Consider the following 71775-nt stretch of genomic DNA (forward strand, 5'->3'; position numbering starts at 1 on the left):
AAAGTTTGTTTATTGAAATAATTTTGTCAATATTTGCATGTTTCACAGACCTGAAGCTGTAACTGTGAGGAGAATTACACTGAAACTAAAAATGATATGATCACAAGTTGATGGGAGGATGGAGCATCCTCAGAAACATTCGACCGTCTAGTCTTCAATCAGTTTGTATTTTATGATGTTTAAATTAGGTGTATGCCAACGTAGGAGGGATTTTTTTAGATATTTGACATCATTGTCTCACAGAGTTCTGGTGCTTTTTTCTGTATGTGACTGCATTGGTTTCACTGTATGATAGTGTCTATTTATATAAAAGTGTATGTACAGCCACTACAACCGTCATGTTTTCATTTTTAGAAAGTTTTTATCACCTTGTTAGTCATGTCTAAATGTATCTGACCTCTCAGTTCTTGAACGTCCAATATTTAATGATTCTACAGATTTTTTTTTGGTTCTCTTCCTATCTGATGACTTTATATAAAAACTTAATTTCATGGGGCGGTGGTTTTCGAACAATTTCCCAGCAAGTTTTATGGAAAGGGCTATGTCATTTCATACTAATTATAAGAAACTTATGAATGTCCTTGAAAGGATTTCTCCACTAAACCCAAAGTTCATGCAGCAATGGGGAAGTTTTTACCTTGACAGAAAGAGACATTGCTGTAAGGCCTTTCTGAAATGAACAACAATCTGAGCTTTTCAGCAGGTAAAAAAATAATAATAAAAGGGTCTTTATTTGCTGGAATTTCTCCTTGATGTGAGTCTTGCAGCAGTTACAGCTTATTTTGAAAATATTGCACATTTGCATATCTTCAGGTAGCAATGCAATCGACACAAGTTAGGATACAAGTTTGCAGTCAGTTTAGTACTATATATTTTTTAATGCTATTATCTATTCATAAAAGGTGCTTTCTAACTATAACTATTACTTTCTAGCTATGAATAAAACAATAAATAATTTTATTTTCACAAGTTGTGACACTAATATCTCACAAAAAATCTTATTGAAAATTTTATTTCAAGTAAACAATTTTAAAGCACATCCTAAAGGCATGTAATACAGTATATAGAAAAATGAGGGCTGTAAAGGAATATTTTTTCCTCGAATTGCCGTAATCATAATTAAGCTCCACATTTTAGCAGATTATAAAGATAAAATGATACACTCTTTTTCTTTTAAAACCATTAGTTTTATTTTCCAAAAATAAAATTAGTTTTTCATACAGTCTCAAAACTTACGACTGAGTAAGTCATAATATTACAAGAAAAAGAATCGTAATTTACGAGAATAAAGTTGTAATATTATGAGAATAAAGTCGTAATATTACAAGAAAAAAGTTGTAATATTACGAAAATAAAATATTACAAGAAAGAAGGTCTGCCGGGGCGACGCCTCTATTAACATGAGCAATGTTGAGCATGTTGTGAAGCTATACTTTAGTATCAGTTTCACAAACAAGGAAATACTTCATCTTTTGGCACATCAGCATCAAATTATTATCAGAATCAGGACAATACGCCGTCGTGGATCCGTGGTGCTGCAGCAGACTGTCTTTCTTGTAATATGTTATTCTCGTAATATTACGACTTTTTTCTCGTGATATTAGGACTTTATTCTCATAATATTACAACTTTATTATAAAAATATTATGACTTTATTCTAGTAATATAAAAAAAAAAATCTTTTTTTTTTTTTTTTTTTTTTTTCTCTTCGTGTGGCCCTAATACTCCATTGTACAAACTAAAGGCAATTGACTTCCTGCTTTTATTTTGAAAGGGAAATAGGGATTTTGGCAGTTCAAGGATCATAACATGAACTTAACCACAGAAAAAGGATCTTGTCATGGATTGAAATGTAAAAAGGGAACAGTAAGAAGTAAAGTATTAAATATCACAAGATTTAGATGACTTTTGACTTGTCCACTGAGCTGTCTGAGTTTTTTTTTTAATTTTTTTTTTATCATAGAATAGATGTTTATTGCCATTTGCACAGGTACAGGACAGCACAGGTACAGTGGAATGTTTTGTGCACTGCTTTTTGAGTCAGCTCTATAAATAACAAAAAGTATGAAAATAGAAAAGTAATACGAGACATTAATGAGCAGTGGTGGATTTATTTAACCTTACACGCCAAATGGATGTGGAAAACCTTCAATATACAGCGTTTGGGAAAGGGCAGAGCCTTTAGAAAAAAAAAAAAAACTCGGGGAGGGACTGGGTGAACATCTTGTCACATCCTTACGGGTCAATCCGAGCAACTAAACACATGAAGTCATCGTCACTCCCATGCACAGCTACCAAGGAATAAACTCCATATAGAACTGCATAATGCGAACCATGGCAACTGTAGACATGTCAGTACACGACTTTTGTCGTTTATGAAAAGAAAACAACTCAATGCTTTTCTTTGTTCTTCTTTTAACAAAGAAATGTCGTCAAGTTATGATAAAACATCACGCTAAAGTCTTCCGCCATAATTGCACCAGCTCTTGCTGCTGCTTGCATATGTCACGACTCAAAAGTACTGCCCCTGGACGCGTACTGGTCCTGTCACTTTCTAACCGGGCCCAAACGGTTCAGACGGAAGCTTCGCAAGATGGACTCGCCGCTGAGAAACACGGAAACAGGCGAATCCACCTGCTTTGCAAGGTTAGTGTACTACTGATGCACTCAAAGCCATCCAACAGCTGAGTGTGGAACGATGGACATTTTGCACACTCAGTGAATGACATATTGCTAATGTAGCGGATATTGTACTTTTAGCATGCTAGCTAACATTAGTATCCACTGGCTAGCAAACATGTTATTAGCAATGGCACATTATTTCAATCAGGATGTAGACATTTAGGGCAAAATAGGTGCATTTGTTTAAGAGAATATTGTTAACATAAAATGCAAGTTACATGAGTCTACTAGTGAGAAGAAAAAGCAAGCAAATTTAGATTAAAATTGCCTCATAATGTGCTACTAAAAAGAAATAGAAGAAGAAAATTTACATGGTTATACCGTCATCACTCAGCAAAAAGGCAGTGCACGGTTTGGGGAAATCCCCGTATTGCATTTAAGTGGACTGTGATTCAATAACAGAAGTGATTTGAGACATGCTAATGGGTTCTACCACGGGCAAATGAACTTGTTATGGATTGAAAAGTAAATATGGGAACAGTAAAATGTGAAATATTTCATATCAGAATGTGCAGATCAAGGTTATAATAGTTTTGGATTTTCCATTAGTTTTTATTTCATTTTCACTTTCTTTTTTTTTATTTAAGTTTAGTTTTTATTAGTTTTTACTGCTGGTTTGTCAGTTTAGTTTAGTTTTTATTTTGCAAAAACGCTCCGTTTTAGTTTTTTACAGATAGATGTCGGGGCTGAGGGAGTGTCATGCATTTTAAAAAACATATTAGAACAAGCTACTCTTGACTCATCATTTATTTATTTAAAGATGATGTTTGAATACAACTCCAGACATAACACTACCACTGTGTGAAGTCTTAACAATCAGATCAGACAATTTAACATTCCCCAGACTTGTTTGTAGCTGCCAGTCAGTATGGATGTGTCAAAGGCTACAACTAAGGGTATTTTGTCTCCATTTTTATTTTATTTTAGTTAGTTTTGTTAGCGCACTATACAGTTTTAGTTTTAATTTTCGGTAAAGCTTAGATTTTATTTAGTTTCAGTTAACTAAAATGATTTTTGAGTTTTAGTTTTAGTTATTTAGTTTTGGTTCACTATAACAACCTTGGTTCAGATGACCTTTGACTTGTCTACTGAGCTGTCTGTGACTTTTTACAGTGAAATGAGACATTATGGAGCAGTGTTGGACTTATTTTACATCACTGTGTCTGCAGGTTCATCTAAAGTGTAAAACAGATGATAACGTCTGCAATGAATGCAAACATAACATTTGATGCATTGATGCTAACAGCCTTTATGTGTATATTTTATTTTGAAAAATCAGTTTTCATATCAACCTGTGCTGACTTGCATTGCAGTCTTGCCACTGCCAGTATGGCGAATGCACAGACATTGCAGCACACTCAGTACAGCTGGGATGTATACAATGTCTATGTAAGATACAGCAACAGAACAGCAGCTTTCAGTAGCAGTCCTTATGTCTCTGATTTAACATTTATCACAGAATATTTGAGATAATGTAAGAACTCAGAATATATAGAATATGTTCTGTCATCGTCATGTGTCTTTAAGTCTTTGGATCCTAAGAGAATAGGGACCCTGTATGAAAATACCCCAGGATCCTCATCAACAAATCACTGTCTGGAAACAAGAGAGAGTTTCTTTTTAGTTCCCTGAGGTTGTACATGTCTCGCAAAACAAATGACATGGAAGGGTTTTATATGAGATCATGCCGTGAGGAGAAAGTGAATCCCTGTTAGCTGCAGACTGATCAAATTAAATCTCCGGCCTCCCCTGAACCAGCATCTGTTCACCTCGATCCGTGCTCCTCATCTGTCGTATATCACTGTAAGCACAGAGACAGAACAAGTGCTGAAGGCGACTAAGCTCACCAAATCCTCACTTCAATTCAGGCTCCAAAACCTTAAGGCACAATTTTCTGACCTCAGCGGTTATGAGGTCAGTTATTCCCGTCTTAGTCATCTGCTGATAACACTCTGCTATTATGAGAGTGACTGTAAATGTGTTTGTGTGGGAGGCTGGAGGCCGAAGGTCTGTGTGATCTTTTAATGAAAGATAAGTGACATAATTGAAGCCATCTTATTGTCTCATACCCAAAAAGAGGCGAGTGTGTAAGCTGTGTACAGTCCTAGGTGAGATAGGTAGGATCATTTCAGGACGAGAGCAAACTAAAGCACACAAACACGCAGGAGAGCGCACAGACTCACAGATATTCGGCTCCTTGCTGATGTTTCCTTGTGAGATGTCATTACATGATAAAGAGGAAGCCATCAGGAAACCGCTTAAGCACTACTTCCTGTCTGTTGCCACGGTAACAGACCTCTTTCTGCAGTTGCAAAGTTTACCGTGACTTTACTCTAGTTAATTTCTTGCAGACAGGGCCAGAGTGGTTGGCACAACAAAGAGGCAGGTGTGTTTTGGCGTAAACCGCACTCTGGTGGGCTGGTATCCTGTCCAGGCACTCCTCTCAGTCCAGCTGGGTCCCAGCGCCACCTTTAACCTCAGCATCTGGTGGCAATTAAGGTTTGCGAGAGTTCATTGGACGGGGTCTTTTATGAATGGGGTTAGCGTCGGCCAGCAGCCCGCCTGCACAGCTGGTTGCCATTCAGATCAACCTACAGATAAACAAACAGCTTCAGAATCAGGGGACACTTCCTGATTCAGAATGAATCACTGAATTCAGGACTGCAGACTTAGACATGGTCGCTGTAGCTGCAAGGACAGATCCCCCAAACAATGCCCGGGACACTTCTGTGTATTTACATTTCACTGATTTAAATCAGGCTTTACATAAAGATCAGTTTTATGGCAGCCACAAACAAAGCTTCATTCATAAAAATGACACTTAGCTGTGGTTTTATGAGCATTTGCTGTGATTACAACAGAGCAAACCGCTCTAAAGGGAAAACCTTCTGAAGCTCATTGAGTCTTTACCAAAGTTAATTATTTATAAGGGGCAAAGTGCACCTATTTACATTTTTTTCTGATGTAGTTTGGACATATTTACCCATGTGACTAGCTCCATATCAAGTTCAAAATGAGTTTATTCTTCATTTAAGACTAAATCAAAACAAAGTAAACTAGCTGATGACTTTTCAATAACCTTTTAGGCAAACAAGAAAATGAATAATTCAAAAAGGCAGCAATTGTAAGGTCAGAAGCAGATATAGCATGCAGATGATCAACTGATGAACTCTTTTGAAGACAAAGGCTATGGCAGCTTATTTAAGGAGCACCATTCCTACACAGGGCAGTTCAAAGTGCTTGCAAATTTAAAAATCAGAACAGTAACAACATTAAAAGACATTAAAATTCAATGCATTAAATGTAAGGGAAAAGAATTAAGCAAATGGCATTCAGCAAAAATGAGAGAAAAAGAGGAATTGAATGCAAAATGACGACACTTTCAGTAGAATGCAGAAGGTTTTATGAAGCAATCGTATATCTTATTTAAATAACATAACCTTATCCAGGGGTGTCAAACTCAAGGCCCGGGGGCCAAATCTGGCCTGTGGAACGGTTATATCCAGCCTGCAAGATCTTATCGTATTTTTATTATAACTGGCCCACCAATATGAGGTCTGCAGATTTCCTCCAGTATAGTAATGTAAACTTCAACGTGATTATTTAAAATATTCTTGTTAAGCCATCAAAATCTGAAAAAGTAAAGAGTAAGAAAGATTTCATAAAAAGTCAAGAATGTGGAGAAAGAAATTAATTTGATTTTATTTCATATTTTTAATTTCACATCTAAAGATTACGACTCAAACTTATGATTCTGACCTTTCATTTCATTCTGAGACCTTTTCAACTCATAAGTGGGACTTTATATACCACATATATATATACATATACATACATATACATACCATATATATATATTTATCTTTTAGATTCCCAATTTAAAATTTTAAATCATATTTTGACCTTTAAACTCATGATTTCAATATTTTTTCATTGTTTGTTGACATTTTAAATGAATAATTTTTACTTTTTATATTACGTTTTGACATTTTAGTCTCCCAATTTTAAATTTTAGTCATATTTTTAATTCTTGAACTCATCATTTTGAATTCTAGCTCATATTTTGACATTTTCAACCCTTAGGTTTGACTTTTAATAATATATTTTGACCTATTAGACTCACAATTTTAAAAAGAAAACATCTCACTGCTGTTCTTTGCTCTTCTTTTAAAGAAGAAATGTCATCAAGTTCTGATAAAACTGGCACTTTAGCAGCATCCACGCTAATCTCTTCCGCCATAATTGCACTGACTTCTTGGTGATGCTTGCTTATGTCACGACTCTGCTGCGCCTGAAAGTACTGCCCCTCGTTGCTGATTGGTCCTGTCACTTTCTAACCGGGCAGGAACACCTCAGATGGGAGCTTTGCAAGATGGATTCACCAGTGAGAAACACGGAAACGGGTGTATCCATCTGCTTTGCAAAGTTAGCTCTTGTCCTTTGAGCACAGAGATTTGTTCAGGTTCTCCAGTTTGAGGAACATTTTTCTGAAATTGTTTCCAAATTTTCTGCAGCCTGGTGAGACTCTGCCTCCCTTAAATGCTCCTTAATACCCAATCACTTGGTAGCGACAGGTTACTGATATGTTGCTAATTAACTTAATTAACTGCAAGATGCTTCAGCTGTTTGTCAATTGCACCACTTTTCCAATCTTTTGTTGTCCTGTCTTTACCATTTTGGGATGTGTTGCTGTCTTCAAATTTAAAATGAGGTGATATTTTTCATGTAATGATAAATTGTCTCAGTCTTACCATCTGATCTGTTGTTCAGATTTGCACGTCTTTTAATTCTTCTCTAAATTCCTATTTTACACAGTGCCCCACTTCTTTTTTTTTAAATTGGGGTTGCACGCTGTTGCTGGAAGTTTGCATTGCTGTGAAAATAAAGAGCTTGCTAAAGCTTAATAGAGAGCGACACAGCAACAGTAACAACTGTGTTAAACACATGCTTGATATCCCCTCTCAGGGAGCTGATCAAACATGTGCCAAAGAGATATTTCTGCCAAGAAGGTAGCTGTTGTATCCATTACTTTTGCACATGCCACACAGCTGTTCCAACAAAATTCTCTGGCAGATGTGAGCAACAGACCTTATTAGATCACATCCAAATAAAAGGTTGATCTAAAATCTTGCATTGGGGAAAAGAAGCCGCATAGTCTGCTTGGTACAAAAAGCAAGTTTGACTTTAAATAGGTTGGTGTTTGTGCACGTGCACATGTGTCATACTGTGACTCCCCCTTGACTACTCATTGTTTTGATTCTACCTTAAACAAGGGACACATGGGGAGGGACACAGCGCACAGCGGCACTGACAGGAGCTGCATTCCAGCGAAGGTGAACACAAAAAGAGGGGTTAAGCCACTCCCTTTTGAACTGGCTGCATCACTGGATTATTGCTAAATTCTTTCTGGGGTTTTCACTTGTCAGAACAAGCAGAGGCATAACGTCAGCAGCAACACAGAGAAGAGCAGGAAGAGGGGGACGGATAGAGTCGGAGAAAGTGCCAAGGTGTGATCAGTGAAGGCAGGAGAGCTAGTTTGAAGAGTTTGAATTTCAGAGGGAAACACAAGATAAAGAGGCTAGTGAGTGAGAGCGAGAGAGAGAGAGAGAGAGAGCACAGCTGAGGGGTGTGTCATAACAATTTAGTTCCTCAAGGAAGTACAACTCAACATTATCTTAAGACAGGGTGGTAGCAGTGACAGCAGCGCAGCAGGAGGGCTGTTTTCTTTGGTGGTTTTGTTTCTGCATGGTGGAGATGAAGGGATCTCATTGAATCGGCCGGCCTGAGCTGTCAACGTGAGACACAGCAGAGGGAGAGACATATCTGACAGACCAGGAGGGAGGGGGAATCACTCACACAGACACAGGTAAGACACTTCTACAGTGATAATGTGCTAGTAAAAACAATCCTCTCTGGGCCTAAATAAGGCTTATTTCTCTTTTTTTGTTCCTGGAAAATTTTAAAGTAAAGCGTAAAGGAGAGAAACACTAAGAAAAGGGGTGATTGGAACAAATTATGCGACTTCTCTGCACTTCCCCATCTTGAGCGCGGGCTGGGGAGATATGCATGTCGCTCACAGTCATGCTGGAACAAGTACAGTGACATGCACAGATGTAGAGCTCACACTTTTTGTTTGCACACGCTGGGAGTTGCTCAACTCAAATCTGGAGGCAGTGGACTTTCCCTCCCACAGTGGCCTACTTTGATTTGAAGCCTGTTAAAGTCAGTGAGAAACAGACAGCGAGAGGGAGTATTGTCACTCACAGGAGGGACGAGCGCAGGCCGTGGGCCTCTTGCTGATGAGTCCCCCGCTGTTCAGCCAACTGCTGCGTGTTTCGCTTCCCTTTTGAGGCAACGTAGCAGGGTGTTGGAGTTGAGCAACGACAGTTCAGGGGAGTTGTGTAATGCTGAAAGAGAAACTGCAATACGTGCTTTTTGAGGATTGCAAAATAGTTTGTTACTAAAATTTCTTAGACAAGAATTCATGCTTTAAAAGAAACTAAATATGGAACCAATTACTGATTTTCACTTGCAGAATTGGATGGTCTTTCCAGTTATTAAAAGAAGATAAAAACATCTTAACATCTCAACCATGAGCCTCGATGCCCTCGGTTAAAAACATGCAGCGGAAGTGACACTTCATCCTGGCACACTGTTGCACACGCAGCTCTTGCCGAAGGACACAGAAATCTAGCAGCTGTACTTTTGATAGTTAATCCTCTTTGGTCCATCACCGGGAGAAAATAAGAATTTCTACCAGGTCAATACAACTGCCCCTGTAGCTCAGTGATGACCTTTCAACAATAGCCTCCTTGTTTTCATTGCATTGAGTGGTATGTATGGCTTTTCTGTGTTTGCTTCTCGTACACTCTCATTGTTCCATCTGTTCAAAGGCTGCAGGCAACTAAAAAAATCCTAAACGCCTTTCAGGTCAAATCCTAGTTCCCCATTGGCCTTTTACTTATCTCTCAAAGAGGAAATGGGCTTTCAGAATAGAGGTGATGGTTGACATTTGATCCAGGAATTTGGATATTTTTCAGCAACAAACAGAAAAATTGGAGTAGATGTCAACATTATGTCATAGCAGTTGCATGTGCAGGATTGCATGTGCAAGAGAAGCATGGATATGTAAGTCAGATTCCTGTCATAAGAAAGAAAAAGTTCATACTATGCTGTTGGGTTTCAAAACAGGAACTTTGTAGAAAAAGAGTGACCTTCATTTCCATAGAATATCTTTGCTGAAGACATTTTTTTGAAGAAAAACAGTTGTTTAAGGTTGCAGCAGCTATTTAAATTGATCTAACATGCATTAAACCGTCACATAATATACAAAGATAATACTAACCCAGCAATAAGAGTTTAGCTTGCCATCAGCATGCAACTGTTCAACTTTTAAGGATTCACACAGCTTAATTCAAAAACTGTTACAAACCTCTGAGTTCAGTGCTCTGGCAGTGACCAAAAAGCACAGCATTATATTCATTTGGGGGTGCCAGTAGCCTAGTGGTTATGTACTCCATGCACTGAGGCTTTAATCCTCATAAGAGGTGGCCCGGGTTCAAACTGCGGTCATGGCTTCTTTCCTTCATGTCATTCCCCACTCTCTCATCCTAGTTTCCAAAATGAGGCCCAAAAATAAATCTTGCAAAACATGTATGCATAAAGAAATGTGTATGATAATTTTTTCTCGTTTATAGACAGTTTCTTTCCAAGGCTACATTGGACGAAGATGTCCGTCCAGCATAGCTTAAGTCTAGTTAACCATTGACCCACTGAGCCATCAGGAAACCTCATCCCATTGCAAACAGCTTATAAGACAGCTTGTTAAAATGTTTGGAGAAGGTGTCCAGATGGTCCAGAACCTTCTAATGTATACTGATTGCAAGTTACGACAAGTTGGACTCTCCCTACAAGCCCGTTATCAATGTGTGCAATCACAAAAATGGTCTATTGGACTTTGACTTAGGTGCAAAATTGTTCACTATTTACTGTTTGCATAGGGATTTTTCCAAACTGATAGCTATAAGCTCTTGCAGGTGTTGCCATGCAGTTGCGGAGAAGACTCTGTAGGTGGCAAAAAGTGATTTGTACATAGAGAAATGTTACCAAAAAGGCAAAGTTTACAAAAATAAACACTCTAAATTCTAAAGCTACTTTTGTGTCCCAAAAGTTGTGAAATATTCAGGCAAAAAAAAAAAAAAAAGTTAAAAAAAAAAGTCATGGACAAACGGCAGCAGGCAGGAATTTAAAGAAAAGCCCCCGTCCAAAGCCTGGATGAGCCGCTAGCGTATGGTCCGTTTCCACAAAAACATCTGGTTTGGTTCAGTACAGTTGTTGAGTGACGGGAAATTCTTCTCTTTTTAGAGACCCAGATTATTTGGCTCAGCTCAGTAGAGCTGCTCGTTGGATCCTTAACAGCTCTTCATTTGGTGCCAGCTTGGCTTTTTAAATGTGGTTAAATAACGACAAAGGAAGGAAAGGAAACTGGCACTCAAACAGGAGCTGGATACCACGGCTCACGTAAAAGAGCACGTCATCACTTGGTCGCACATGCCACAAGGTTTATTTGTTCGATAGTACATCACCATTTCAATTCAAAGCATGTTTGTGAAAAAAATTGGATTTTTTGATTTGTTAAAGGGGCTCGGCTAGCATCTTAGCTCAGTACAAGACTGCTTAAGACACTTTGGGTTGGGTTGGATAAATAATTTAAACTGTGGTAAAATTAGCTTTTCTGTACAGTGTAGGAATTTTATTAGAAATTTTCTGATTAGTTCAGTACTGTTTTGTACTAACTTTCCGCTGTTCCCATTCATTGGCTCTAATGGCTGTCCCCCACTACCTGACCCCCAGTGGACATTCTGGATCACATGATTGCCAACAACCAATACAAACCCCATTTGAATATTTTTTGTTACAAAAAGGAACTACAGCAGCTGATACTTGCTTTAGCTTGTTCAGTATTCTTCTACCACTTTGACAGGGGTCTGCATCATCAAATCCTCCTTTCTTGAGCATTATTTAAAGGTCTAACTGACCCCAGTACCTCCAATTCCACCTGAAAAACAGAATAAAAACAATCATAGTAGAAAGCCAAGCAAAGGTGTAGGGCCAAGTCATTCAGTAAATTTTCACTGTCAGATATGGTTATATATTGATTAAGACTATTTTCCTTGTCCTATAATGCAACTTACTGATGAAAGTATGTTTGTCTCCACTATGATAGGTGGTGCTGTGAATTTCAGCTGTTTCTACTGGACTTTCTTCCTAACAAGTTAGCAGTAACTAACTGGTGATATGTCAAAGGTGGTGAAAACATGGACAACTTTACAGGGCTGTAAAGTTTCACATGCATCATTATCTTAACTTTTGGGACAATTGTGACATATACTGTACCTCTAACTCAGGGGTTCCCAAACATTTCAGTTTGTGACCCCCAAAATAACAGTGCCAGAGACTAGGGACCCCCCTGTCCCTCAGCATGGTTGAGGCATAAATAATCACAGCCGTGCACATTCAAGAATAGTCATGTGCCGACTAACATTTACCATTCTTTATTTTTTGGAGGGCATCTCAGGACCCCCTCTCGTTGTCTTATGACCCCCGGGTGGCTAGGGTTAGCTGCTCTAACGTATGGCACTAATCAAACATAGTGAAAGCATGACTTTGGATGTGCTATGCATTAATGTTATTCAACTTCCAGGTCAAAGCACTGACTCTACAGAGCATGCTCAGAATGCTTACACCAAGTCCTAACAGCAGTATCAGATGTAGCGTAGCATTGTGTAGGACTGCTCAGTCACTGTCCACATTGCATGTTAAAAAATAAACTCTCTGCCTTGAAAATGCAAGTTTCTCTTACTGAAAGCTGGCCCTTTTATTTTGAATGCGAACTAACAGAAGTGTGGTGCTTGTAATGCTGAGCATTTGACGAATGCAAGTTGAACCGTTTTTTCTCTGTGTTGGTGCAAATTGGAGCACAACTTTCAATCACAGATGTGGATGTTTTCTTTGTAAAGCAAGCTAACAGACTCTTTTGAGTGAGGTAAAAAGAAAATCAAGTTAATCTGTCAGACTCTCCTGATGTCTTCTCATCTCCCTCTTTTCCTGTTCCTTGCTTATCTCAACACAACAGAGATGAAAATAGGAACAGTGCTACATCATGCTGCATTGCATTTGATTTAGTATGAATTCAGCTGGAATAAAATGTTGCATTTAAAAAGTAAATTTCTAATAAATTAACTGCATTTAAATGCACTGATTGGTTCAAGCAGGAAATAAGGATTTGGCCTCAGTCTCACCGGCTCTAACTTGGACGACTCCACCCCACGCCTGGCGATGAAAGCCAGTGAGGATGTCCAAGAAATGAGGCCCTACTGAATACCAAGGCACATTTTGATCAGCTGAGTCAAAAGGAGCTTACAAAATCCCCTCTCTAATCCTTCTGATGAATAAATCTTGCTCATATATGCATATATGGTAGTGTTTGCAAGCACAGCAGCAAAAAATTCCAGTCATTTGCTTGCAAATCAACCTACAAGGAAAAAAACAACCGGAAACTACTTTTACTCAGAAAAATGTGTATCCACGTATACAGGTTCACACATGTACACAAAAACTGCTGGAGTATCTGAGGAATGCTAAATATTTACCTCTCCTGCCTGCCTGGATGGCTCCACCAATCAGGACTCTCTCTCTGACTGTCCGTTTCTGCTGAAGATCCCTCACTACCTGGCAGTTACACTTACTCTCAGACCATCTCCAATGCATTTTTTCCACCTCTGCTCTGTAATTTATCATGCTTTTTCCCCGACAGCGTCGCATCACAGTCAGCAGAGAGCTGCTGTCAATTCCAGCAGACATTTGGGATGGAAACAAACACTTGAATGTGTAATGCGGTCACTCCCTGCTGGATGTAAACAACACACTAATGCTTGAAAAGCCTCTTAGTACATCTGTACTGGAACACTGATGCTGAACACTGAAAGCATCATTGAGGTGACAGGCTGAGCAACATCAATTACATGAAAGAGTTTTCATGGCAATGTGCTGCTTTATCTCGTGTGCGTTTCAACGCTCTCCAAGCGGCCTCAACCCTGTGAAAGATGTGCACAAAATAAACAATTTAGATGCAAAGAAAGGCTACACAGGGAGCAGTTTCCTGCTGGGGAGGAACATTTCCCGACGTGAAATTCTGGCTGATGACTACACACTGTGCATGTCGCTCAAATCCCTGAAGTCTTTTTAGCAAATAAATGAGACTGAAGCATGAATCTGAAACAGCTATCATGCTGCTCCACTTCCATTATCGCTGTTAAGGGGAATTAATTTAATGAATGTTCTTTAATTCCCAACAGGGAAGCCGAAGCTTTTGTAACCAAGCGAGCTATTAGATATGTGACACTTGTTCAAAATGAATGGTTATGCATGCAAAAATGGATCCTGGTGAGATATCCTATAAAAGTGACTGTTTTCTCATTATGGATGTTGCAGAAGGGATTGGGGAGCGCTGCTGATTTGCATAACATGACTGTTAATGCAGTCGGCTCACTTTTTCATTTATTTGTGAGCTGTGAAGTCATTTGCTGACTGTGCATCACTGGAGTCAAACACCAGGAATATCATCATTTAAATAAAGCTGTCGATGAAGCACAAACAGCCATGACAGAAGCACATTAAATCAGCCATCAGGCAGTCTTTCAGCTGACAGCTTACAGGCAATATGCTGTTACTAACACACTCCATGTTTCATCTGTTGTTTTACCCAAAGGCAGACCTCAGAACGATAATTAAAGTAGCCATCCAGCTCAGGGTGCTCACTTCTGTTCCCTCAACTCTGCTGATACAATCTGGAAACAGCAGGCATGGACCTGCCTCAGCTATGCAGCCTACCTGCTCCTCACAAATGCTTGTCCACACAGGCAGCAGAGAGTTTTACTGCAGACAGTCACAGTGACTGATGCTCAGCAACGATTTGTCTTTTCACACAATCTGACTCTGTAAATGAAACCCTGTTGCTTAGAGATTCTGTTTTCATAACACCAAACTTCTTCACTGCTTCAGTTGTATTGACAAGAGGGTCCTGCTTTGGTATTTACAGTTTTAGTTGAATAAAACTGATTTCTAAAAGCTAAAATGTGTAGTTTTGCACTGATATGTCTAAATGAAGTTAAAAATTGCAAACCTTAGTTTATATACAGTGCTTAACAAATTTATTAGACCACCATCCAAAGTAAGGTTTATGCCACAGCCACACTAAATTAACAGCATTGGTAATTAACAAAATCATTTTTTATGTTTCTGCAATGGTTAATACACCAATATGTAGGAGCTCGTAAACCGAAATGATATTTTTAATGCTAAAATAAAATTATTGCTGTTATCCATGAATTTTCAAATTTACTGATTTACAAAAAAACCCTGAAAAAAATAGTGAAGCACATTATTATTTCTTGATTAATATGTCAAATTATAGTTGTTTACTTGCATTCCTGAACAGAAAATGAGTTTCAGTGTTTGAATGTTATGCTTGATTAATTTCTGACTTCTCAGAGAAGCCCAGTGAGCCAGCTCAAATTTGGGAATAAAAAGGTGAATTCAGTTTGAAATTCCTCATTCCTGTTGAAAATGGTAAAACGTGGAGAGCTCACTGAAAATGAAAGAGTCTGCATTAAAGCACTTCATGATATTGGATGGTCTCTGAGACAAATATGACAGGTGGTCTAATAAATTTGTTAAACACTGTATTTTAAGTAGAATATTTACATCACCTAAAATTGGTCAAGCAATTTAAAAAAAAAAAACAGAGAAATCCTAAATTTTATTTATTCTAACAGACCAAGTCTCGTCACAGCAGCTGTCACAGAAGACATGTTTGTAAATAGCTCGCCACTTTTAACAGCTTTTCTTCCTCTGTGTTAAATTCATTCATGGACCATAAATGAAGGCTTAAAGTTTATCAAATTAACCTTATGGAGTGATGTTTTGGCCATTTTTATTGATTTGATTGAGAGCCGGGCTGCATGGTAGCGCGGGGATTAGTGCCAAGGTCCCTGGTTTGCTTCCTAGTCAGGGCCTTTCTGCGCGGAGTTTGCATGTTCTCCCCTTGCATGTGCATGTTTTTCCGGGTACTCCAGCTTCCTCCCACCACTACAAACATGCTCGTTAGGTTAGATGGTGACTTTAAATTGACCATGGTGACCAGTCCAGGGTGTGCCCCGCCTTTCACCCAATAACAGCTGGGACAGGCTCCAGCCCCCCCCATGACCCCAACAGGATAAGTGGTATAGAAAATGGATGGATGGATGATTGAGAGCCCTGTGGCAGCTCTTGTTTTCCCGTACATACAGTTGGAAGTCTACTGATTCTTATAGAAATCTTTGTGATATCCCTAGGCCTGTCTCCCTTCTTTCGATCCTGAATGGGTTGCAAGAATGTTACAAAATGGAACTTTTGTGGATTTTTTGGGTAAGCGAACAAGCTGCTTAAAGGCTGTGACGAATCATATGTCTATCAGCTTGTTAGGTGTCAGATTGTCCAGCAGTTTCAAATACAGTAATGTGCAGGACTTGTATGCATGCTTAAACCAAACATTGAGGCTGAAACAGGGTGTAGATGTGGCAAGTAAGCTGCCTGAGGGCACCTTTAAAGATCAAAGGTGGATCGACACAATCATAGCCATGCTCTGGGGTGGATATAGCAGGTATGCATGGCCTAGGGTACAGTACTATCTGGGTATGTAGTAGAGTTGCCATGAGCTCCTGTTCGTGCTGTGCATGTCACAAGGGCCTGAAAACTGCCAGTGGTTTCCAGGTTACCTGGGGTGATAAGACCCAGACAAAAGTAATGCCATCAAGATTGACCTTGGCTTCCAAGCAACTCGTGTTAACACTTAAAAAAAGACAAAAACAGCAACCACAAAAAGAGGAAATGATGTAATATGCTCACCATACATCAGGTGGATAGGGGCCTGAGTGGGAGCAAACTGAAGTGGAAAAAAAAATGCAATTTTGGTGTTTTATACAAAATCTATCCATATTTATGGTTTTGTCGTGGTTCCAGTTCCGGGACATGACACCCAAGGTCACCTACAAATACATAAATAAAACTTAGTACCGGGCCAAGTAAACAATCTATAATGAAGAGAACTAGATGCAACAAAAGGCAAAAGGAATATGCAGAAAAAAAGCACACTACCTTGACTAGGCAATTTTTAACAGGCAGGTTTTCAGCTCGGCTTTAAAAATATGGAGGGTCTGTGTTGCAATTGAGCTGCACAGCTGAATGCTCAAGACCCCAGAGCAGAGCAGAAGGGTCAGTGAGGAGCATGGAGGAAGAAGATCAGAGAGCACTGGTAGGTGATGGTTATGGAGAGCCTTGAATGCTAGAGGACGAGGGTGATATGTTGAACTTATAAGCAATGTACTTCACTCAGTAATACCTAGTTAAATAGATTGTGTCATTGATCATTCACATAAAAGCACAAAGTAAAATAGATTGTTTCTTAAGTGAGAGAAGAGAATTAAAGTTAGTTTTTTATGTATATATCTGTAATGTTACAGCTGCATCCCTGGACATTAGGAACTCAGCTATACTCTATATATTCAGCTCTCATTGTCAATTCAAAACCACTGTACAGTCCAGCATTTTTTTTATTTTTTCTTTGCTCAATGTTCAGAATGCGAAAACGCCCTCAGTGTCAGCTGCTTTTTCACAGCACTCAGATGCTTTCAGTTGAAAACAGTTCAACTTTTGGAGCACTGCTGAACTCGTCAGTTTCACTTTTCCTTCGCTGAACAATCAAAATCATTAAAGGATGGGACTTTAGTGCTCTACTGTTGATGTGACTCCAAGTGCAAGTTCCAGGTCTACAGCTTCTGCAAAGTGGACATAATATCTGCACTTTTTTCTCTGTTTCATAGTTGATTTTCCTTGAACAAGCAAATAGTTAACTATACAGAGAGCTAATAAAGTTAGAGATACTACAGAGGGAAGTGGAAGTCAACTTTCACAGCCTATAGTAACAATAAATGCTGGTAAGAAGAGATGTGAAACAGAGGTTGTGAGTGCTGTCAGTGTGATCATGGCAGCTGTGGACACAGGACCTTACTGCTTACTTCTTTTTTTATTTAATAGTGGTCAGCAAACAGCGTCTAATGTGCTACAACCACTTTCTGGCAGTAGCACCCCATTTCAACCAGGCATCTGTAAAAACTAATGCAAAAAAGGGTTTTTTTAATGGATATAGTGGCCTCATTAAATCTCTGATTTCTTACTAAATGACTGATTGAATAATTAAAATTAATGCCCATCCCTGGTATGTGTTAAAATCTGGTCTGTAAGGGAACATGGCAATTTGGTTGATGTTTGGAAACAATCATTATCTGATAAGATTTAAATTAAAAACCCAGTATCTTCAGGTTTTTTTTTTTATAAACATATCCATGGTATGGTCGAATAATTTTGTTTTTAGAATACAAGTGGAACATAGTCTACAAGAATTCATATATTGGCAGAAAATACATTCAAAATATCTTACTCATCAATGTAGATGCCTCAGGTATCAGCATTTTTGAGAAATGGCAGTTCAGCCAATATAAAATTCTGCTTTATTTAGATAGAAATTTAGTTTGACTACCACTGGGTTGTTGCAAAAATGTGTTTTCTGTCACATCTAAGTTCTTTATTAAGGGTCATATCCAGGATAGCAGGATCACAGTTATTTGGCTGTACTAGTGTATTTTCATTGCAAAAAATGTACAAACAAGCAGTTTAAGTTTGGGCCCTGGTCACAGCCCCACCCTACAGTGAAAACTCACAGTTCACACAACTTTAGATCTCCATGTTGTTTAGTATAAGCAAAAGAATTCTGGAGTCAATCAGACGAAATCCCTCAGACTAGTTTGCTAAAATATAAAACTTGTGAATTGCAAAAAAAAAAAACAAGATTTACCTTAAGCAGTTTGTAGTGCGATTCCTGTGTATTTCAGAGGATGACCTTGTCTTATCATGATACATATGTGTACCAATTTGCATGCATGTAGCACTTCCCCAGTCCCCTATCTCTCCTGTGAGGCCCCTGTATGATGGACTTGCATGATTCCACCAAAATACAAGAATTTCCACTGAGGGGCAATTTTCTGTAAAGTTTGGTGAGTTGTTGAGCATTAAAGCCCCAAAATTAGCAGTTCTTCTGACAGCAAAATGATGCATACAGATACAAGTGGGTACTTGCCGACCCTAGGTCTGTCCTCAGACCTTGATAAAGAGCAGTCTTAGTGGCACTAATGTCTGTCAGAGATGCTGCATGACTCTGGTGATTCTCTCTTTTTTTATAAAACCATCCAAAGTATTTTGGATTGAAGCAAAACTGGAGGTATGCACCGGAGAAAGACATGACTTTCATCAGCTATAATAGAGTCATGTTAGTTTGATCCTGTTGGTATTTGTTTTTTTGATTATTTGTGAATCAACCTGTTCTTGTTTGCCTTGTTTTGCTGCATTTTTCTAAGAACATCTGCTAAATGTTATCTAAATGAAGTCATCCTGTTTAAATAATGCTGTATAAATACAGATCTGCCAGCTTTCATGTTAGAGATTAGGTGAAATGAAACGTAATTAAACAGGAATTAATTCAGACTGTGTTGACAATCACAGATAAACAGTGGATTATGTAGTTGTGTTAGCAATCTGTATGCAGGCTGATAACCTCCCTGGGGTCCCCTGTGATGGAGGCTAGGTGTGGTGAAAATCTCAGTGGAGAAATTAAAAGCCTCTGTAGGGTCTCTTCCATGGTACTTTTCCCTTTTGTCATTATATGTGTGTGTCAGGTACAAAAACAAACCCCAGAACTAAACATAAAAGCAGATTTTCAACCTTGACTTGAGGACACCAACTGACTTTGACATGGCAGTATTTTAGCTCAAAATATTTACAACGTGGTGGCCAAACTGCACCGATTGGGGACTGGAAAGTGTCTGGATTTCTGTGGTTCAAAGTCATGACTGGAACAAGTAGGAAACCCCCAGATGACTTGGGGAATTTGGAAGGAGAAGTGAACATGTGATGCTTTCTGCTGCATTCATAACAACAAACATTTGGCCCCTTGAACAAGGCCCTTAACCCCCAACAACACCACTGAAGCTGCTCCATCTGGCACTGACTGGACTGGATATGTACTGAGTGCCAAAGTTGGTGTAAAAATGTAGTTCCTCTTTATCATTTAAGGCTGTCTTTAAATGTCTTTATTATTTAGATTTCAGCTGGCAGTTTTCTTTCTTAAGGACTTTTATTTTTTTAGTCAAGAATGGAGCCAGGACTGGTTATGTTTAATCAGTGTTTTTTTTTTCTTTTTCTTTTAAGTTTTAACTACCCACCTCCAACAATTGAGGTTGAAATCGTCTTTACCCATTTTATTCTTCATATAGAGTTACAGCAGGGCAATTTATAGTTTGAGCCACTGGTGGACTTAAGGGGGACTTAACCATATGTTTGAAAAATGTAGTGAAAGTGCCCGCTTGGATGACCCTGTGGACGATGACACATGATAGAGTGCCTTTAAAGTGAACAAAATGTGGCAAGTGCCCTTTAGGATGCCCTTCGAGTTGCCAATACATGACAAACAGCCTCAAAGATGTCTCTTTAGTGCAGTGGTTATCAACCTTTTCAGTCCATGACCCTCAAAATAAAGGTTCCAGAGACCGGGGACCCCCACTGTACCTGAAGGTAGTTGAACACAGCCATGCACAATCAAGGGGGGATAAATGGGAGAGCACCCAACCAAACTGGGGGCCCATGGAGGTTAGCAAAATGTTACGATGTCATTTAGCAGACACTTTTATCCAAAGTAACGTATGTTTGAGAGCAAGAACAAAAAAATTATGGTCCATTGTAAAGTTAAGCAGTGATATCCATAGTTTATATATAACCTGAAAAAATAACCACTTTATCATAGAAACAAATACCTTGTTTTAATAGTTTGAGTGGTAAATATCCTCTGAAAAATGTTAATCCCTTTGTTAAGAAAATAATTAAAATGGGTTATTAATGGCAAAAAAATGGGGGGAAAGGTGGTGAAATTGGATTTTAAAAGTAGCACAAATGGGTTAGAAGTGGCAAAAGTTAGATAAAAATGGCAAAAAAAAAAGAAAGAAAGAAAAGAAAAAATGCAAAATGGGTTCAAGTGGCAAAAATGTGCATAAATAGTGGTAAAATGGAGTTAAAAAGTATCTGTTTTGGCTTTAAATTGGAAAAAATGAAAGGAAATTTGGTGAAATGGGATGAAAAATTAATATAAACTGGCAATAAAGGGTTAACTGAGAAAGAAAAAATAGGCAGATAGTTGATATTGGTTAAACTAACAAAATGGGCATGTCAGTGAAATGTGGTTAAAATGGTAAAAATTGGTTGTAAAAAGTGGTACAAAGGGGTGTTAATAATGGGTCAACAGGGGAAACTTTAGTCTTAAGTGTCAAGAATTGGTTCAGAAGGCAAAAACAGGCAGAAAAAAAGTGGTAGAAAGGGTTTAAAAACTGACAAAAACAGGTGTTAAAAGGCAACATTTTGTTAAAATTGGTGGAAAAAAATGATTGAAAGGGGTTACAATTTGGTAAAATTGTTGTAAAGTGGCAACAGTGTTATCTGAAAATATTCATAGTTATTTTAGGGCATTTGGAAACCCCCTTTCAGTGCCTCGCAACCCCTAAGAGGGTCCCGACCCCAAGGTTGAGAAGCACTGCTTTTGTGGACTACATGTGGAAAAAGTGCACCTGAGTGGACTTAATATGATAAAGAGCCCTCTAAGGGGCCTTTCCAGTGGACAAATCATGATAAAGTTCCCTCATCAGTGCCCTCTTAGTTGACTAAAATGATAAAGTTCCTTCTTTGATGCCCTTAAAGAGCTACAAATCCACAATCTGCCCTTTAAGGTGTACTTCCACTGGACAAACCAGGATAGGTGCCATCCACAGTGTCCACTCAGAAGACAAGATGTGATAAGTAGTCCAATAGAGTGCCCTCTCTAGCAGTGTACTCCCCCCAACAAGACCCACATGAAAAACAAAACACTGACACATTGCTGTCAGAAACCACCATCAATTCTAACTATTTCACCGATTAAAGCTTTGAAAGAAAACCTATTCATGTTTTTCTTATTAAAAAACCTTTGTATAAACTACTTGATAACAATTTTGTCATGGTTTTAGCCAACATCTGCAAATCTTATTTTGGCAGCCTCAAAGCAGACCAAGCCTTGCGCTCCCTGAGATCTATGGCATCTATGGGTCCGGGGGGTCCGGACCCCAGGTTGAGTACCACTGCTCTAGAGGTCATATGTCCTAAAATGCAAGTGCCATAAGCTTCTTGGTATACAGTTTATTTGTGCATCTTTGTGAAATAAATGGTTACAAAGTTAATAATTCCTGGTCAGTTTTGTCATGAAGGTGTGCTAGGTAATCCCAGAACGGAAAAAAAGTCCAATTTAATCCTAAAATTCTAACTATTTCACCATAAATGTGATTTTTTTGTGTGTGCTGGTGCCCCATAAATACAGCAGGGGCCCTTTTCATTATTTTTGCCGCTGCTCTTCAAACAACCTGAGTCTCCGGTGTGAGCCCTTTGATGGCTCATTTATGCTCTTAGTTCAAAGTGCATATGGATACGTATGGAGCTTTCTGAATCATGGAAGACATGAAAGCAGAGTACAGAGAGAAAGCGCCGTTCATACCCCTATGCGTTTCAAACATAGAGCATAAATGAGCCTTTGAAAGGCTCCATCCAAGCAAAGCCATGCATAATGACTTTTTCTAGCAGTAGAAAGAAGTTATGAATGAAACAAGACTGCAATGCACAGTGAGGAACGGTCAGTCCAATCACAGAAAAGCCCAAATTACAAATTCTGGTTAATCATTTTTGATTTGGGAGGGTATCTATATGGGCTTCAAGTTGTGAAGTGCCAATAATGTTGGAAACTGAACTTCTGTTGCAAGATTTAACATTGGCATTACAGTGTCACATATTTTTGCTTCTTTGTTCTACCTCAGGCAACCATGGAGGCCTTCAGCTCAAAGGACATGGCCATGAGGGCGCAGAAGAAGATCCTCAGCTCCATGGCCAGCAAAGGCTCCGTCCAAATGTTCATAGACGACACCACCAGCGAGATCCTGGATGAACTGTACCGGGTCTCCAAAGAGTACTCAGGTAACAAATCTGAGGCCCAGAAGGTGATCAAAGATCTGATCAAGATAGCTGTGAAGATTGGCGTGCTGTTCAAGAACAACCGCTTTAGCACAGAAGAGCTGGTGGTGGCCACGGATTTTAAGAAGAAGCTGCACCTGGGGGCCATGACGGCTATCAGCTTTTATGAGGTACTGCTCCATATATTTCCATGTACACATAGAGTAATGTTTAAAAAAAAGAACCAATACTGATAATGTCTTTCACTGAGTAAAGAATATTTCCACTGTAGCATAAGGGTCATGACACCAGTAGGTAAACCGTTAAGAGCAAATCACCTGCTGAAGTTAATGGAAAACAAAGTAGATAGGAGCAATCCATGCTGGAAGTTTGCCCAAATGATGCCTGCCCCAACTTCTTCTACGTCAGGGGGGTCAAAACTCTTTTCACTGAGGGTTGCATACAGAAATATATAAGGACATTGGTATATAGTATATACCATATGCATATATATATATGCATATATGCATATAATACAGAAAACACGTGAATAAATTCTTCCTGCTGAGATAACCGGACTCGCCAGATGGATTTGTTTTACAGGCCCATCTGGAAAATCTTCAATACTAAGTGTTTGGGAAAGGGCAGAGGATTTGAAAAAATTTGGTCCTGTCACTTTCTAACCGGGCCTAACCGCTTCAGACGGGAGCTTTGCAAGATGGATTCTCCAGTGAGGAGTAGGGAAACGGGCGTATCCATCTGCTCTGCAAGGTTACTGCTGAGATGCTTGTTTACAAAATTAGCAATGTAGCAACGTCTTCTGCTGAAACTATGAAGTGCAGTACAGTCAAAAACAAGCTTCATGTTCAAATGTGAGCCATTTTTCATTTTATTTTCTAGAATTTGCTGTTGGCTGATCAAAATTGGACTGCGGGCCGCATAGGTTGGACACAGCTGTTCTAGGTTAATACAGCTCATCTAAACGAATGGCAGTAAATGGGAAAGACAGTCTTATGGATTTAAAGGCTTACAGCAGTTCTCTACAGTAAAAATCTCCTTTTGTATTCATACAGTATTGTCTGTAAAAACCAGGGCCAACTGCAGATACCAATAATCAAAAATACATAGCCCAATTCCAGTACCAAAGTTTTTTGCCAAAGATGTCTTTTGGTGTTCATCCACTATTGTCTCATGTTTGACAACATGTTTGACTCTTTTTGCCTGGTAAAAATATCTCTTCTTTTTCTGTAGTTAGGTGTGCTACATGCCAGCAATAACCTGACTGATATAACAGGTAAACATCAGCTGCTGACGTCAGTTCATGCCACCTTATCTGCAGATGGTGATGATTGTCTACAGGGCCGATACTGATCTTAAACTGATTCATCAGTGAACCTCACAGTACATACCTGACAAATCAACATAAACATGTTGTTTGACTCTGATATAAAGCCTCTTACTAAGTAATATAAAAATACTAAAGTCTCTTCAAAATTATATTTAACACTTAGCTTTCATGTGACTGAACATTCAGAACACCAAAAAATATAGGAAGTTGGCAGATTTATGATTATGCACTCTGCAAACCTTGGTAATAATTATACATCATTATCCCTTCAGTAAAGCTTTCAGCTCCCCATCCTGAACTTGACAAGACAGGCAGATTTTACCAATACAGCAACTGCAAGGGGTCTCATGCTCCAAGGGCAAAAAAGATATCATCACTGTAGTTGTGCTGCAAATATGAGGTAAAGCCAGTGGTGTAGTGCAGTGGTTCCCAACCTGGGGTCCAGGGACCCCTAGGGGGGCACAGGGCCCTGTTTGCTCTGACATTGTCAAAATTAGATGTTCGATTAAAAAAAAAAATCATGATTACGAACCTAATGCACAATAGAGTATAGAGGCCATCCTACAAGATTACAACATAAGGAGAATGTAGATTTCTAATCAAAAAGGTCAAAAATTTGTTTGAAAAAAATCCAAATTTTTGAGATTTTTAAGTCTTATATTTACAACATTTCACTGTTTCAAAAGTCAGGAATTTACAAGAAAAAAATCAAAATTTCAGAATTTAAAAAGTCTTAAATTGACATTAGAAACCTTTTTTAAGTTTAAAAGTTTTTCAAATCCTAATTTTACAACGGTGTAAAGTCAAAAACATAAAAGAAACCAAACTGAAAACAGTGGTCAGATTTTGACTTTTGGGCTGTATAATCTTAAAAATTCTTAACCGGGGTTCAGGGACATTTACTGCTTTTAAAGTCATAAAAATGTACTTTTAAAAAAATGAATTAATTTTTTAAACCTGATTTTTTTCCCCTTGAAATTAGTCTTTCTTTTTTTTTCAAGAGTGGTCCTATAATGAACTGTAATAATAATGGATAGTTTGGACATAGATCTTTAGTCAAGAAAAAGTCTATATAGGTCTGTTATGATGGGATTTTGTCAATAAAAACAATGTCAAATGATGTATACTTTTTCTGAGTGGGTCTTAGGGGGGTCTTAGCTTTCTTTGGTGCGAGTAGCTGGGGTCCTGAGGAAAAAAGGTTGGGAACCACTGGTGTAGTGGGTCCAAGAGAAGTGGGTATATTCTTAAATTGTCACACAAAGGTTAAGCAGACCACCTAGTGAAAGATAACAACCACTTGTTAAAAAGGACATGTAAGATCATCTTGCATATTTAGTCAACAATTCATATAATATGGGAAACCAAAGAAGAGCAGCTTTGACAATCACCACTGACCCACACACTACAGGCTGAGATAACTACATGATTATTAATTTTGAGCAAACTATTCCATCATTAGTAGCAGTGTTAGGGTAATGCAGGGATGTAGAAGTGGGAATACTGTATAGCAGGGGTTCTCAAGCGGTGGGTCGGGACCCAAGAGTGGGTTGTGGAACCCTTTTCAATGGGTTGCAGATTTGTTTTTAGGTGAAGAAATGTGCCAGAAAGTCTATGAAACTCTTTTCAAACACGCTTATTATCTCGTCTCTCTCTGTTTTGTCACATCTAGTACTGTCTAGGGTCCAAACTGGGATTTTTTTCCATAAATCGACTATGCAACATTAGTTCAGGCAGGCCACGGTGTCAAGTGCTACCATTTCATTGAGATCATCTGATCTCATGCAAACCCTCATCAGCTGATGGTCAGCTGATTCTCACTAAGCATTCTATTGGCTTAATGCACCCATGCTGCCATATTTAAGTTGCTCTGGCATACCTTCTCTTTGCGGCTCCCTCTGCAAGCTGCTGCTTTGATGCCTCCTCCACCCCAGCTTCTCCATAATTTGACTTTATCAGTGCCATTCTGTTGTCAGTGATACCTCCTTTGCTCTTGGTTTGCTTCCTCAACTGACGCTGTTTTGTCTGAACGGTGTTCAGTTCGACACAAACTTGTGGATTGAAGCTTTTCAAGATGGATTTGCCTGATGACAGACATCTCATCAAGACTCTAGAAGAGAACAGATATAATACCAACAATGATCAGCAGTGATCTAGCTTTGTACATGTTAAACTATTTAGATGCTCTTCTAAGAAATAGAGCAAGTACAGCTTGGTATATTGATTTTTTATTGTAGATTTGTCTGGTAGTTTTACTGCTTTTTGTTTCACCTGAAAGACATACTTTGAATTTTCATTCATCTTCAGTTTTTATTTTGTTCATTCACTATGATTGCTTTTAGCTAAATGTAGTACAGTTTTTCATTAGTATTTGCCTGGGGCCTCCAAATCAATAGAACTAATTTAATTAGTTATTATTATAAAATGACAACTGCAAATGAAGATTTCATTTTGGTATGAAAACTTTAAACCCCTTTGAACTGGATATATCTGATAAAGGACTTAATACATAAGTATGCTATAATATGATAAATCACTACTTTACTCAGTTATATTTCATAAACTTTTCTGTCATTACAGAATACAGACAATAATGGCTCTTGATGTTCTGACATTTCCGCTCACTGTTACAGGTGGACTTTACCTTTGACAAGGCTGTCATGGAGGAACTCCTGACCACTTGCCGAGATCTGCTCTTGAAGCTCGTGAACACCCACCTCACCCCAAAATCCCACGGTCGCATCAACCACGTCTTCAACCATTACTCCAACCCCGAGCTCCTGACCCAACTGTATGAACCCAGCGGGCCTTTCCGACCCCACCTCACCAAGATCTGCAAAGGACTCAACAAACTGGTGGAGGAAGGGACAATATGATATAAACAATGACATGTCAGTCAGACACTGGGAGATCTATGAACAGACTCAGAAACTGTTGGACGATTTCAGTCTTACTGCTGCTGAGGACAGCAGCTTATGACGAGATGTGAGAACAAAACTGATGCCTCATTGTTCTCAGAGAACAAGTGGGATGAAACAAAGTTGTCTGAGTCATTCCTCAAGTTTTTTTTAAATCTAAAGGTGATACATAACTGTGTTATTGTGATATACATTTCACAGAAACTGAACTTGAATATAAAATTGTTTATATCAGCTGTTTATTATATTACGACATGTCAGCCTATGTTTGATATCAGAGACCTTGAAATGCTCCATTTTTAACTACTGATGTTTCTTAAAGAGGAGGGGATAAAGTGCCTGTGCAGATTGCATTAAGACAAAAGATGGGAAGCAATTTCACTGTAATACAGCACTGCCATCTAGTGGTCAAGATGATGCTTGAGCAGCTCAATGTAATGTATTTACTGAGGCGTCCAGAAGACAAGGAACAATAAAGTGAATATCCCCACACAGGATGACCAAGTTTGTAGTTTGAGCTACTCAGCATGTTTAAAAAGTACCATCAAACAGACCGACTTTGATGGTTTTTACTGATTTCCCTGCTGAATCCTCTTATTCCTGTTTTTCTAAAGATTAAATAGTTGGTCATATTCTTTGGATTTTTCATTGCTGAGACATTAAAAGTCAGGAGACAAAAAATTCACACCACAGTTCCTCCAAAAATTCCTTCATTTAATATCTACCTGCAAATTGCAATAAGGTACAGAAGTCAAACAATTCAGTGGCAGGCTGGCAACACACTCCAAGATTCAAGGCTGGGTTTTGGGTCTGATTTTCCCTCCACAGGGGATGTGGCCTGGTCTGAAGCTTGTTACAACTGACTTTTTGTTCAACCAGTCCTCAAGTGTCAAGCCAATATGAATATTTTTACTTTTCCCGATCAAGTGAGAGCTGTCCCGGTCTCAAACTATGAACATTTAACATGTTTGGTATGTTCATTCCAAGTTGGGCTGCCCCTGATAGGATACCACCGGTAGTCAGAGTGAGCAAACCAGGAATGCCACCAGCTGGATGCTGCACACTAAAAGAGCACAAACATGGAAGTAGCCATGATCGAAAGTGGGGCAATCAATCCAAATTTAGATTAAATTGCAATTTAGGCTTCTGCAGTTTTCAAATCACAGAAGGTGCAACATTTCTTTGACCTAAAATTTTTGCCAAAAAAAACAAAAAAGATGTTATAATGACACAAGCAACTTTTTAAATGTCAATTTCTTCAGGAATAGTAAATTTTGTACTTCCTTATTTTTGATAATATATTTCTTTTTAAAAGTGGGAATAACAAAAAATGATTATTCCCTTCAATACAACAATTCATAATACTCACAATATGTGTCAGAGTACTTGGAATTTAAATCTAATATTATGATTTAAATCTAATATTATGGTGGTTATGTTTGATGCAAAATACATAAGATGATATATGAGATATATATATATATATATATGTATATATATATATATATATATATATACATATATATATATATATATATATATATATATCGCAATATTGAGGGATTAAAAAAAAAATCTTTTTTTTTTTTTTTACCCCAAAATCTTTTGGCCTTAACATAAACACAACCAGACCATCTTCTCAGCCAAGATTTCACCCATATTCTTTCCTGTTTTCTTTTATCCTGCTGCAAAACAGAAAGCACACCAGGACAGCTCGCTGATGTCAACCATCCTCAGTATTTGTTTTTCTTCTTAAGTTACATTTGATTTCACATGTGCATTTGAAGGGTTTTTAATGTTAAAATTGGTTGAAATCATTGCTTTTGCCTGTAGTCTTCCATGCTTTTAAATTCAGTTAAAGTCTGAAAATCGTCCAGTATGTAGTCAGCCTTTGGTACAGCCCCACTGGGTACAGGGACTGCACAGCTCCGTCCACCTCTGCAGTTTACTTGCTTTTTGAATTCAGGAGTCTTTTCAATAAAAACAGCAGTTGAGAATGGCAGGCAATTAAAAAAATCTTAATTACAAAAAAGTTCATGATAAATCTATTTTTGTCACATTTGGAATTCCCACTATTTTTATAACTTCTTTATTTCATTTTGTATTTTTATACTGTCTTAAACTAAGGGTAACTGACTTTTTGTTTGGATTCAGACCTGCATTCAATCTGAAGTAAAACGTTGGTTAGAGTGAAGATTATGGCATGAACTTAACCACTGCAACAGTAAAAAGGAACAAAAAAGGGACAGAAAGGTAAATGTTTGATGACAGAGGGTGCAGATGACCTCTGACTTGTCCTCTGAGCTGTCTGTGAGTTTTTAAAGTGAAATGAGACATTTGGGGGCAGTGGTGCTCTTATTTTACATCACTGTGGCTGCAGGGAGACACTGCAGTGGCTTAACCAATGTGTGTTAAAAAGGGACCATAAAGCATGCAATTTATGAATCTAATAAAATGACTGCATGATAATTGACCTTATTCGAATCATGATCAATTATTACATGCTAACACCCCTAGTATTTACTAATCAATAAACCACCACTGGCATTTTATTAAAGGGATATTTCAGTATTTTTAAAGGTGAGTCGTATGAGGTACATAGCACTAGTGGGCCTCCAGTGATTTTAGTGAGCACTGCTCCTTTAACAAGGACTCACTGGTTACACTGGCCAGGAAGTTAGGCTATACAGCACAACAGATGGGTACAGTTTTTTGTGGAATTTATTTCGGGTATATATATATATATATATATATATATATATATATATATATATATATATATATTTTTTTTTTTTTTTTTTTTTTTTTTAGTAAAAATGGGCCACAAAACAATGTTGGCTCAAACATACACAAAAATCCAGATGTTTTTAAGCATTTTTTTTTAACTCTAAAGCCTCCATGTTAATTACAATGCAGGATTTTGCTACCAGTTATATTCTTTTGGATTGCATAACAGTGACAAAAACACAGAAGCTTTCAGGGTATAAAATAAAACATTTTAAAAATGTGATAGTGCTATCATTGTTTTGTGGCCCATTCTTCCAAAAATGTGCTAAATCCCACAAAGAAACTGTACCCATCTGAAACGCTGTATAGCCACTACAACCAGCGAGTCCTTCTTAAAGGAGCAATGCTCCCTGAAATCACTGGAGGCTAATGCCACTACTACTCATCAACTCAGCTTTGAAAATACTGCAATATCTTTTAATAAATTTTACACATTGAGAGAGAGAAGCTCAAATGAAAGCAGTGACACCTACCAACACTGATACACAGGGATACGCAAGCTATATGCAAAGCATTTTGAGAGCATGTAGCAGTGCAAGACTAGAAGATGGTGCCCCTTTAGACATCTTTTCTCCCATAAAATGAAAAATTCATCCATGAAACAAAAACAGTGATTTTTTTTTTGGTGTAAATATACCTTACTGAGTTTGGTTTTCATTCATAGGGCTCCTCAATCTAAAAAAGCACGTAAGCTTCTTAAGCTGGAGCTGAGCGGTCCATCCCCATAGGACTTGGATGCCTTCAGTGGTATCATACTGTTAGAGGCAGTTCTAAAAATATTGGGAAAATGAGAGTCAACATTTTCTTGAGTTCCCCGTACAAGGGATTTGATAGACCTGAAATCCTACAGCCTGACACGCCACCAAAACCTGATTTTTATTCTAAAATACACTTTGTAAAAATGGGATATAATATTAAAATATACCTACATCTATGCACAAAAAGTTTTCTCTGTAATCTTTGGCTACATATTAGTTATAACTTATTATCTGTAACAAACAGACATTAACTTGTGAGCAGTTTAGCTCTTAAATAACAATGAATAGGGTTTATCTACTTTGTCATTTCACAGCTAAAGGTCAGCCAACTTTGCATGAGGCTGTGAGGTAGCCATACACACAACCAGTTGTTAAGCTGACCGTATAATAAGTCATATGACCAAACCAACATGTGATGGCACATTTCTAACATTTCACTCTAATTCCCTGGATGTTAAAAGAGGACAAACACAACTATGTTTCATCATCGAGTGTTTCTCAAGAAAAAATAAATAAGCAGGATATACAAGTGCATCATTCATCATAAAAACCATCTAAAAGTGCAATGCTCCATTTTAAGGGTCTAAAGGCAGTGTGAAAAGACTCCATACAGCAGCAGGAGAAACTCCAGAGCTCTGTCTCCATTCATAACTCTCTATTACTCATGTCTAATCTTGCAGAGTGGTTTTCTGCAAAAGTTTCTTTAATAATCAGAGCCAGACAGCAGGAACAAAGCATCACAGCTGGAAGATCTCGTCTTCTCTGTCTCTCAGTTTCTTGGTGAGTTTGGTGATGGTTACTGGTAGCGACCCGTGTGCTGCCTGCTGCTGCTGTGTTGTGAGAGACGAAGAGACACTCTGCGATCTTGGAAACTGCCGCCTGTCTGATGTCCTGCTGTTGCAAGCTGCTTCTAAGGCGGAAACCCTGTGAAAAATAAACAGATGAGAAGATACAGTCAGTCTGAAGACTCATGTGATATGATACAATCTGCTTTCAGCTCTTTGCAGAGATACTTTGATAGCCTGCCTGCTGGAGTCCTGGAATATTTAACAGATTCCCCATCAATCAAATTCACAAAACAATGAGTCAGTGGTTCATAGAGATCACGGTTTTATTTTTACCTATATGTTTGGGTTCCACTTCACTCCAAACCTGGTTTAACAGATGATACTGCATAAATATATTTATGATTTATGGGGCATGCGGCCACGTGGCTTTAAAGTGTAACAGGACATCTATCAATCCGCTGTAAGTGAGCAGCTCTTGCAGTGGGTGTTTGTGCTCAATCACCACCTGTGTGCACCAGCAAAGGACCATGGACTGGTTTATGTGTGCACTAGATAAGATACTGAAGCAAAGCTTTACACTTTTAATAACACCAGGCAGCTTGACTACTGCAATTAGGTCTAAAAAATGTATTATCTTATTTGACCCTCACTGCTGTCACAATCAGAGACTTTAAAAACATTGTTGATAAGTTGTTTTACATGGTTTTCTTTTCTATTTCTTGTGACTGGCGTCTCTGTGTGATGCTGTTTAATATTCATTAAATTTGTTCACAGTGTTTCCAGTGACACACTACACTGACAATTTCACCTAACTGATTAAAAGGCACAGGTTGGTCCTCTATGAGTTCTTCTCATTTGGCTACTTTGCACATCCTTTCGTCCTCCCTCCTCAAGTGACCCAGACATCAATTTACCTCCGCCATGATGACGGACCTTCACGTTCTCAAATGCACCTGGAGGAGGTGAGGATGGAGGAGAGAGGAGAGTTCTGAAGGAGCTAAGACTGAGAATACACCTTCCTCTGTGGAAGTCTGTTGACTAGAGGCAGCATGTGTTGGTTTGAAGGTGCAGCATCTCTGAAAAGCTGCACCTCCACGTGCTTTGTGACTTCTTTGCAGTTTATTTGGATTTTAGGCTGATTTGCTTCAAATGTAAAAGTTGAACACACAGTGATGTTGAAATACCCCATATTGATCGACTTAACAATGCCGTACAGCACTAATCACCAACTGGCGGCCCGGGGGCCATATGAGACCCCCCAAAGCTTCCTGTCCGACCCCCGAAAGACCATTAAATTCAGAAAAGGAGGAAAAGTAGATGTTGTGGCTTTAAGAGTTTCCTTTGCCTTTAAACGTCTGCAGCTGTTAAATCCATCCCACAAACAATTCATATTGAATAGTTTTAGAACAGGGGTGTCAGACTCACAGCAGGGGCTGAAATCTAAATTTAGGTCTCACCTGAGGGCCTAACAGGGTCAAGATTTAACTAAAAACTGTCAACCGTGTTTTCATAGGTAATGAATTATAGGGAAAAATAAACAGTGATGATAAAGGATTTTAAGATTTCTTAAAAAAAAAAAAAAAAAGTCAAAATGATTAAATATCACAGCATCAGTGTTACTGTGTGTCCATGTCAAATAAATGCTAAATAAATGAATTACAGGCTCAAAATCTGAGATAAAGAGTTAACTTTTTAAGTCCTACAGGTCAAAATACAAAATTAAAAGTCAAAATAAGGTTTTAAAAGGCAAAAATATGAGATAGAGAGTTAAAATCATAACTTTAAAGGTCAAGATACGAGATAAAATACAAAATCAAGAGTTTAAAAGGTCAAAATAGAAGATCAAATTTTAAATTGTGACTCTGAAAGGTCAAAATATGGGATAAAAGTCTAGATCAGGAGTTTAAAAGGTGAAAATATGGGATTAAAAGTCAAAGTTAGGAGTTTACAATATGATTTCAAATGAAAACTTGTGAACCTAAAAGGTCACAATATGAGAGAAAAGGTCAAAATTATGAATTTAAAAGGTCAAAATCTGAAATAAAAAGTCAAAATCCTAAGTTTAGATCATAATCTTGGGATGCAAAATGAAATATCAAATGAAAACACAAATAATTCCTTTCCCTCATTCCTAACTATTTCTACTCTCTACTTTTTCAGATTTTTATGACTTAACAAGATTTTTTTTTTTTAATCTTCCAAGTTAAATTTACATTTTTATACTGGAGGAAATCTGCAGACCTCATTCAAGTGAGCCACTTCTAATAAAAATATGAAATGATCTTGTGGGCCGAGTAAAACTGCACCGAGGGGCCGTATTTGGCCCCCGGGCCTTGAGTTTGACACTCTTGTTTTACTCACATTTAATGTTTTCACAGAAATTTACTGTCTAAAATTAGTAGACATTTAAAAAAGGGTAATAATGGGTTGTGGAGTGGCCTGTAGCAGACAGGTGATTCCTGCTGCACAGCAGAGTAGTTAGAGGGAGGGGTTGTTGTGCAGCAGAGGAGAGTGTGTTAATTGTAGACACCTGTGAGCTGAGTGAGGAAAAGAAGGGAGACAATGGATTTCTGGAGGGACTGCGAGAGAGAACAGAAGGAGTGCAAATATCAAAAACATAGTATAAAGTGATATATCTGCTAAAAACTGGAAAAGAAAGCACATAGGAAGTCCAGAGTGGGTGAACAATTAGCCTTTTTACTTTGGAGCCTTCTAAATATGTGAAGCCTGAAATCCTGGAGCAGTATGAGATCCTCTGTCTGTGGTGGCACTGAAGTCTTCTGGTGGCCGGACTACCCTCCAGTCTTGGGTTGTTAACCTCCTGATCCTGACTCAGACTCTTCTAACTGCAAGTTTACCCCCATTACCCTCTCTCCCATACCTATCTTTCACCTTTTATTTCCTCATACACCCCTACATTCTTTGACACATACACCACTTGGTTTTGGCTGAAGAGGCCGTGACCATTGTACTTTGGGTTTTGATTTTGTTTGAACTTTGGAAATATTTCAGTTGATTTTGCTTGAAGTTTGGGGGGCATTTGAATTATGGACTGTTTACGCTCGAGGAACATTTGAATTATGGACTGTTTGCGCTTGAGGAATGTTACATTTGATTTTGCATGAACTTTGAGTGGTGGGACATTTAATTTATGGACTGGTGAACCTTGGGGAACACTGAAATTGTTTTGTTTGTGCTGTGGGGCATTTGAATTAAATTGAACTGTTGGGACAATTGGGGTCTTTACCTGAGTGAACTGATTTATGTTATAAATTGATGAAATGCATGGAGAAATTTGCCTTAATTGAAAAGAGTTTGGTTATGGTACTGTTAATCATGTCTTTAAAGGATTAATGTGTTACCCTGAACTTTGGTTAAAGGAAAGACAAAAGAAACATAACTGATTTGTGGCCTTCATTTCTTTTGTAGAGGAACTGTTATTTTCTTTAGGCCTTAAATATCTTTACTCCACCCTGAGATTTTAAATGATAGACTTAATTGTCTGTCTGGCGCTCAGTTAATTTAAAATACTGCACATATTTCTGGCCTATAATAACGCCACAGGCCCAAAGGGACAGAAATTGGCGGATAAAGTTGTGAAAAGAGGTTGAAATATGGCAAAAATTGGTGAAAGAGGAAAAAGGGGGCCAAAAGTGCCAAAAATTGGTTACAAATGACAAAAAATAGTGAAGACAGTGATGAAATGGGTTAAAAAAGTGGCAAAAATGGACAAAAGAGTGGCCCAAGGGCATAAAACACGCAGGAAAAGTGGTTCAACTGGGTTTAAATAATAGTAAAAATTGGGTTAAAGAGGCAAAAAGGGGTTAAAAGTGTAAAAAAAAACAAAAAGAGTTAATACTAGTACTAAACCACAACTGGGGAGGGCCCATTCGCTGTGATTTTCAGGGGTCCAGCCAGTTCAGTTGTCAGGCCTGTCTCTTTGTGGCCTGCTGCATTAAAGACAATAGCGATTGATCTCACTGGTAATGACTAAAAATGTCCTGTGTTTCAAAAGAAAATACAAATACTACTACAATAATATTTCAATCAGACCAAAATATTTATTTTTTGTCTTTGAAAGTCCGGCCCTTAGAGTTTCAGTCCAGACTAAATCTGGCCCTTGTGCAGATGTACTTGGTGAACCTGTCATACCGGGTAATTTAATCTCAAAGTACTGTGGCATCATATAAGGTGACAATTTGTGTGGTGTTTCTGTTTTTTAACTACATTATCAATAAAAACTGACACAGCTCTGTGGTGAATTACTCTGCAGATCACAGGAATATAAAAGAAAAAAAGAGTCGCAGTTATCATACCAAATAGCAGAGATCTGGACAAACATGAGGAAAATTCAAAAGCACAATTATCAACCACAGTAATACCACTGTTAATAAATTATGTTATGTTATAAATAATTTATGGTACATGTAAATAAATGTTTTCTTGAGTAAGGAATTTCAATACTAAAGTTTCTTACTATTTGAAATAATCAAAGTTTTTGTAATAACTTTTAAACATGGGGTTTGGTGAACGTTTGTACAGCGAGGTTTTGATTTAAAAAAATCTGTGCAGTTCATGATCCATGCATGACAGCATTCCAGGTGAAGGACGTCTCATATGTTTTTTTTTTACATCAATAGTTGTTTAACGGCAGTTAGCAAGCATTGACAGACTTACACCTAGACTACTACACCTAGATTGGGGTGTAGATACTTCCATATGTGATTGCCTTTTTTCAGTTAGCACCACACTACATGATTTTCAAATCTTAAATGATTTTGAATCTGTGGAAGTGAGGGCACTTTTAAGGTTTTTCATCTCATAATCCTCTGAGCGCACACTGATGACTCGACTAGACTGCAAGACCACACAGCTGCCGCCTGAAGTAAAGACTTCACAGGCAGGATGTCCCACTCATGAGATCCCACAGAAATTTGAATGATCAAATGTGACTTCAGAAGAAGAAAATCACAGAGGACCCTCAAAATCCACAGCCGACTTTCTCTGATGCGTGCTACAGTTGCAGCAAAAATGAAAAAAAATAAAAATCAGAAAAAAGTGGCTAAGCTGGAGGTAGAGTTGTTTTTGTGTTTATGAGCAGGAAAAGTATGTAACATAAAGTTGGTGATGCTTTCCGGTCTGATTACTTTTATTGGCTGTAGTGGATATCCCGACAGAAAGTCTGACCTACAATCATTTATATCAAACATGTTTGGCATTTACAAATTGAGGTCGGTGATTCGAAAATTGCAACAACAGATATAACCTCATCAGCTGAACTAACCTTGATGTTCAGTTTTTGAAAATGTCACTGTCAGAAAACATTTGGCAAGTAAATCATTCAATCTCAACTGGAAAAAAAGTGGTAAAGGTGTTATCTGGACTGTCGTTACATATCAACAAAGGGTTTAAAATGGCTTACTTGTTGGTGTCACTTGAAACAAATATGATGTCAGAAATAAAAAAAACAATGTTCTGGAAGCATCACAACTACTAAGATGTATAACATATAGTAGGGGAACTGTGTTTGTATAGGCAGGGGTATGTGGAACACGGTTCCATTTCTGTCTACCTGAGTGAGATGCTTATCTTGCTGAGAGGCTTTGGCTCGCATGCCTGAAATTTTCACAGTTTATCTGCTGCAGAGCTACAGCAAAGATGTCTCTCTACACTCAGTTTACTTTATAATTCCAATCATAATTAATCAAATTTTTAAATAAACACTTATTTTCAATCAAGTGTGTCATAAACCTGAGGTGGTAGAAAACCCTTTAAATTAACAAGAGAAAGTTTGATTTTATTGCCAGTGAACATGTTGAGAGTTAATTCTGGCTGGTACATTGTTGACATAACCATTTAAGTTGAGAGCAGTACATGACGTGTGGAAAACAAGGCAAAGCGCATTTATTTTAGATGATATCTCATTTGAACTGTGCAGTCCTGCAGCTCAAACACACCTAAATTGGCAAAACTGAAGGATTATTTCCCACCACAAACATGGAGCATGACTGTGTCTATACAGAGCCATGTACACATACCTTTTCTCTGCGTCTTGGCATCCTTTTACAGCAGCCTCCTTTGACTGATTTATCAAGCTGTCCAACCTTTTCAAAAACTCCACAGGAGTAAGATCTGGCTCTGTTTGTTTTCCAGCATCTCGCTTTTCCTCAGAAGAGCCCCCTGTGTGTCCAATGTGAGCAGAAGCACAGTCAGTGCGCTCTTCTTCACTGTCCTCTACATCCAAATCCACCCCGTTGTTACAGTGGTCCAAGTCTGACATCACAGGGATCGACAAGGACTTCTTCAGAAAGATAGAGTCGTTGGTATACAGTCTGTTGGCTCTTTTGATTTGCTCCATCTGTAAGAAAAGATAACCTTGTGAGCCTTTAAATGACAAGATCAAAGTCTGAAAAGCTTGAACTACTTGCATGTTGTCAAACAAATATGCTTTAAGGGAAGAAAGTATGTTTTTGAATTGTGACTCTTACAATAATGTTTTTAAATTTTTTGCCAGGTTGAGCAAGGCACCACTGCTCTGCAGAAACCAGAAGTGCTTGACCAAATTTTAAGCCTGTTGAGCATTTTCCTGTTTGAAGTATTAAGCAATGATGTTATTGCAGTGTCATATACAAATATTTGGCAATAAGATTGAAGTGTAATAATCAAGTAATACTAAATTAGTTTGTACAACACTCGCAATTTGAGGTGTTAAACAATACTAATTTGTAATCGTATTTCCAGTGTTGACTTAACATGAATTACATGAGGATTAGTAAAAGATTTAGAATTGACTTTAGGAGTTATGAAATACTCACAGACACGCCATATTTCAGGGCCAAGCCTTGCAGAGTTTCCCCCGGCTGAATTTTGTGTTCAATCCGTCTCTGTCGGACAGGAGACAGCGGAGATCGGACCAGACTGCCGTATGATCTGGTTCTGCTCCCACGGAGGAGGAGGCCGTTCCCCCCGGCTGGTAAAGGAGCTTTCTCCCCGGACATTGCCGTAAACCACGTCACTGCAGTTCAGTTTGTACCCGAGCAACTGGTTAAACTACAATAACGAGTTACCTATTATTCACATAATGTGAAAACAGCGTTCTTAGCCTACTTTTAAACACCAAACTAGCAGCTTAGTTAGCCGGTTAGCTAAAACGTCAACTTAGCTAATTAATGTTGACGTTCTCTCCATATCCCCCGAGTGTTTACACTGCAAATTACGTTATCTTTCAAACTTGACACCTCAGCGCAATTATAAAATCGTGCCTGTCTTTATGTTTAACCTACCTTATATCTCAAACAAACACCTGAAAGTTGCTGAGAAAGTTATAAGAATAACTTTTCTCATGTCTCACGCAGACTGCCGTCTGCTGCCATATGTTGCCATGGCTGCCGTGCGAGGCAACCCTGCGTTCAGGAGTAGTCGGAGTAATCCGTAAAATCAGAGTCCATCTGGGAGATTCACGTATTGCTTCGTAACCACCCAGAAAAGTTGGTACATTTTGATGGCTTGCTTTTCGTGTTGCCATACTTGTAATATTAAATAGAAATGTGCCGAAATTACTTGGTAACAAAATAAGTGTAGGTCTTACAGTATAAACGAACAAAACCGGGACCAGTATATCGAATTCTTTTTTTATAATCTGCAATTCTTATTGTGTTTCCATGTTGAACCGAGCAGTTTCTATAAAATATAGTGATTCGGTTTGGTTTCAGTCGTTAAATTTCGTATTATTTCTATATTATGACTGAAAACAACGGCCTCCATATATGAGAGTTTGGATCATCCAAGACACATTTGAATGCAACAGGGTTTGTCTTCTGATTCGTCATTTGCGCTGCATTCACTGCCATCGGAAATACCATAATACAATGACATGCAGTTTACGTTCGGGTTATAAAGAAACCACCTGAACAGAATCACATTACAGTTAAAGATTTCTGTCTGTTCTGCTACAAGTTAAGTTTCAGACACACTATACGCAGAGGTTCATAATGGACGATGAAGCTACTGTCTCATATCAAACATAACCAAACAAAGCCAATTTTATCTTTTAGTCGGTTGCCAGTTATTTTAAAAAGATTGTCTTATCGTAATCCAACTTGGACGGCTAGAAATATTATAACTTGCAAATCTGAGGTAATCTGAACCACTTCTGCGTTCATCTAAACTGCATTTTAAGCAGGCAATCCTATGTCCCATCTCTCCGTTGGGACTACGAACGCAACATTGCTAGCTAGCCCAGTGTTATTGAACAGGAGCTAAGGTAGTGCTCAAATTAGTCATCTGTTTTGAGCTTATTAATCAGAGAATAGTAATGTCCTTTAAAAGGGAAGGTGATGACAAGAGTCAGTTAAACATCCTTAAGGTAAACATGTATTTCTAACCCTTCGAGCACTGCCTTAAGCTGAGTTGGTTAGCTGTGTTGTTTTGGTTAGCATCTTGCAAGCTAATTGTAGCACCTGTTAGGATTTGATGAGCAGCCGTGTAAACTGACGACTCCGAGCCGAATATGTCTAAAGCTGTCGTAGTTGCAACATCTGTGAAAACGTAACATGTCCTTCGAAATGCGTTTTTGTTTAGTTATTCATTAAAAATACATTTGATTGGTAAGTTCTGTCGTCACATGGGGGAATAAAAATCTTTAAGATATTGTCGTTAGGGCACTCTGCCTCCTCAACAACCGTTGTAACTACGACAACCACATTCGACAGGAAGTCACCAGTTCTAAAGGTCACTCATTCAACTGTTACACCACCATAATTCCAGTACTAAAAACTCTGCAATCGCCGTTTTTTGTTTATTCGTTACAGAAACGGCGTGTGGCTGATCTTCTGTCAAACTTTATACCAGAGGATGAAGCAGCGCTGATGAAAAATGGAAGGTGCAAAAACTGACATATGAGAAAGAAAACATTACAACATCATGGTGTTAAGGGCTGTTGACATTTAGTAAGCTTGTCTTTTTACAGATATACGTGCCTCGTGTGCTCCTACCGCCCAGTGTTTGACACTGTAGATATGCTGACAGTCCACAGGAAAGGGAAACGGCACCTGGAAGGTGAGACTTCAGTGTTAAACTGATATCTTATCTTAAAAGTAAACAGACACTGTTGAAATGTAACCTCGGTTATTTTGTGGTGTACACATTTGTAAAACTTTTAATATGTAGTATGAATACTCTTTTTTTTTTGGGGGGGGGGGGGGGGGGGTGTCACAACATAACCCAGGATACAATATGATATAATATTATATTATATATAACATATATATTATATAATATATATTGAGGCCCATGATAAGAACAACATCAAGATATTATTTTTCAATAACTCTGATACATGAAAATACATGCAGCACCATGTCTGGTTACCTTAAGAATAATGGCTTAGAGTTCAAATGCAGGATTGGTATACTCAATCAACATAATTTGGTTTTAGATCTACTTCTTATCATGCTTCATATCTTAATTTTTTTTTCATTAACTGTCTGACAGTATCCCTTATTTTGCCGATATCGGTTTGAGGATACAAGGATACAAGTTTAAGGATGAACAAAAATACCAACTTTAGTCCTTAGAGCACACTTTATAGTTTTAGATGAACAGAGAAAAAACTTAAGCTAATGTAGGTCTTTTGATCCTGTCTAAAACACTACACAACTAGGAGAATTATTTTTATAACCAGGGCCATTCTGGTACAGGAGAGGGTTGATGTTCTTAATAGATAAAGCTATATGTATATTCGTCAGCATCAGCTAAAATAAGCATGGAAAAGCCGACATGTCATATAAAAAAATCCAGTATCATGGATCACTACATTGCACCAGTAATAACGCAGCTGTATCACATATATCAGAGCAATGTCTCAAAGCAATGCCAGTATTTTGTTCCGATGCAATTTTATTTTATTATCCATCAAAATTGAGACATTGGTTTTGAAGCTGTACTTACGAGGATGTCTTTTTGCAGAAATCAACCTGACAGGGATGTTTGTGTTTGCAGAAGTATATAAATAATATTTTTGAATATATTCCTCCCACTTACAGTTGCAAGAAAAAGTATGTGAACCCTTTGGAATTTCTTGGATTTCTGCATAAATTGGTCATAAAATGTGTTCTGATCTTCATCTAAGTCACAACAATAGACAAACACAGTCTGCTTAAACTAGTACTGCACAAAATGATATGTTTTCATGTTTTTATTGGACAAAACATGTAAGCATTCACAGTGCAGGGTGGAAAAAGTATGTGAACCCCAAGGCTAATGACTGGTTGACCCTCCTTTGGAAGCAATAACCTCAACCAGACGTTTCCTGTAGTTGCAGATCAGACCTGCACAACAGTCAGGAGGAATTTTGGACCATTCCTCTTTACAAAACTGTTTCAGTTCAGCAATATTATTGGGATGTCTGGTGTGAGTCACTTTCTTGAGGTCATGCTACAGCATCTCAATCAGGTTGAGGTCAGGATTCTGACTGGGCCACTCCAGAAGGTGTATTATCCTCTGTTGAAGCCATTCAGTTGTTGATTTACTTCTATGCTTTGGGTCGTTGTCCTGTTGCATCGCCCATCCTCTGTTGAGCTTCAGTTGGTGGACAGATGGTCTTAAGTTTTCCTGCAAAATGTCTTGCTAAACTTGGGAATTAATTTTTCCGTCAGTGACAGCAATCCTTCCAGGCCCTTAGGCAGCAAAGCAGCCCCAAACCATGATGGCCCCTCCACCATATTTCACAGTTGGGATGAAGTTTGGATGTTGGTGTGCTGTACTTTTTTTTCCTCCACACATAGTATTGTGTGTTCCTTCCAAACAACTCAATTTTGGTTTCATCTGTCCACAGAATATTTTGCCAGTAGTGCTGTGGAACATCCAGGTGCTCTTTTGCAAACTTCAAATGTGCAGCAGTGTTTTTTTTTGGACAGCAGTGGCTTCCTCCGTGGTGTCCCCCCATGAACTCCATTCTTGTTTAATGTTTTACTTATTGTAGATTTGTCAACACAAATGTTGACATGTGCCAGAGATTTCTGTAAGTCTTTAGCTGACACTCTAGGATTCTTCTTCACCTCATTGAGCATTCTGCGCTGTGCTCTTGCAGTCATCTTTACAGGACGACCACGCCTAGGGAGAGAAGCAACAGTGCTGAACTTACCGTGGACACATGAACATCAAGGCTTTTAGAGATACTTTTGTAACCCTTTCCAGCTTCATGCAAGTCAACAATTATTGATCGTAGGTCTTCTGAGAGCTCTTTTGTGCCAGGCATGGTTCATATCAGACAATACTTCTTAAGAATAGCAAACTCAAAACTGGTGTATGTTTTTTTTATAGGGCAGGGCAGCTTTAACCAACATCCAATCTCATCACATTGATTGGACTCCAGGTTGGCTGACTCCTGGCTCCAATTAGCTCTTGGAGAAGTCATTGGCCTAGGGGTTCAAATATTTTTTCCACCACTACATGTTTTGTCCAATAAAAACATGAAAACATATCATTTTTGTGCGATATTAGTTTAAGCAGACTGTGTTTGTCTATTGTTGTGACTTAGATGAAGATCAGAATACATTTTATGATCAATTTATGTGGAAATCCAAGAAATCCCAAAGGGTTCACATACTTTTTTTTGCAACTGGTTATCTAAGAAAAGCTGAGTCCCCCCACCCCCACCCTCAAGACCCTCACGAAATAAAAAGTGATCAATTACAGTCAAAAATCAACATCAAGAAAAAACCCAAAGAGAATAGTTTTATATGTTTATTATGCAAGAAGGCAAAACTATTTCAGTAAAGTTTTGCCATGATCTTAGTTAATAAATGCCACAATCTCAGATTGTAATCTCAGAGCCTCAGAGCAGATAAAGGCTTGCGCCCTTTTGAGATTCCTGACACCCTCCTTAGAGGGTCCCACACCCCAGGTTAGAAACCAATAGATGATATGGCAACTTTAGGTTGTTATTATAATTGGATACCAGTCGCCATTGTTTTTGTAACTTTGTCTTATGCACATAAAAAGATGGGGTGTATTAGTTTGTTTTAAATCAGTAATGTCCATCACTGTTGTATTTTTCCAGGACTGAAAGCATTTTATGGTAAGAAAGCCCAGCTGAAGAATGAAATAACAAAAAGGCAACATGAAAACTATGTCCAGGCTGAAGACAAAAGACAGGTTGGTGACCCTGCTATCAAAAATGCATCTGCTCTCTTGTGTTGATGTTTAAGGAGCAAACTTTTCAGAATCTCTTTATACATATAGTTGAACAGAAAACTTGTCAGAGCCTCGAAACAAGAGACAAGTCTCAGCATGCTGAAAGTTGTTGACTTAATACCTCATGAACAGAGCATCTTTTTCATTGACAATCCTTGCTGTGTTATGTTGAAGGCATTATGTTGTCCCCTTGTGACTACCATATGACCCTAACCATTTTAAATGTGCTGTCCATTATGGAAAACATAAGAGTTCATTGAGCATCTACCATGTTTGACTTCTTGTTGAGCTCTCAAGATATTTCTGCAATTCCAATTGCCTTTTCTCCAATGGATGTGTTTTTAGGAACCCTCGTCCTCAGCTCCTTTACTGATACAGACACGAAAGCTGACACATCATGCATTACTGAAGACGGTACCGTACAACAGCTGCCATAGAAAGACCAGGTGAGGGAGAAGGTTAAAATGTAAATACACATTCCTAAATGTTTGGAATCTGTTAGTAATCTGTTAACTTCTGTCTTTTAGCACAAAATTGGACAAAGTACCCCAGAACTTCAGCTTACAGTTCAGCAAAACGGCAACAGAACAAGAAGATGACCACCGGAAAACTGAAAGTTCAAACTGTTTATCACAGAGAAGTTCTAGTGGCTGCACAGCAGGTGAAAACAGCTTGTGGAATTATAATATTTAGATGTTTTTGTCGAGGAAAAGTGAGGTTTTATTGTGAATTGTATTTTTTGTCTCCAGCAGCTAATGAAGAGTCGCATCAATCAGCTGAGCCAGAAGCGTTTCAAGCTACAGTGAAACAAGACGATCAGCCTTTAACAGCAAAGAGGAGGCAAGAGCTGGAGCACTACCTCAGACTAAAAAGGTACATGACTTATTGAACTGAGGATGAGCAGGACAGGATTTTCAGTCCTACATGCAAGTCTGACTTTGCCCCAATCTACTGTTTTTAGTTTTTCTTTTTTTTTTTATTTGTTTTTTTCACCTCTAGTAACGGGTGGATACAGGATCGGAGTGGCCAGTGGGTCAAAGACGAGAATGTGGAATTTGATTCAGATGAGGAGGAGCCTCCTTCACTGCCCTCCCCTACCAGTTACTGAGAGGGCTAAGAACTGTGGGAAAACACCGATTGACTTTAACTAAAGCGGTTCATTCAGAGACTATAGTGGAACTTTTAGACACAGCAGGACACTCAAAGACTTTCTCTCCCCAGATTTATAACATCCATCAGTCTTTTATTTCTTGTTTTTTTGTGTCAGCCAATTCAGCTGCTCTTGATCAATCTGTAAAACCATGCTTATTTTTATTTTAAGATTATTTTTTAACCTTTTTCAGCAGCTTTATGTCCCACCATTGTATCACAAAGTGCCTTAAACCTGCACTTTTCGAAGAATAGTCAAGGAAACTCCCGGAGTTGCAAAAATGTTTCATGCATAGACGTTTTAAAGAAAAATATTCCCTTTTTCAGTTATTTTTGCAGCTTTTTGCTTTAATTCTGAGAGGACAGGACTGTGGATAGTGAAATGAATCAGGGAGAGAGTGAAGTCAAAAAAATAAAACAAAAACCAACTCCAAGGCAAACTCTTTAACAGATTAAATCTCTATACTTAGTCAAGTACACAGTAAAAAACACACTTTGATGAATATTACCAGGGACTTCCTTGATACCAGCAAGGCTGCCTATAAGGGGGGATAAAGGGGAGAGGTCTCCAGGGCTCAGCCAAATGTAGAGCCCATGGAGATTAGCAAAACCATGATCCATTGTAAATTTAGGTTGTAATAACTTTTTGTTTTTAACCTAAAATAACAACCCATCTTATCAAAGCAACAAATATAAATAATTTATGTTTATGATCATATTTATCTTTTTTTTTTCTTGAAACAGAATAAAAATGGCCTAGAAGTGGCAACAGAAGAAAAAAAATTAGGCTAAAAGTTGTAAAAATGGCTTAACATTTTTTTTAAAAAAGGCAAGAAAAAGTGTTGAAAAGGGGTTACAAGTGGCAAAAATGAGCTCAAAGAGTGAAATAAGGCTAAAATCTGCAAAAAAAAGTCATTAAAAGTGGTGAAAAGGAGTTAAGACTGGTAACGTTGAGTTAAAAGAGGCAACAAAAAGGGTTGATAGAGGCAAAATGGGTTGAAGTGGCAAAAAAAGGTTAAGTGGCAAATTGGCTTAAATTTGGCAAAATGAGCAGAAATAAGATTCAAAGGGGTCAAAATGGGGTTAAAAGAGGTAAAAATGGCTTAAAATTGCAAAAGGGGGTTAATGGAGACTAAACAATGGGCAAAAGGTAGCAAAAATGGGTGAAAAGTGGCAATAATGGCAGATAAGTGGTGAAAAAGGTTAAAAAGTGACACAAGGGGTTAAAGCGGCATAATGCGTGGGAAATAAGTGCGAAAAGGTGTTGAAATAGGATTAAAAGGGGGAAAATGTGTTAAAAGTTGAAGAAAGGGTTAAAATGGAACAAATAATTGGCAGAAAGTGGCAAAACTGGGTTAACAGAAGCAAAAATTGGTTGCAAGGTTGCAACAACTGCAGGAAAGTGATGAAAAGGGGTCAAAAATGGGCAAAAATTTATTCAATGATGCAAAAATGGATGGGAAATAAGTGTTGAAAAGGGTTTGATGTGGCAAAGGTAGATAAAAAGAGAACAGCTTGCTTCAGCACACATTCTCTGAAAGGTATAGAAAAAGAGGGGGAGAGGGAATAGATTTTTCTGGTACTTGAGGGGATTGTGGACAGGACAGGGGCACATATTTGTGTTAGAAAAGCCTGAAAAGGTGATACTTGCATATGTCCCATTGAAAACTTACCTCAGATAATGCTTCAAATATACAGGAGCATGTTATACTCTTAGACATTGTTATGCCTGGATCTTGCAGATCTTGCATGCAGCCCTGAAAGCTGAGCACATCCTTTGACCTGCAGCACCAGAGAGGCTATTTCCATACCCCTTTGTTGTCTATTTTAACCCTTTAAATGAGCCCCTGTCCTCTGGTAGGACCAATTTTCACTCAGCTTTGCCATAAGTGAGACAGTACTGGTGCTAATTGTGGGAGTGAAGCCACTGGGTGGAATTCTTCATCTGTCGCAGCTTTCTGCACAGTTGGTATAAATTGGATAACACCGTCAGGGTCAGCGGGTGGGGGCGGAGGGAATTAACATGGGTTAGTTTCTGATGACACCGCTAATATGTGTCGAAAGCATGCTCACTTCGTTATTTCAGAGTTCTGAGTGCCAGCACAGCATGGAAAGGCTTTGAGGATGTTCGAGGTCTTTCTCATGTTCTGGAGACTTGGCAGTACGTCACGTAAACACTTCTGAGACTATCACATACTGATGACCTTTGATATAAAGTGCACTATTTTAATATTGAAAGCCATGCAAAAATGAAAATAAATCAATCAAAAAAGGCCATAAATATCTGCAGTATTTATGTATGGAGTCATGGGATGGTATAAACAGAGTAAATGCCTGAAGAATGTTGGATGAAGAATACAAAAAAGCATGGCGAGGGTGAGAGAAAGCTTAAAAAAAAAAAAGTAGACAATAAATTAAGACAAACATTGAGGTAAAAATGAAAATGTGAAATAAAAGACAGGAAAGAAGTAAAGGGTAGAACCTTTGGTAGAATCAGAGTAAGTGGACAGTCATTGCAGGGCAATTGGTGCAAAACAAGAAAAACTTGGTAGGCATGCGATGCTACCAAGGGGTAATTTAAGCTTGACAGCAGTACAAGATTCTTTACTATCAGTGGAGCCAGTTGGTGAATTTAACTCTAGCTGAAGTTGGTCAAGAGAAGAGCAAAAACATCTGTTTGACCATGAAAAGCTTCAAGTGCAGTTCCTAGTTATTCTTTTAATAAAGTAATGTGGTCCAGTTTTGATAAAACTTCCACCATAGGTACATTCATGCCAGTCGCTGAACCGACTGACGGTGTTTACAGGCTTGCCATTGGTCCAGTCATTCTCTGACCAAAAACAGCGGTATCAGCTTGAAGCTTTCCAAGATGGATTTGGCTGATGATGGACATGAAATTTGGCCGGTCTGTTGGCTTTGCATGTTTACTATGTCAGTATACTGGTATGATTGATGCCAGTATGAAATAGTTCTGCAAACAGCAGGTGTGTGTGGTGCAATCTGGCTGAATCATCTAGTAGAGTAGTTCTCAGCTGGTCTAGTCTCAGGACCCACACAGTAAAATCAGAGTCAACTTTAACACTGAGTCAGTGAACATATGGTCCAACTCTACAGAATGTGAAAGTCAGACAGCGTTGCACAGTAACACTGTGTGTTAAAACATTTCAACAATTACAACTCACTCAAACAAAGACAACAGACATTACAATTGCTCCAAGTGACTCTGAAGAATAGACGTTAGCAATCCCACGTATTCAACGAAGTATTCAGAATTAGTATTAGCTTCTAAAGTTTCTTAGGAGATAATATCTTTTCAGGTTTTTTTAAACTGTAAAGAGTATTATGTCATTTAATATCATTTGGAAGCAAGTTCCATTCCTGCATTTGAAACTAGGTTTTTGTGTTGCCAGGAATAAAATTTGTGTTTTTGTGATAACAAATTAATTGAAGAAGTTCTTTAAAAATACTTGAAACTATGCATTACAGCAAAGGGGAAAGTCTTACCACATAATAAATATGTCAAACTTTTAAGAAAACACCTGAAGTTAACTTATTACGAGTTAATGTTTGACCTTCAAGGGCTTCCATATGAATTAACCATATCAAGATATATAAATGTATAGACAAAAGGAAAAAATGTACAAAAATGCATTTTTTAAAACCACATTCTGAACTGAAGCATTTTCTAATTATTTTTTGTATGTTTTAATTTTTTAATGTTTATATTTTTTAATATCCAAATGCTCTGTCATACTCATAGCACCTAGTGCTGAAACCCAAACACACTTAGAGTACACCTGTGCTTCACTTTTATTAGCGCAATCAAAGAAAAGGGAAACTCAGAATAGATTCTGGCTAGCTGAGATCTTTAGGATGTCAAATATCACTACGTAAATTTCCTTTAAGAAGCCCAGACCATCAGTTTTCTGCTTGTTCTCATGTAAAACAACATTAAATCCAAACACTTTAAATAAATAATATACAGATTAAAGACAGGAAGGGGTGCAGGAACCTTAGCAATGCTGTCAGAATCCTCTGAGGTTAGCAGCTGTTACTGTTCGTAAATCTCACACACGGTGCCAACCCTCTTTAAGTTTCTCCTTATATTTGGAACAAGGTAACCCAAGCTGAGCCGACCAGGTTGTGTTTCCCATCAGAGTTTTAAAAATAACTCAGGTGCTTGAGTGAAGTGAGAGGATCCGGAGAGACTTTAGGGGATTACAGAGCTGATTCTTTACATGCAGGTTCATTAGGAGAAGCTGCTGGATATGACAGTGTATTGGTGTCTGTATTAGTGAATATGGACACTGATAATTGACAGTAAAGCAGACATAAAGATGTAAAATCTGCTGCAGAAGTGCTTTCATGTTGTAGAAATTTAATGTTAATGCCCTATAAGTCCAATATCTGGGTGTCTTAAGGAGGGAAATCATTACTTTCTATAGATTGATTGATTGAAAACTGCAAAAGACACTAAAACACACAAGTATATCAGCTGCTGTGCATTCAACCCAGTATTTGTTGCAAATCATGTTGAATATTAAAGACAATAAGGTGCAGATGCAATAAAATTAAACTTGCCAAGCGTTTGCAAAAAATACTTGAATATATATTTTATTTAAAGTATTTACAGTTTGTTTTCCTCCCACATATAGCACCACATTAGAAATGTTTATTTTCAGTGAATGAAGGGTTATCTGATTTGGTTTGGGATGACGTTGGCGATGCACAAACTAAAAGCATAAAAAAAGACACTTCACATTTTCGCTTGTGACCTATACATGCCTTTATGATAATTCAGCAGTCTACAAAAAGCTGGAGATGGAGAATGAAATGAAATGATCTGACATAGATGTTAATTGGGTTGCACCATGCACAACTATCCAGCTTTATTTGGGAGGATTCGTTCAACTCTGGTGCACAAAAACTGGAAAGCTGGCACAATGGCGGTTTGCAGGTTGTTCTTTTTGCTCCTTGTTGTTCTCATCTTAATCTCTGCTGGCGAACTGCAGGTAGACAGAGAGAAAAAAATGTCACAAATATAACAATGACTGAAGGAAAGACCATATCATCAGCAAAGAGGGTTAAAAACATGCTTTTTGATCAAAATACAAATAATTCACATAAATGTGGAAAAGAAAGGGACCTAGGATAGATCCTTGAGGGACTCCACACAGCTTCATACCATATATTCTGTATATTTTCAAGAAACTGTTTGAGTTTTCCATAACTAGATATTTTGAAGTTTTAAGAATATCTCTTACTCATGTCATTGTTTCGTGTGATGGCCATAGCAGCTCTGGCGCGGGGACCCTGCTGGGTGAAGTGGTAACCGAATTTCAGGATGCTGGAGTTGTTCTCCAACATGGAGGCGATTTCCATCTCAACTGAGTCTCCCAACTTCTGCCTCTGTACCCAAAACAGGAGACAATGAGCTCATTAAGACAGAAGATCTTTACCACATCAAAACAAATAACAGGAATACAGGTGCAAAAAAACCCTACAAATCAGGCTGTTTTGTCTCTATTTGTCACCAATCCATCACTGGAGTAATATGTGCATTACACTCATGGGTTCTGAGGTAAATTTCAGACCTGGTTGTCGATCTTGAGCTCCACCAGTGAGACATTTTTGGCCACAGCTTTGATGATCGCCATCATGCCATCTGCAGTGATGAAGTTTGACTCAATATTAAGACTCTGCAAGCTTGTGTTCTCCTGCAGCATCTCAGCACACGCCTAGAAGACCCAAACAGAAATAGAGACATTGTATTTAGCTGCAGAATTACATTTACAACTTCAGCAACTGCCGGGCAGTTATATGGCTCCACAAAATGTACAATTGCTAGACAGTAAAGGAACACTAGTGGGTTAAAGGAAGGGCTAGGGTTATTTATTTATTTATCTTTTACACAACCTTGACCTTTGGCCTCCAAAATATGATCAGTTTAGTTAAGTCAGGTTGGACATTTGTGGAAAGTATGAGGAAAATCCCTGAAAGTATTCTTAAGATATTGCATTCGCAAGTAAGCAATGAACAGGAGGCCAAATGACCTCAACCTCTGACCTTGTAATTCTGAAATATAATAATTTCATCCTTGAAAGAAAGTGGACCTTTACACAAAGTTTGAAGTAAATCGCTAAAAGTGTTTTTGAGATATCCCATTCACAAGAGTGACCATGGATGACCAAATAACCCAGAAACATAAGACCTCAGGCCTGGGTTCACTTAGTTGTTGAGTCATAAAAGCATCTGAATGCCTGGTTTCCCAAAACCCCTTTGGAAATAATTCTACTTTCTCTGTAATAAGCTTAAATCTCACTTTTGTTGCCAAATGATTGGAGAAATGGTAAAGTTTCGGTAACTTAGAAAGCCTCTTACTCCTCAGTTTTGAATCAGAAATCCTTCTAATTAGGTTGGATTAGGATTTATAGCCACAAATTCATAAATAATAGATCATTACATTGATACAATATTGTACGGGTTTCAAAAGCCTTTGACATTTCAGTCATGAAGACTCCAGGACTAGGTTTAAGAACACCAGAATTCTTCTTTAAACATGTTTTTCTTAGTATGCAAGAAAACACAATGCACAATGCATATTGGAAACAACCATCTGTGTTTGGTGCCCGCTAAAGTAAATAGTACAATAATTTAAAAATATATATATATATTCTTGTATCTCCAAGGCCAGTGGTTCTCAAATGGTGGGCACACCGGTGTGCCTTAAGGCAGGTCTTGGTGTGCTGTGGGAATGTGTACAACCTTGATCACTACAAAAATACAAAAACTAATGATACCTTTACATGTGTTTTTACTGGTGTTGTTGATACCATTATCATTTAAAAACGTACAATATCACAAACCATCAAAATATAAAAAAATTCTGCTGTATTTCTGTTATTTCCTACCTGTGCCTTTGTTGTATAAATATATATATTGGATTATTTGGTGTAAAAATGACAAATAACAGATACAACTAATTTTTTTTCTTGATTTAATCTATATAAGGCTGATACGATGAAATGTTCTCTGAAAAAAACAATTTTTTAGCGTGTATTTGTGTAAATCAGTTATTCCCATGAGATGTAGCAAGGCATGTCTGTTACTTGATTGATACATGGATTATTACTACAACTAAATATCAAGTGAAGACACGTGGGGCCATGTTAAAGGGGGGATTTTGCATGGATATAAGCATAATGTGCCTTGAGATCTTGGCTAGATTTTAGGCGTGACTTGGAAAAAAAGAGGTTTGAAAATCACTGTCCTAAGCCCTTGGTTCTCAACCTGGGGTCCAGGACCCTCCGAGGGTCTGTCTGCTCTGAGGTTGTTAAAATTAGGGTCATTCAGGCTATTTAAAATCAAAATAAAACATATGAATGGTTTACACGAAAGTTTTTTGGTAATAACACAAGCTTTTGGCTGTTTTGTTTGGCCGTTAATTATGAAAACAATTCAAATTCATGAGTATTTTTGACTGCAATAAGTAACTTTTTTTGCAGGATTCGTGGGGCACAGCTCCTCTTAGATATGTGAAGGAGGGGCTCAGTGAAAAAAGGTTGGGAATCACTGTCCTAGGCCATGGGTATGAAATCACACAGCGTATGGCTTTCAGATCCTCTGGGGGGCATCGTCTACCACTCAGAGATGTATCCCATCCTCTCCTGGCTCTCTATGTCCTCACTGTCAGCTGTCTCAGCACTCACTGCCTTTGCTAACAATTAAAGCTGATACAGCTCTGGACCAGGGAGGCTGATGGGAGTCTGGAGGAGAGGAAGCCTCTACTTCAGATGACATTTTTGCTGAGAGAGTGTCATTGCTGCTTTTCAAATCATCATTCATGTTTAAAAAACCAAAACTCAGGTACTACATAATATTAACCCAAAGGAGTGAGTGGGTGTCTTACACCCCTCCTAATTCCTAGGAATTTTTCTTTGAAATCCAAGGGTGCATGCACCCAGGCTAAAACGTAAGGATTTATCTACCCTTGAAAGTACTGCAAACCTGGAATAGCAACACAGGCTGGGACTAGAAGTCCACAGTGAAAATCCTATAGTTGTTCCACATATCATTTTCTCATAGCTAACCTGATAAAGAATCAATTGATTTCTTACAGCAGACTAAGAGGTGAAATTACCAGAGATGCTTAAAATTGAATCTTAAAGTTTTCTAAATGAAGAATTGCTATTATTCACAGGATATCAAATGAATTTAATCCAACCCAGTAGGAAACAGAACTAATGCATTTGTCCTCCTTGTAGCAGTGACTATTATGTCGTACTCACAAAGGCCACAGGGTCGTTGCTGCGGGTTGCGGCGATGCTCAGAGACTCCACATGAGAGTTTCCCTTCATCGCCTCAAAGATCTCTTTCAGTGTTGGGATGGGAATGTCCTGCAGCACAAACAGAGAGAAAAAGCACCTTATCCATTAATGGCTCACATATACGGGGCATTCACAGAGATATTTACATGACAAAAGCTGAGTATGTGGGTCAGGAATAAATGAAGCAGCATATTCTGTTCATATCACTGTGAAAACTCAGATGTAAGCATGTGTGTTAGTCTAGTTTTAAGGCAAAAATATCTCATTACACCTATTTAATCCCAAGACAACAAAGAGTTTGCAGTAATATCCTGTATGACCCCTTTTTTCTGTTTCCTCTTTAAAAAGCTGCATTTTTGCATTTATCCAACAGTTTTCCATTTCCTCCATGTGAAAACAATTTCCCCAACATATTATTTGCAGCATTTCCATTCTGGTTTTGAATGTGTGAGTCAAAAAAACGCGGTAAAAGTGGTGAATGGAAGCCCTCTTATTGATAGACAGACCTTTATTGTCATTGCAATGCACAGATACAGTTCAACCAAACTGTACAGTATGGCTACCCCAGCTGTTACAAATGGCATAGAAAGGATGCATAACTAAAAACAATGCCAAAAGTACACAATAGGAAAATATACAATAGTAGAATAAAAGCAAGAAAAAACAGACTGACCTTGATGTTGTTGAGGTTGACTTCAGTCAGGCTGCTGTCGTTGTTGTGGATTCTCTCCAGGGTTTCCTCCACGTTGGTGGTGTTGGGCGGCTCATCGGGGAAAATCTTGAATGGATCTGGTTTGACTACACCTGCAGGACAAAAATCAGCAGCAAGGGCGTTGGGGTGATGCAGTGATGTACAGCGTCAAGTTTAATGCTTTTAAGGTGGTATTTCAGTTCTAACATTGCAAGTTAAAGAAAGAAGAGACTATTTCTTTTAAATACAGGATATTAGAAAAATAAGTTTTGATGCATCATTTCAATCAGTGGTTCTCAACCTTGGGGTTGGGACCCCCTTAGGGGTCACGAGACACTGAGAGGGGGTCTCCAAATGCCCTAAAAAAAACTAAGAATATTTCAAAATCACACTTGCTGCTTTACACCAATCCTGCCAAATTTAACCCCTTTTCATCATTTTTTCCCACAAATTTTAACACATTTTTGCCTTTTAACACCTGTTTTTGTCAATTTTAAACCCCTTCCACTGTTTTTTCCTGCCTGTTTTTGCTTTCTGAACCAATTCTTGACACTTAAGACTAACAATTGACCCATTATTGCCACTATTAACCCCTTTTTACACACAGTTTTTTCCCATTTTAAACTACATTTTACTATCTGATATGCCCATTTTTGCTAGTTTAACCAATTTCTGACACTATGTATTTTTTTTCTTTCTCAGTCAACCCTTTAGTCCCCAGTTATATCATCTTTTCATCCCATCTTACCAAGTTTCCACCCATTTTTGCCAATTTTAAAGCCATAAAACATATAACAGCCACTTTTAAACTCCATCTTACCACTATTTATTCCCATTTTTGCCACTTCAACCAATTTTTTGCCCTTTTTTTCCATTTTTATCTAATTTTTGCCACTTCTAACCCATTTGTGCCACTTTTAAAATCCAATTTCACTACCTTTTCCACCATTTTTTGCCATTATTAACCCATTTTAGCATTTTTAAAACCATTTTAGTTATTTTTTAAAAAGGGATTTACATTTTTCAGAGGCTATTTACTACACAAATGATTAAAAATATATTTGTTTCTTTGATAAGAGAGGATATTTTTTTAGGTTAAATACAAAATACGGATATCACTGCTACTTTACAATGGACCATGATTTTTTTTGTTCTTGCTCTCAAACGTGCGTCGCTTTGGATAAAATTGTCTGCTATATGACAGCGTAACAATTTGCTGGCACCCATGGGCCCCCAGTTTGGTTGGGTGCCAGAAAGTTCTCCCAATTATCCCCCCTTATGGGCGGCCTTGTCTGCATATGACTATTCTTAATTGTGCATGCCTGGTCAACTACCTTCAGGTACAGTGGGGGTCCCGGGCTCTTGAACCTTTATTTTGGGGGTCGTGGACTGAAAAGTTTGAGAACTCCTGATTTAAATAGCTTGATTCTGGTGCCAATGTGATTACATTATCGATATCAAAAAGGTTTTTTTGTCATTTTTTTTGTTTTGCTGGGATATCATATCATTAAATTAAGTAAGACAAAAAGGGAAATATAAAAATATCTAAAAAATGATGATATAAGCAGAGTTGTATTTTAGGTGAATTCCTGAGAACTTTTTATACCAGTTCCTGAATGTCTTTACTGATGTTTTGTGAAGGAATGACATCATACGTACTGTTGATGCCCTCTGTGTTGGCGATGGTTCCTGTGGTGCCCAGAGCATCATAATACTGCTTGTTGCTCATCAGTGTGTACATGCCAAGGATAGCTGCAAAGACAGAAACACAGCAGGTGTAAATGCATGTTACAGAGCTAGGATGCTTCAGTGAGATAACATTGTATGTCCTGCACATATATCACCAAATAAACTGAGTCTGATTTGACTTTCTGAGTCTATAACAAACTGATCCATGTATTGTAGCCTCATGTTTAGCTCTGCTGTGTGTTTCTGTTTAATGAGATAAGAATTTTGGCAGCTGAGCTCTGCAGGAAACTCGGTCACTGGTTGTTATCTCATAGTTTCCAGGGTCCCAGAGGAAGTGATGATACCCAGTCAAACACAATATTCAGCCTGAGAGAGAGGGCCTCGAAATTTCTCATGTGGCTAACATTGAAAAAGCGTTACAAAAACAATCGTTCAAGCATTAAGGAGCAATGAGTTAAGTTCCAATTCACATTATGGACATCTGATACAAGCATGAAAAAGTTAGGTCTTTTCTTCTTTATGGCTGTCATGGTGTATTGCTCTTTCTTTTGAAAATAAATGAATAAATAAATAAATGAACTAAGTGTACAAGTGGAACTTAGGAATGTCCTTAGGGCTTGTAAGACAAGCATTTAGGATGTTTAACATGTGCCTATTACATGTTGTTTGTGGTCTAATTGATTTTTTTTAAATTATTAACTTTACTGTAGACACAGAAAAAAGTCTGCAACACTTGAGGTCCAAGACAAACTTCCCAAGAGGATACTAAAGTGTAACATACCGTGCCATAGCATATCATATCGTATCATGTGTTATCGTATAGTATCATATTGCATTACAACATATTATATCATATTACAATGTATCCTATCTTATCATATAGTATACCAGGGATGGGCAACTTTGGTTACCAAGAAGGCCACATTAATTTTATTGCAGATGCCAAAGGGCCAAAGTGATAACTAATAATTTTATGAAAAGAAGAAAATGTTGCTTTCATGATCATTATCATAACAACATTAATGTTTTTCTACTTAAGTTTAATCCATTTAAAGCTGTTTTTGAATGCAGCGAATGTGATAGTTACTTATTTTACTTGCATTTTTTTACAGGTGCATCTAGTGATGCATATAAAAAAGTTTTACAGAAACATTTGCAGTCAATAAAATCTACTAAAAAGAAAAGACACAGCTAAATCAAAAACCAAAATTAAAAATTAAAAAATAAATAAAAAGTACAAAAAACAAAATAAATACAAAAAATAAATGAACTGATACAAATAAAATACATTAAGAAGTTAATAAAATAATATTTAATTTTCCAAACAAATAAAAAAAAAACTAAATCAAGAACAATTCAAAAATAAATACATATAAAAATAGATTGAATAAAATTTTAAAAAATTGCATTTTTTTAAATGAAGAGAAATTACAAACAAGTTTTGGAAAGTTTTAATCAAATCAAATGACTAAATAAAAGAACCGACCATATACCAGTAGAGAAACACTATAAGAGAAATATTTGTTTTCATGTTTTCATGGCAGATTCTGCTTTTTTTTCTTAAAGCTTATAATTTATTGGTATTTGAAACTGACTTAGGGGGACTTAAGTGAGTTGGAGGGTCACCCTAACCCTAACCCTAAACCTTACTTTGGGTGGTGGTCTAATAAATTTGTTAGGCACTCTATATGCAAAAAGGAGCACATCACCCCTGGACTCACTTAATTGGCTCTTAGTTCATTTCAGAATAAATTTGAAAATGAATTACTGTTTCTTTCACTCTCTCCATGGTTAAGCCCCCTCCTATTTATCAGACCTTTTAATCCCAATTCATATACCCCACCACGGTCTATCAGATCCTCTGAGAAGTCCTTCCTGGTAGTCCCTAGAGTTCAGCACAACCTCAGAGGTGTTTTTTCATTGGCAGGTCTATGAACAATCTGACTCCTCAAATTAGAGGTGCAAGCACTTAACATTCGTTCAAAGCCCAGCTCAAAACCTTCTTTTTTCACTTTGGTCAGATGAAAGGTGTTTTGAATGTGCTATGCAAATAAAGTTTACTTCCTTACTATCATATCGTATTGTTTCGTATCTTGTTTTCTGATCTTATATTGTGTAGTACTGTATCGTATCATATTGCATTGCATCACATCACTTTGTATTGCATCATATCATATTACATTATTACATTTCATTTCATGCCATCAAGATGATGCAGTAGGATACTGTATTGTCTCTGCATTGCATCATCTTGCATGGCTTTGTATATCGTCTCTTGATTGTGTTGTATCATATCATATAGTCATATATGGCATATTGCCTCATCTCATATTGCAATTTCTTGCAACTTATATCACATCATCTCTTGCTGTGTTGCAATGCATCGTATCATATTGCATTGCATTGTTGTACTTTGTATCATAGTCTACTGTGCTATCATGCAATGCATATTGTGGCCCATTGTACTGTCTTTTATCATATTGCATTATCTACTGTTGTGTTATCTGATATCACAGCATCTCATACTGTCTCATCTCGCCTTGAAATGTCGTTATTGTCTTGAATCGTATTGTGTTGATTCATATTGTCTAAGTGTCTCACCTCCTACTATACTGTACGGTCTCATAGCAGATGTAAATATTCATAGAAAGTCTAACAGTAAATAAATGCCTTTGACAAAAATAAAAAATATACACATTATACCCACCACATTAGAATACTGTCATATGCTTCTAAAGGACTTGAAAACTTAGGAGACAAAGGTTTAATTCTTACTTTTTTGCTGACCCATACAACACTTGAGAAAAGCCTTTAGCCATGGTTGTCAATTAATCTTACTTAAAGAAACAGAATAAGTTGCCCTGGATATCTCAAGAAGAAAAACCCAGAAGCATGATTTTATGAACATACAGAATAACATATTTCACAGTAAATACCATCCACAACTAATTCAGTTTATCTCCTGTAGGTACAGCAGTAGACCAGGAGGAGGCAGACCTCCTGGTTGTCTCTCTCTCTAATAACCTGCCAAACTGTGTCAAATGCCAACTGCTGTGACAGCAACCCCCCCATCACTTCCCTCCCTCCACCCTCAGTCCACCTTCCAGCCTCCTGACCCGGTGTGTGGGGTATCATGGGAAGGGCCTTGTGAGGAGAGGGAGGCCAGGGAGACAGCTGCCTGCTCAGGGGGGCGTTACCAACCATAAACACCTCCTCGTCATCCAGTTTAGCTCTTAGAATAACCCACGGTAGCTTTGGAGCACAAACTAGACCACAGCTAACTAAAAAGCTCAATATAGCAACATGTTAAGATATGAAAAAGGTGAAAATGAAGTCACCAGGGAGACTTGTTGGACCATTACTGCTCTGAGCTCATGAAGCGGGACGGCCAAGCTATTCATCCCCCTTTAGCCTGTTTGCCAAAAAGCCCACACAAAAGACTGACAGAGGCTAACCGAGGTTTAATCCTCAGCTGGACTTCATCCAGGGTTAAAACGGCGGTGGTCTCCCTGACAGGCTGATGGAGCTGGACAAATAGCCTCCCCTGCTCTGGCTTTCCGGATGCCTGCCTGTCTGTTTGGCCCGTTAGAGTGTGACTGAGTTTCATGGGTGGACAAAGGATCAAACTCAGAAAAGAAAAGACGTTTTATGTTTCAATTCAACCAAAGATTAAAGTCAAGTCAGTCAAACATTTGTTCAGCAAAACAAGCTACTTATATGTCACGTGTGGCCTCCAGGCCAGCAGAGAAGCTGCATAATACAGCTGCAGGAAGTTATATGACATAATGCAGAGGGATTAGTTCAATATTTTCAATTTCTAGTGGTATTTTGTCAAGCTGTATTTTAGTGGTGGATGCTAAATACAAGGGATGCACTGATCAGTGTTTTTCAGCCAGTACTGATCACTAATCCCCAGTGAGTAATATCAGCTAATATCAATACGATCATATTTATTGTTTTATATAGCAGCTGGTTAGCGGTCTGTCTACCTAGCTTTGAAGTATGCTGCGACCTCCTACAGGTGGCAATGTAACCTGAGAAAAGGAGTTCAAAAGTCATCCTTATTCAGTCAACAACATGCAAAAAAACTCCCAATGAGCAATGCAACCATTCTACAGCACTGACAACAGAATCAAACAATGGATGATTATATGTATATTCATTCTAAGTGTTCATTTAGACCTATAAGAGTCATCATACAGTGCTTAACAAATTTATTTGACCACCTGTCATATTTGTCTCAGAGACCATCCAGCATCATGAAGTGCTTTAATGCAGACTCTTTCATTTTCAGTGAGCTCTCCACGTTTTACCATTTTCAACAGGAATGAGGGATTTCAAACTGAATTCAACTTTTTATACCCAAATTTGAGCCGGCTCACTGGGCTTCTCTGAGAAGTCAGAAATTAATCAAGCATAACATTCAACCACTAAAACTAATTTTTCTCTTCAGGAATGCAAGTAAATAACTATAGTTTGACATTTTAATCAAGAAATATTAATGTGCTTTACTGTTTTTCAGTTTTGTTGTAAATCAGTAAATTTGAAAATTCATGGCTAACAATAACAATTCTATTTTAGCATTAAGAATTTCATTTGGGTTAAAGAGCTTCTACATATTGGTGTAAAATGATTTTGGTAATTACCAATGCTGTTAATTTAGGGCAGCTGTGGCATAAACCTTACTTTGGTTGGTGGTCTAATAAATTTGTTAAGCACTGTATATGATTGGTAATAGACTGGAAAAATACACCCCAATTCCAAAAAAGATGGGGTACAGCAGTGTTAATTTTGCCAACTAAAACTATTCGTTGACAGCATTATTGTCCATGGCAAAAAACTGGATTAAGACTAACAAAAATAGATCTGTGATGACCAAAACTGACAAAAACTAAATCTAGTTTTTGTCAAGATGACTAAAACTAGACCAAAATATAATGAAGTTTTTGTTGAACATTCAAAATCCAGGATTTTTCTCTACTGTGGGTAAATCTGTCAAATACAATGCAGCTGTAGCTATTTTGCCTCTCAGCTGTAGAAAGCAGGGACCCCAGGTTTAGCAGGGTGCAGAAAACATACTACCATGAATTGGTACCAAATTAAGATAAAAAAAATAAATGCTTGGACTTAAAGTAAAGACTAAAATGTGAGGACTTTTTATGGGCTAAAACTAGACAAAAATGTTTTGAGTTTCGTCAGCTAAAACTAGACTAAAACAGATTAACCTTGCAAAGCAGATGGATACGCCAGTTCCCTTGTTTTTCACCGGTGAATCCATCTTGTTAAGCTCCCGTCTGAACCGTTTGGGCCCGGTTAGCCAGTGACAGGACCAATCAGCGACAAGGGGCAGTACTTTCAGGCATGGTAGTGTCGTGACTCAAACAAGCAGCCGCAAGAGCTGGTGCAGTTATGGAGGTAGAGATCAGCGTGGATGCTGCTAAAGCACCAGTTTTATCAGAGCTTGATGACATGTCTTCATGAAAAGAAGAACAAAGATCAGCAGTGAGTTGTTTTCTTTTCAAAACCGACAAAAGTCGAGTACTAAAATGTCTGTCGCCATGTTTCGCGTTAATCCTTGGTAGCAGCGCAAGCGCCGCTCGATAGCTGCTACGTCACGTGTTTTATTGCTCTGTTTGGCCCGTGGAGATGTGACAGACAGAATGTTCATCTAATCACACTTTGAGTTTTTTTCAAATCCTCTGCCTTTTCTCAAACGTTTCCTATTGAAGCTTTCCCAGATGGATGTGTGAAACACATCCATCTGATGTGTCAGGTTAAAAACAGATAGAGATGAATAAAATGTGACTAAAACTAAAATACATTCCATTTAAAGACTAAAACTAAGACTAAAATTAAAAATAGATGCCAAAATGAACACACTGTGTCAAATGTAAAGAAAAATAGCATGTAATTTGAATTTGATAGCTGCATCATGTATCAAAAAAGTAGGAATAGGGTGACAAAAGGCTAGAAAAGTACCTGGTACTAATGAAAAACTGCTGGAGGAGAAATTTGGAACTAATGAAGTTAACTGGCAACAGGTAACATACCTGGTAATAAATGGAGTATTTTTTCAAAGGCTCTGCCCTTTCCCAAACACTGTCAATGAAAGGTTTATGTCAGGTTAGGTCAGGTCGATTACACACACACTGCTTCTCTCAAGTAAGCCACAATTGCACAACTGCAGTTGCATGCTGTTTGGGTTGTGATGGCCATGTGGCAGGGTGGGTAAGATAAAGAACGGCTATAAGTTGGCACTGGGGGGGGTCACTTTTCAGCCCTCTGGAGGTGCTGGGGTCAAACTGAATTTAACTGGGTTTAGGGATTTCTACTCTGAGTGTTTATCCTTTAAGTAGAGTACAAGTATTTTGAGTTTACCTCAAAAGTTCTTACTCTTAAACGCAATTAGCTTGTAACATAGTCCATGTGAGCACAGCGACAAAAAACGACTGATGCTGAGAGTGTTTTAGCTCTCAGGGTGCTGAGTGCTGTAAACACTGATCCGTATTGGTTTGTCTTTAAAATGAGCACTACCAGAGTAATCAGCGTCATCTCCAGGCCTCCAATTGATTTCATGTCAGAAGTAGTTTATTGTGAAAGCTCATATCATGATAACAGTGAAATTGCAATTAACCAGCAGCACTACAGTCCAGTCTGTTACCAGATGAGTACTGTGAAGTTTGCCTATAATGCTGCTGACTTCATAACATGTCAAGATCTATCCCTCTTTGAGAAAATCATCCACAGCTTCACTCGTCAGGAAACAAACTGTTGCTCTTCTATCAGTAAACACAGCAGCCTCTCCGTGTTTGTTGTAAACAGATACAGTATCTTCACCCCCAGTGTCTCCATGTCCACTCCACCCTTCCTTGGTGGCCAACAGCCAGCCTTATTTATTTTTGTGTTGCTGAGCATGGAGAATTAGACCCCATCGCATGTCTGCCCATGTCTGTTAGCCCGAGACCACCAAGCTCAGGAACAGTATGGAGCTAACAGAGATAACTGGGTCTGTATGATGGAGCTATGTGGGTCAGAGACGCTGTGAGGACACACTGAGGACACTGTGCTGGGTTTGTCTTAATAAGCTGATGGGAAACAGCGTGAGGGCAAACAGATGACATCAAAGCTTTCTCACACCAGGACATTTCACAGCCAGGAAAACAACGCTAGAGCTGACAATGGTGGCTGTATGCAGCGTAACGCTGTTTGCACTGTGCACACCGCATTTACCAGAAAAAGACCAATAAAGTCAACTAACCTGTGATAACAGCAGATCCTGTTGCCAAGCCCAGTTGCCTTTTATGTGCTATGCACTCACATTGTTTAAATAGAAAATTAACTAACACCTCTGTTTGTGTCTGGTATGTTTATCTAAAAACAAGAAAAGGCCTGGTGCAAAGCTGGGACATACTGATCTTTAGTTTGCAGAAAATGGCTGTAAATCATATTTAGAGGACCCACTGAGAGATCTAGATACATCAGGTTGACTACATGCAAAAATATGAAGAAGCACAAACACTGGCACGATTTCTTGCATTAAGAAGTTAAATTGATAAAAAAAAAAAATCCATACATCGCTTCAAACAGAATGGGCACTGTACAGACCATCAATGTTCTTATTTCAAATTATGCATGGATACACAAAACTGCCTTGGACTCCAACAGAGAAAATAAGTAAATGAATAACAACCAGATGATCCCTTGTTTACGGAAAAAAAAATTCAAAATGAAACAGAAATAGATCATTTCCGTCTTCATGTGGACAAGGCAAGATCAGATTGGTTTGATTCATGACACTTTCTTTCAACAATGGGAAAATACTCAATCTAACCTTCATGCACACTGCACCTAGGTGGCAAGATCTTGCCCCTCCAAGACAGCAATATATAGATATACAGGCAGACAGCAAGGCTTACACTGTCAATATAAAGCCATTTAATTCTTTTTTTAAATCTCTTTCCTCTTTTCTGTTATTGTGTTGCCGTCTTTGGCTGCATCCACTCATCAACAATGTGATACAAAAACATTTGAAAGCAAGGACTGTAAAGGTGATAGTCAAGGATTAGATCAATCCATGCCCCATGACCCTTTGTTATCCTTCCTAGTCTGGACTGGTTTAACTAGGGCAAGGGTGTCAAACTCAAGGCCCAGGGGCCAAATCCGGCCCGCGGTTCAATTGTTCCCGGCCCGCAAGATCATATCACATTTTAACTATAACTGGCCCCCCAGTATGAGGTCTGCAGGTTTACTCCAGTATAAAAGTGTAAACTAAACCTTGATGATTAAAAATATCCTTGAGTCATCAAATTTAGAGTCAAGAGTAAAAACAATTAGATGAATTTAATTTGTGTTTTCATTTCCAATTTTCAATTTTGCATCTTACAATTACAACTTAAACTTAGGATTTCACATTTTTACTATATATTTGGACCTTTTTAATGAATAATTTGGCCTTTAAGACACACAATTTTTTAATTTCATCTCATATTTTACATTTTAAATTCACAAAAATTAATTTTACCTCATATTTTGGCCTTTAAAATTCCTGATTTTGAATTTTACCTCATATTTTGGCCTTTAAAATTCCTGAGTTTGAATTTCATCCCGTATTTTGAGCTTTAAAAATCATGATTTTTAATTTTATCTTATATTTTGAGCTATAAAACTTGTGATTTTGAATTTTTCCTCATATTTCATATTCTCATATTTCACCTTTTATATTCACAGTTGTGAATTTTGTCTCATATTTTGATCTTTAACATTCATGATTTTGACTTTCAGTCTCATTTCTTTTTTCAATTCTATTTTTCTTTTTGTTTTTTTGTTCTGGCCTTTTGAACTAATAAGTTTGCCTTCTTACTTCAGATTTTGAGCCTTTAAACTTATCATTTTGACTTTTTTATGTTGATGTTTATGGTGTTTATCATCAGAGCCAAGTCGTTTTTTACGTCCCATAATTCATCACTAGTAAAAAATGAGGTTGACAGTTTTTGGTTGAATGTTGACCCTGTTCGGCCCTCAGGTTAGACCTAAATCCAGATTCTGGCCCCCGCTGGGATTGAGTCTGACACCCCTGAACTAGGGGAAAACAACTGATTGACATGACTCTGACACACTCTTCAGTTTGGGTTTCACTCTGGATTTTGTCCATGTGCATGTGAATCCATTTAGGATTTCATTTTGATTTGATTTTACCTGCAATATCACACATCTCTGCATCTGTAGCGTTCTTCAGAGCTTCTTCCAGCTCCGGCTCCAGTGTCACCTGCTCATGTGCAGGGAGCTCTTTGGGTTTCTTTGGCACGAAAGCTTTTCCTGGAGACACAAAGAAACAACGGAGGAGTTAAAAGAGAGATTTATTTTTAAAAATGCAAATGGTAAATGAGAGATACAGGAGTTTTTGACATAAATGTCAGACAGAAAGACGGAAATGGTGGGAAAAAGGTGAGTCAAAGTAGAGTTCGATCTTTTGCTTGTTTTGCATTAGTCTACAGTCAAATATCCCTCCTGTCCTTTTATCATCTTAATGGCGATTCTTCAGTCTGAGTGCACTGAGACGTAAATTTGTCTCTGTTTTGGTAAAAGCTCTGTCCAGATCATGTTTCCCAAAACACGAGTAAGCCCGGGTTTATCACAGATTTACAGACCAGCTCTAATAAACTCAGTTTTCAGCTGGAGCCTAGATTATTCTATCTTATCTGTCTCTTTATGCTTGTTTCTCACTGTTTTATCAGTGAATCACAACAAAGACTAATTTTCACCATGGAGATGGCTTTGTTCCTATTAATCAGATGAGCTCCATGTGATTTCCTCTGTAAACAGTCTGTCTCAGTATCTGGGTGTGATCATCCTCTGGTGGAGGTCTGAGCATGTCAGCCGGGTGGAAACGGCCCCAAAAGTCAGTGAGCTGCAGAAACCACACACAGACCTGAGAGTAAGAGGCTGAGCTGCTGTGCAGTGGTGCATCACTGAGGACACTGTGTGTGAGGGAGGAGATTTAAACCTTTGCAGTTACAGCTTGTAAGACTTCCTGACTCACTTTACTCATTTTTACATACTTGCAGCATCCTATGTAGTTGATTTCCAGATAGCCTGGGTGAATGTTTGCTAGTTGATGGCCGCTGAGCATGTACACTTTCATAATAAAAGCCTACTGCACAATCAAGATGAGCTTCTCCCCAGAATGCTAAACCAGGCCTTTTCTTTGAAAACTGGAAGTGGAAGCATACAGTGTTTATCTTGCCTATGGCATAGCGTATCGATATGAGAGAGCTCTGGTTAGCAGTTGAAGTTTAGAGAGCAAAATTAGACTGACTCACTTCCAGTTGTGGGATTATTAGATCCTCAAGGAACACATTGCAAACATTTTCTACTAATGTGGGCAGACATATGATGAGACAAGGTAAGTATGGCTCTCTGTTTCTTAGATTTTATAAAATAAATCGTTGCGGTGTTCTTCAGACCTCCTCACCTTTCTTCTCCCCGGTGAAAGGCACCAGATCCTCTCTGTCCGCGTGCTCCATGGCCACTTTCTCTAGATGCTGCTGCAGGGCGTCACGGTCAAATGGACCTGTTGGGCTCTTCTTCGTCTGGTCTCGCTGCCGGAAGCCAGCAGGCAGCATGGCATTCTGGGAGAAAAAGAGGTGAGATATTGTGTCAATATGCCAGTATTTAAATAATTTTTAATTTGTGTCAGTTTCTTTTTAAAAACATGTGTAGCAAATATTGGATGAGTTTTCGTGAAATGTTCTTCTTTCTGGGAGCTTCAGCACTTCACTAAATGTAGAGAGCATGATATCCCTTTATATCCCAGGAGTACTTTGCATTAAACAAGATATAATTTTTGAAAAAAGGAGGAACTCAGAAATGCACACCTGTTGCACGCTTTGCATGCGCCAAGAGGTTCCTAATCTGTTAGGGTGCATTCAAACTCCATAATATGTACTCTTCCCAAACAGGCCTTGTCTAGTCCTGTCCTGTTTGATTGACCAGCTGAGTGCTCCATACAGTGCTAAAGCACAGTACACTTCCTTATGTTTGTCACAGATAGAAGATGTGATCTTCAGCACAGTGCAATTGCTCATGCATGTGCACAAGCAAGGACATGACATATAACCCATGCAATAGTTCCTCCTGATAACAATTTAAATGATTATGGAGTTTAGGTTTTTAAAGTTTCTCTGACATTATTTAAAACCTTGACCCCTGCAGTGGAAACATGCTAAGTCCCTGTTCAAGCCCTAAATTATGATAAAAAGTTCCTGCAGAAAAAAAGCAGGCTGCTTTCAGAGAAAATAAGGCTTTAAACATTTTTCATTTCATCCTGGGAAACCTTGTTATGGCAACACTTGATTTTCTGCTTGAGAAGGTTGCTGGATTTCATACTTTAATTGATCTTTGGCCCTTTTACTCTAGTTAATGACTTCTTGCGGGTAATCATTTTCAGTAGTTTTGATCACACTGAAGAGAGGAGACCAAGTGGAACCAACTTTAAGTCTTATCTTCTCCTAGTGGGTTTTATGTAAAAGTTTTTGAGCAGCATTTTAAAACTACACACCATCAGGGAACTTCTTTGGTAAATGAAAATCTGCACAACTTTTAAACTACAATCATCAGATCAGTAAGTCAGTGGATCATCTGGCAATTAAAAACAAATGACACCCCTCCCCCTCCATACCTCTGGGTCCATCTCCTGCAGCTCATACTCCAGCTGATCCAGCTCCTCAGCACTGAGGCCCTTGAGGATGGCATCCTCATCGATGTCCCTGGGGTCCGACATGGCTCCTGAAACTCCGGCTCACACACACTTCCTCATACACACCACTGCACACCCCTGGGTGGGAGGGCACTGTGGGGAAGAAGAGAGAGGGGGGATGAGGGTGCAAGGCAAAACATACAATACAACACAATAACTCTATTAATCCCCGAAGGGAAATTCATTTGTCTGGAGTCTCATCTGTTTATGGTAGAATTATATAGTCTTATTGCTGATGGTATGAAAGATCTATATCTTTCTGTCCTGCAGCGAAGAGAGAGGAGCCGTCCAACACTGTTGTTTCTTTGGTCATTTAGGGTGATATGAAGTGGATGATCCATATTCCTCAGAATGGCCTCCACCTTCTTCATTGTGCATCTCTCTATCACATCCTCCAATGAGTTTAACTTGATTCCAACCATAGACTGGCAGCTTCCATTAGCAATTCCTGCTTCCTTATGTAAAGTCTAGTGTTTCCATGGCAATGATAACTCGCCATGACTTTAAAAACTTTTGGAAATATTAAAGTCTATATAATCACTTGAAAATTGTATATGGCAATGGTGCAGTTTAAGTCCAAATATTCTGCATATTGTACCTTTAATCTCACTTCATCTGATCATAATTGTCAGAATTTTACTGCCTTTTCTGAACAGCCAACAATGGAAGGAAACAACAAAGAACGTCATGTGATGAACTGGAAATGTTTCCGCTCACTACCAGGACGCCGGCGTGTCCCTGAGTTCAAACAACTTACACACTAAATCACTTTGGCCTTATTTTACACAGGGGAACCCCTGCCACTCTCATGATTGTCCCTGAGCCCATCAGCCCCCCTAACCAGAGCGCTTCAATAATGTGCTGCTGATAATAATAGATGCTTTTCCAATAATGCATCTCCAATACCCAGGAGGCAGAGTCTGTACAAATATGCTGCAGTATCCTTCAGGCCACACGCTTACGTAAGCTTCATTTTCACCTTAAAGCACACAAGAGATGAATTCCCACCCACTGATGGCTTACAGTCCAAGAGAGAGAAAGGAAGAGGAGCGAGGCAGAGTCAAAGTTAGAGAGAGAGATAGTCTTTGTAACTCTAAACCCTTAGCTCACTACACAGCGACTAAGAATAGCAGAGAGGAGAGAGGCTGAAGGCACCATCCCTAATTTATCATTGACGGACACTCGTTCACACAGTAGTGGACACACCCGACACATAGCTGCAGCCACAAATATAAGGCTGGGACACAAACACATTAACAACTCATAATGTTTGATACAGAGACCAATGTTTTAACTCTGTAAGAGCCCTCAAACTGAGTAATACCACAACAATAGCTCACAACAGTGTATGAGTAATGCAGCTATCGGGTTTGTGAGGTTCAGTGTTTTCTTTTTCCTTCCAAATTTCATCCCAACTAGGAAAAGAAGCCTCAGGTCGCACACAGAAGTTTCCATAAGCCAGTCTGTTTGTCAGCAACCATGAACATTTGAGATGGCAGCAACAGAGTTTCATAGCATCAGCCTAATCAAGTCTCTGCACAGAGTCTGATTTAAAGGGGTATTTACAAAGCTATGATTCACCAATGGTAATTATATAATCCATCTTTATCAAACTATGATAGCAGGTATGATGCACTGCTAGCTTTAACAATAGCATTGCAACCCTCAAAAATACCAAGAAAACCTTAATTCATCATCTAAAACTGAAATTCAGTGTATTAAATCCACATATTTTGAATTCATAAATGGTGGAAAATGGTGTTGAATGAGCAGGTCAGCCAACAGAGGAACCAATTTAAGTAAGCTTGAGCTTGTCGCTGGAGGCAAACTTGATGAAAATTCAGTGTTTGCTGAGAGTAGTGTTTTAGACATTGGACCTCAAGCATCCAAACTAGCATATTGCAATGTGACTACAGGTAGGGGGACAAAAAGCCTGCAAACCAGTGAACGTTCCTTGTGACAGATCAGCTCTTTTGTTTCCTGCAAAGCAACACAAGGCTAGATGTTGACTAAAGGCCTGAACATACCCGAGCGTACTGTGAGAGGAGCAGATTCCGTGCGGAATGTCCACACTCAGAGCTTCCAAAGTCGAGCGCACTGCCGCGTAGTAGTTTCCTGTGAAATTTCTGTGAAATCTTACATTTCCCACAATCCTTGCACGTTGTTTACATTTTTCTGTCATGGCGTCCTACACTGACGATGAGGAAGTGGAGCTGCTCTGCCTGCTGGCTTTGCAAAGAAATAAATAAAATAAAGAGATGGTGGTATGTACGACCATTAAATGCCACAAGAGGTGAGGAAGGGGAGTATGCCATGTTGGTGAAGGACATGCGAAATATTGACATGGAAAAACAAGTGCGAAATGCAGGTCAGTGTCACATTTAATGCGAGTCGATGTGAAAAATACATACCGAGCAGTGTTTTGTGTGACACCAGTACACGGAGCGGAGTCCGTGCGGTCATAAAATTTGAGCTTTGTGCGCACGGGCCCTGTGGATGTCCTTTTTGAGTCCACGCGGACTTCTGCAGAGTCTGTCTCATGTATGTTCCATCGGAATATGTTTGGGCCTTAATAAGGTTTATTAACAGCATAACCAGTACATTATGTTGAAGTGTGAGCTGCTTAATATTGACCAGCAGTTTATTATTATATTATCATACAATTATACTGTTATTGCTACAAAGAAGAGAGGAGACCTTGGAGAGGATGGAGAGCACAGCCAATTAATCAGCTGAGGCAGAAGACAGGTAAATGTTCTGTACTTGTTGGTCACTGAGACAGACATAGATGAGGAAATACCCATCTGATATTTTGGATGCCAGCAGGTCGAATTTGACATCTTATTGTTATCTGCAGTTGTTTATCTCACACTAAAGTACAGTCATGGACAAAAGTGTTGGCACCCCTGGAATTTTTCCAGAAAATACACCATTTCTCCCAGAAAATGTTGCAACTACAAATGTTTTTGGTATACATACAGTGCTTAACAAATTTATTAGACCACCATCCAAAGTAAGGTTTATGCCACAGCTGCTCTAAATTAACAGCATTGGTAATTACCAGTCATTTTTTATGTTTCTGCAATGGTTAATACACCAATATGTAGAAGCTCTTTAACCAAAATAATATTTTTAGTGCTAAAATATAATTATTATTGTTATCCATTAATTTTCATATTTACTGATTTACAAGAAAAAGAAAAAATAGTAAAGCACATTAATATTTCTTGATTAATATGTCAAATTAAAGTTATTTACTTGCATTCCTAAAGAGAAAAATGAGTTTTAGTGGTTGAATGTTATGCTTGATTAATTTCTGACTTCTCAGAGAAGCCCAGTGAGCCGGCTCAAATTTGGGTATAAAAAGGTGAATTCAGTTTGAAATCCCTCATTCCTGTTCAAAATGGTAAAACATGGAGAGCTCACTGGAAATGAAAGAGTCCGCATCAAAGCACTTCATGATGCTGGATGGTCTCTGAGACAAATATGACAGGTGGTCTAATAAATTTGTTAAGCACTATATGTTTATTTCATTTATGTGTATTGGAACAAAAGAAAAAAGAAAAAAACAGAAAGAAAAAAGCCAAAATTGACAAAATTTGACACAAAACTCAAAATGGGATGGACAAAATTGTTGGCACCCTCAACTTAATATTTGGTTGACTCCCTTGGGAAAAAATAACTGAAATCACTCACTTCCTGTAACCATCAACAAGCTTCTTACACCTCTCTCTTACACAGACAGCTTTGTTTTTTAAAAATGTATCAAAATATCAAGGTCTGGCACCATCCATCCATTATCTACACTGCTTATCCTGTTTCAGATTTGCAGAAGGCTCAGCACCAGTGATTTCAAGTGGAGAACATGAGTCAAATAAAAAATAAACTAATAAAAAAAGTGGAATTTTTGTTGTATTCCTAATATATTACAAGTGTAGAAAGTGGTGAAATGGTGACACAAAGGCTTAAATGCAAGACGCTCTTGATCAAAACCATGACAGATTAGGACTAGAGACATGCTGCTCACCTCTGCCCTCCTAGGTAGGTACTTCTTGTTTTTGAATTAAGGACTGTCCATAAAAATGTCACTGTATGAGATGCATTTACTGAACAGTAAACCAACATTTCATAAGCAACCCCAGAATGCTTTACAAGAAGCATCAACAAGAAGGCCACTTAACAACTCTGGTTACTTATCTAATGCACATGTTAATATACTAACATCACATCTGGGCAGGGCCCTCAAAGGGCCTATGTGGGGACTGGCCACTTCAGGCCTGACTTCAGTGAGAACGATTAAGTTTTGGAACAGTCGAACACTTCTTAAGTCTTACTTGCATCAAGTAATTGTCCATACTGGTCACGGTTGTTTTTTAATTCGGAATTATTCAGAATTAAATAATTCGGAATTAAAGTATTCTCCTTCGCGTTTACATGGAAATGGTAATTCCAAATTGAGGTTTACATGGAAAACACGTTTAATCGCCTTTATTCAATTCCGCTTAAGGTGGGGATGTTA

General features: G+C 38.3%; 4 protein-coding genes across 7 annotated transcripts in view; 2 read left to right on the forward strand and 2 right to left on the reverse strand.

Moving 5' to 3' along the window:
• Positions 1-8125: 8125 nt before the first annotated feature.
• tnfaip8l2b (tumor necrosis factor, alpha-induced protein 8-like 2b) lies at positions 8126-28565 on the forward strand. Its single transcript, XM_041794451.1, has 3 exons — positions 8126-8548; positions 22722-23045; positions 26833-28565. The coding sequence occupies exons 2-3, from the start codon at positions 22728-22730 to the stop codon at positions 27073-27075; spliced, it is 561 nt and encodes a 186-aa protein (XP_041650385.1). The 5' UTR covers positions 8126-8548; positions 22722-22727; the 3' UTR covers positions 27076-28565.
• A 1381-nt stretch (positions 28566-29946) lies between these two features.
• On the reverse strand, positions 29947-39134 carry lysmd1 (LysM, putative peptidoglycan-binding, domain containing 1). Its single transcript, XM_041792768.1, has 3 exons — positions 38266-39134; positions 37489-37808; positions 29947-31586 (listed from the first exon to the last, which is right to left on the reverse strand). Exons 1-3 carry the CDS (start codon positions 38446-38448, stop codon positions 31400-31402), a joined length of 690 nt encoding a protein of 229 aa, XP_041648702.1. The 5' UTR covers positions 38449-39134; the 3' UTR covers positions 29947-31399.
• Positions 39135-39675: 541 nt separating this feature from the next.
• Positions 39676-45504, forward strand: scnm1 (sodium channel modifier 1). 3 transcript variants are annotated; one of them, XM_041793747.1, is made up of 8 exons: positions 39676-39815; positions 40261-40331; positions 40419-40507; positions 43512-43606; positions 43991-44091; positions 44173-44306; positions 44395-44518; positions 44645-45504. In XM_041793747.1, exons 1-8 carry the CDS (start codon positions 39765-39767, stop codon positions 44751-44753), a joined length of 774 nt encoding a protein of 257 aa, XP_041649681.1. In that variant the 5' UTR covers positions 39676-39764; the 3' UTR covers positions 44754-45504. The 3 variants fall into 3 exon arrangements, with proteins under 3 accessions (XP_041649681.1, XP_041649682.1, XP_041649683.1); XM_041793748.1 differs by having other exon boundaries at positions 44398-44518; XM_041793749.1 differs by lacking the exon at positions 39676-39815 and adding an exon at positions 39849-40056.
• Positions 45505-49392: 3888 nt separating this feature from the next.
• Positions 49393-71775, reverse strand: part of tmod4 (tropomodulin 4 (muscle)) — a 34552-nt gene continuing 12169 nt past the window's right edge. Inside the window, exons 1-10 of one of the 2 annotated variants that reach the window (XM_041793028.1) lie at positions 69284-69397; positions 67179-67349; positions 65973-66129; positions 64697-64816; positions 55472-55564; positions 53795-53925; positions 53083-53190; positions 50389-50532; positions 50059-50203; positions 49393-49800 (exon numbers count right to left, since the gene is read on the reverse strand). In XM_041793028.1, coding sequence (XP_041648962.1) covers positions 49778-49800; positions 50059-50203; positions 50389-50532; positions 53083-53190; positions 53795-53925; positions 55472-55564; positions 64697-64816; positions 65973-66129; positions 67179-67280 — 1023 coding nt within the window. In that variant the 5' untranslated portion in view covers positions 67281-67349; positions 69284-69397 and the 3' untranslated portion in view covers positions 49393-49777. Of the gene's footprint in view, positions 49801-50058; positions 50204-50388; positions 50533-53082; positions 53191-53794; positions 53926-55471; positions 55565-64696; positions 64817-65972; positions 66130-67178; positions 67350-69283; positions 69398-71775 lie in introns of those variants that run through there. The other variant, XM_041793027.1, reaches the window with a different exon arrangement.

This window comes from Cheilinus undulatus, linkage group 8 (assembly GCF_018320785.1).
Source record: "Cheilinus undulatus linkage group 8, ASM1832078v1, whole genome shotgun sequence".
Classification (NCBI taxonomy): Eukaryota; Metazoa; Chordata; class Actinopteri; order Labriformes; family Labridae; genus Cheilinus; species Cheilinus undulatus.

Excerpts from the sequence above, each read along its gene's own strand:
- tnfaip8l2b (XM_041794451.1), top strand. The coding sequence starts at position 22,728 with ATGGAGGCCTTCAGCTCAAAGGACATGGCCATGAGGGCGCAGAAGAAG. Across the intron at positions 23,046-26,832 it reads CGGCTATCAGCTTTTATGAG|GTGGACTTTACCTTTGACAA; the intron begins GTACTGCTCCAT and ends TCACTGTTACAG.
- lysmd1 (XM_041792768.1), bottom strand. The coding sequence starts at position 38,448 with ATGTCCGGGGAGAAAGCTCCTTTACCAGCCGGGGGGAACGGCCTCCTC. Across the intron at positions 37,809-38,265 it reads CCCTGAAATATGGCGTGTCT|ATGGAGCAAATCAAAAGAGC; the intron begins GTGAGTATTTCA and ends CTTTTCTTACAG. Across the intron at positions 31,587-37,488 it reads TGCCAAGACGCAGAGAAAAG|GGTTTCCGCCTTAGAAGCAG; the intron begins GTATGTGTACAT and ends TATTTTTCACAG.
- scnm1 (XM_041793747.1), top strand. The coding sequence starts at position 39,765 with ATGTCCTTTAAAAGGGAAGGTGATGACAAGAGTCAGTTAAACATCCTT. Across the intron at positions 39,816-40,260 it reads GTCAGTTAAACATCCTTAAG|AAACGGCGTGTGGCTGATCT; the intron begins GTAAACATGTAT and ends TATTCGTTACAG. Across the intron at positions 40,508-43,511 it reads AGGGAAACGGCACCTGGAAG|GACTGAAAGCATTTTATGGT; the intron begins GTGAGACTTCAG and ends GTATTTTTCCAG.